The 72089-nt window shown below is 37.0% G+C and overlaps 3 protein-coding genes across 4 annotated transcripts in view; all 3 read left to right on the top strand.

Moving 5' to 3' along the window:
- Positions 1-16648: 16648 nt before the first annotated feature.
- LOC104227878 (uncharacterized) lies at positions 16649-31522 on the top strand. 2 transcript variants are annotated; one of them, XM_009780244.2, is made up of 10 exons: positions 16649-16754; positions 18586-18848; positions 19566-19599; positions 22808-22944; positions 24503-24569; positions 27989-28088; positions 28488-28651; positions 30164-30210; positions 30301-30351; positions 30874-31522. In XM_009780244.2, exons 1-10 carry the CDS (start codon positions 16682-16684, stop codon positions 31258-31260), a joined length of 1323 nt encoding a protein of 440 aa, XP_009778546.1. In that variant the 5' UTR covers positions 16649-16681; the 3' UTR covers positions 31261-31522. The 2 variants fall into 2 exon arrangements, with proteins under 2 accessions (XP_009778546.1, XP_009778547.1); XM_009780245.2 differs by having other exon boundaries at positions 16654-16754; positions 18586-18809.
- Positions 31523-56751: 25229 nt separating this feature from the next.
- LOC104227879 (uncharacterized) lies at positions 56752-59270 on the top strand. The gene is made up of 2 exons (XM_009780246.2): positions 56752-57169; positions 58940-59270. Exons 1-2 carry the CDS (start codon positions 56875-56877, stop codon positions 58993-58995), a joined length of 351 nt encoding a protein of 116 aa, XP_009778548.1. The 5' UTR covers positions 56752-56874; the 3' UTR covers positions 58996-59270.
- Positions 59271-71597: 12327 nt separating this feature from the next.
- The window catches only part of LOC138889773 (uncharacterized), a 525-nt gene continuing 33 nt past the window's right edge, over positions 71598-72089 (top strand). The window contains exon 1 of the mRNA XM_070173108.1: positions 71598-72089. This exon is cut by the window's right edge and continues 33 nt beyond it. Within this exon, the coding sequence (XP_070029209.1) occupies positions 71598-72089 (492 nt within the window).

The raw sequence follows: 72089 nt of genomic DNA, 5'->3' as shown, positions 1-72089 counted from the left end.
TCCAACTCATAAGCTACTTGGCCCACTCTCCAAATGATCCTATAAGGCCCAATATATCGTGGTCTAAGTTTGCCTTTCTTGCCAAACCTTATCACACCCTGCATAGGCGACACCTTTAAAAATACCCAGTCATTAACCTCGAACTCTAAATCTCATTGCCACATATCAGAATATGACTTATGACGACTCTGAGCTGTCAACAGTCGATCCCGGATAAGCTTTAATTTTTCTATGGCTTGCTGAACCAGGTCTGGCCCATGTAATCCAGATTCTCCAACATCAAACCACCCTATAGGCGACCTACACTTCCATCCGTAAAGAGCTTCGTATGGAGCCATCTAAATACTGGAATGGTAGCTATTATTATATGCGAACTCAATAAGCGGCAGATGATCATCCCAGCTACCCTTGAAGTCTATCACACAAGCCCTTAACATATCTTCAAGGGTCTGAATAGTACGCTCAGCCTGTCCGTCTGTCTGGGGATGAAATGTTGTACTAAGACTTACTTGAGTCCCCAATCCTTTTTGGAAGGACCTCCAAAAGTAAATTGAGCTCCTATATCTGAGATAATAGATATAGGGATACCATGCAGTCGTAATATTTCCTTAATATAAAGCCTTGCATAATCCTATGAGGAATATGTAGTTCTAATAGGCAAAAAATGTGCTGACTTTGTAAGCCTATCAACAATCACCCATATCGAATCGAACTTACGCTAGGTATGAGGTAAGCCTACGATGAAATCTATATTGATTACTTCCCATTTCTAAGTCGGAATCTCCATAGCCTACAATAACCCATCGAGTTTATGATGCTCAATCTTAACTTGCTGACAGTTAGAACACTGAGCAACAAACTCTGCCATATCCTTTTTCATTCCGTCCCACCAATATACTTCCCTGATATCATGATACATATTTGTCGCTCCTGGATGGATAGAATAACGAGAATAGTGAGTGTCTCCCATAACCTGACGATGCAGCCCTGCAACATTAGGGACACATAATCATCCTTGATATCTGAGGATCCCATCTTCTGTAACCTCAAACAGTGTCTTCTCCTTCTGAGGGGTAGTATCCCTATAATGAACTAACACAGGATCCTCGTATTGACGTTCCTTTACTTTAGTTACTAAAGAGGATATTGTCGTATCCTTAATAGTAATTCCAATATCACCTAAGTCCAGTAACCGAACTCCAAGACTAGCTAGATAATGAACCTCATGGGCTATTCCCCTCTTTTCTAGCTGTAAATATGACCGGCTACCCATAGATCTATGGTTGAGGGCGTCGGCTACTACGTTTGCCTTCCTCGGATGGTATAAAATATCAACGTCATAGTCTTTAAGTAGCTCCAACTATCTCATTTGATGTAAATTTAATTCATTTTGCTTGAAGATATACCGGAGGCTCTTATGATCCGTATATATATATCAACATGAATGCCATACAAGTAGTGCCTCCACATCTTTAGTGCATGAATCATCGTGGCTAACTCTAAATCGTGGGTCGGGTAGTTCTTCTCATGCTTTCTTAGTTGTTTAGAAGCATAAGCTACAACCTTACCATGCTACATCAACATACAACCCAATCCACTGCCTGAAGTGTCACAATAGATCATATAACCATCGGTCCCTTCTGGAAGCGTTAGAACCGGTGCTGAAGTTAATCTGTCCTTTAATGCCTGGAAACTCCGTTCGCAAGTATCAGTCCATTGAAACTTTGCTCCCTTCTGAGTCAACTTTGTCAAAGGTGCTGAAAGGGAAGAAAATCTCTCTACAAATCTCCTACAATAACCTGCCAAACCGAGAAAGCTACGAACCTCCGTCGGTGTTGTGGGTCTAGGCCAAGTCTTTACTGCCTTAATCTTTTGTGTATCCACCAGGATGCCTTCACCTGAAATGATATGCCTAAGGAAAGCTACAGAGTTAACTAGAATCCACACTTAGAGAATTTTGCATACAACTTCCCTTTTTGTAGAACTCTGAGCATAGTACGCAAATGATCTACATGCTCAGCCTCTGAACGAGAATACACCGATATATCATCGATAAATATAATTACAAATAGATCTAAAAAGGGTTTGAACATATGGTTCATCAAATCCATGAATGCTGCTGGGGCATTGGTCAATTCAAACGACATAACACGAAATTCAAAGTGCCTGTATCCGATCCTGAATGTTATCTTCGGAATATCTTCCTCTTTAACCCTTACCCGATGGTACCCGGATCTTAAGTCTATCTTTGAAAAATACTTGGAACCTTGCAACTGATCAAATAAATCATCAATCATCAGGAGTAGGTACTTATTCTTGTTTGTCACCTTATTCAACTGTCTATAATCAATACACATTCGTAAAGAACCATCTTTCTTCCTTGCAAATAACACAGGAGCACCCCACGGTGATGTACTGGGTTTGATAAAGCCTTTTTCAAGCAAGTTCTTTAGTTGTTCCTTCAACTCTTTCAGCTCTACGGGGGCCATTCTATAGGGAGGAATAGATATTGGATGAGTATCTAGTAGTAGGTCAATAGCAAACTCAATTTCTCACTCTAGCAGAAGACTCGGAAGCTCATCGGGAAAAATAGCAGAAAAGTCATTAACACAGGGATGGACTAAATGGTTGGTGACTCTACTTCCATATCCTGAACCCGAACTAAGTGATAAATACAGCACTTACTGATCATCTTCCTTGCCTTGAGATAGGAAATAAATCTACCCCTCGGCGACGCCATATCACCTTTCCACTCCAAAACAGGCTCCCCTAGAAAGTGAAATCGGACTATCTTTGATCTACAATCAAAGTTGTCATGACAAGAATCCAACTAATGCATAACCATTATAACATCAAATTCTACCAAATCTAACTCGATTAGGTTTGCTATGGTAGATTGACCATGGACTACTATTATACAACCCCTATATACTTGCTTAGCCATCACTGAGTCCCCAACAGGTGTAGACACCTCAAAAGGTTTAACCAATTCAGGTTTTATTTCAAACTTAGTGGCAACCAACGGAGTAACGTATGATAAGGTGGAACCTGGGTCAATCAGTGAATATATATTATATAAGGAGACTAATAATATATATGTAACAACATCAGGCAATGACTCCTGATCCTGTCATCCTGTCAGCTCCTAAATGCGGTTCTGAGGACTACTCGAGCTAGATGCTCTGCCTCTGCCTCTACTACGACTCATTGGTGCTTGTAGACCTTTCCTAGGTGGCATACTGATGATGATGAACCAGCTATAGATCCCGCTGGCTGAGCTATGCTTGCATCACTTCTCATCGAACAATCCCTCATAACGTGGCCCGGATAACCACAAGTATAACAAACATCTAATCCCATACAGCACTGCTCGGTATGTTGCTTACCACATTGAGCACATCGTGGCAAGGGCAGTCGCATCTGACTTGAGTCACCCCTATATTGAGAACTTGAGGCCCTGAAATTCTGACCAGACCCTGAATATGTGGAACGATCAAATCTCTTACCGCCACACTGAGGGGGCATGCTAGCCGATGGCTGGGCTGGATACCTCAGGTATTTTTACCTTTGACCACCTCGAAACTCACTAGAAGGACCCGAAGACCTCGCTCTCTTATTCTAGGCCCTATCATGCTCACGATCAGCCCTCTGTTTCTGCTTACACTCCTCTACACCCTGAGCTTATGCCTGAATATGAGAAATATCCATGTCTAGCTGAAGTGAGACCGACATACAATTGTTAAGCAAGTGAGGCTCTAATCCCATCACGAACCGGTGAACTCGATCCTCCATCTTAGATATAATAGTGGGAGCATACCTAGACAACGAATCAAACTGAAGACTGTACTCCCGAACACTCATGTTACCCTGCCGAAGGGTCAAGAACCTATCAACTCTGGCCCGTCTAAGCTTTCGTGGTAAATAATGATGAAGAAAAGCTTCTATAAACTCCGGCTATACTGATGGAGGGGTATCATCACCTCTAGACAATTCCCAAGACTCGTACCAATTAACTGCAACATCTTGGAGCCTATAGGAAGCTAGCTCAACTGACTCAGTCGCAGTGGCCTTCATTACCCTTAACGTTCTCTGCATTCTATCAATAAATACCTGAGGGTCCTCGTTTGGATCTGCCCCAGTGAATATCGGAGGGTCTAAATTAATGAAGTCACGAACCCTCGTACTGACGGACCTATCTGCATGACCAATACCTACTTCCTGACGCCGAGCCTGTGCGGCTACTAATTGGGTTAATATCTGAATAGCATCTCCCATCTCCTGACTCGGTGCATATTGTTGAGGAGCTGGACGTACATAGGCGGGCGCTGGAGCTGGTGCCCCTCGGAACTCTTCTAGAAAGGGCGGGGTATGTGAAGTTTGAGATGGAATCTCACTATGAGACTCTCCCCGAGCCCTAGTAACTCATGGTGCTCGACTAGTAGTCTCGCCAGCCACTGACTTTCCCTTCTGGTGGTTGTAGTCTTTGAAGGCATCGCTGAAAATATAGCATATCGTTAGGAACATGAATCCTTATATTGCACGATCTAAGATAAGAAGAGAAGATAACATCCTATATGTCGTGTAGCCTCATGTCTATAAGTGTGGTGCACAACACACCCATAAACAAGACTCTACTAGACACGATCTGTAGACAATCCTAGGACAGAACTGCTCTGATACCACTTTTGTCACGACCCAAACCGATAGGCCGTGACAAGTGCTCGAGTCCTATCTGTCGAACACCCTGAAGCATGCGACTAAGATATAAACATGAGTAATATCCGCTGCATTACGAGAGTAACATGCACGAAGATAACCTGTCCAAAAGACACATATACATATATGTGCGGATTACAGTGGGCGAGTCAACAAGGCCGCGATAGGAAACTATATACCCAAAACTAAAAGCCGACAAGGCCACATACAATCCAACTATAAATAATTGTCTACAGACCTCTAATAGAAATACAATTGTACAAGGACGGGACTGATCCACGTCATACCCATATATATACATATATATATACAAGCATATCGTACCAAAATCAAAAATAGCTCCGGATCAAGTGGAGCACGCCACCTCTCGGTGATCAAGGATCCTAAGAAGGGGGACCATCAGCTTGCCTACCTGCACCTGCGGGCATGAAACGCAGGCCCCATGGAATAGGGCGTCCGTACGAAAAATGTACTAAGCATGTAAGACATGAAAATCAATACGTAAAAGACATAGATGAAGCATGAAATAAAGAAATCCATCTGTAAATCTAAATATTTTTGTAAATTCTGAAACATTTATAATGTCATGCACGTGCATATAAATATCGTGTCATGCATAGGTATAGGTGTACATAATATCATAAAGCCTTTGAGGGCATCCTATCATATCGTCTCAGCCACTATGGGCAACATAATCAACATATACCAGCTGATCAGGTGGTGGTGCGTATATAATGTCGTAACCTTTTCCCATATCCCATATACATATATTTACATATATACGCGTATATAACACTATTTGGTCATGGGTCAGTATAAATGAATGCAATGCGTGAAATACATAAGAAATAAGTTAATAAGATTTTTATCAGAATGCCATAAAAATCAATATATCTTTCGGATAAACTTTATCAAATACGTATTTTTCTGAGACCCATGAACAAAATATATAATAAGAATTCACATGGGAAATCGAGAATATAGACACTCCTCGTATTTCTATGAATAGAGTCATTTATGAAAGTTGTGTATTGTGCTCATTTCATTTGTATTATTTGGATCATGCCAAAAAGAAATAAGGCATAACCTTAACATATCTGGAGTAGGGAAAAATCCCTGATAAATGATAAAGACAGATGCAGGTTATATGATCTTGCCCGACTCTTAACAGCATTAACCTTGTGAAGAGATAACTTCTCATTTCAATAACGCTCCTATCAGTTTAATCTAATTTCCTTGAAACTGCGGCTAGTTATACAAATTTCGAATGTTCAACTTTCACACACAGACGGTAGAATACTTGAACCCACTCCACCCTGGGCGCTTGAAAGATAGATCCTTGGAGAAAGATGCTATATATTTTTGTTCCTTAAAACAATGTTTGTGTGCTTATTAGACACAAAATTTAGCAACTACTACTAAGCAATCTTGGGCAAAGAATGTCATTTCTTGGAAAAGAGAGACTTATTTTACGACAAAAAAACCTTATGCTTGTTGTCCAAAAACGAGAAAATGGAAACAAAGACTTGTAGTAAGTCTTACCTATTAACCTTAGAAGATATCCACCTAATGATACAATGACTAAGAGTCATCCTCTTAGTTGGTGGCATTTTGCCACTTTTTTGGGGGAGCGGAAATTAATCTTTATCTTATATTTTAATAATTAACTAGGTAATGTTTCGTTACCCGGTAACTAACCAATTATCTCAAATTATCTAAAAATACTACTCATTTTTAATATACTTTATACATTATACTACCGTGGTTATATGGTACCTTGCATGGTACTAGTTCATAATTATCGGGTATTATCGCTCGACCCGTATTTTATCCCAAATTGGCCACTTTCAACGAAACTCGTTTTATCATGTACCCCTTTATCCTTTATGACACTTACTTATAGCTTGTTGTAAATAGCATAAATACGTTAACCTTAACATAATCTCATCCCCGAGTCTATGTCGATTAACTGAACACGAAACTTTTAACGTACAAAAACGCGAGATGTAACAAATGCGCTCACTAGGGGTATGCAGATTTCGGAGGGGCTCCTACAGCCCAAGCGCTATATCGTTGCGGCGTGCAGCCTGATCCATATATATATATATATATATATATACACCCAATCCAACATATCGTTGCAGCGTGCAGTCCGATCCATATATCGCTGCGGCGTGCAACCCGATCCATAAATATATAATCCTCACAACCAGGACTCGGCCTCTCTCAGTCATCAACCTCACAATCAGGCCCTCGGCCTCTCTCAGTCATCAACCTCACAAGCCATTCGGGCTATCAGTAAAACAGGGTGTTCATCCCAAAATATCATTTTTATGCATCAAAGGAATAATAAATAATGAGTTATGAAATCAATAAAATATAACATGACTGAGTACAGATCTTAAGTCAAAACAGTGAGGAAATAATAAGAAAAAACCCCTAAGGGTCCAAACAACTTGGCACGAGGCCCAAATATGGCATTCCGTGCAAAACATAGTAATATTTTCCAAAACACAAGTGTATCAAAGAGTTTTCAGTCAAATACGCAACTTAAAAGTATCTACGGGATGGACCAAGTCACAATCCCCAATGGTGCATGCCCCCACGCTCGTCATCTAGCATGTGTGTCACCTCAATATAGTGAAACGAAGTGGAATCCGGGGTTTCATACCCTCAGGACAAGATTTACAATCATTACTTACCTCAAACTAGTCCAAACTCTAACCCGCGATGCTTTCGTCTCTCGACTCGGCCTCCAAATGCTCTGAATCTAACCAAAGTCAATATATTATCATCAATATACGCTAAAGGAACAAAGCCCAAGTGAAAATAATCAGATTAATTCAAAAATTCCAAAATTGGCTCAAACCCGCCCCCGGGGCCCACGTCTCAAAATCCGATAAAAATCACAAAACTGAAAAACCCATTCACTCACGAGTATACCCATATCTAATTCACTAAAATCCGAAATTAAATGGTCATCCCAATGCCCAAAAATCAACTCTCCAAATTTTCTTCTATTTTTTCCAAATTTTCACCCCAAATTCCCAAATTAAATGATAAGAATCAAGACATAATCATGGAATTTAACTAAATTTGAGTGAAGAACACTTACCCCAATCATTCCTCTGAAATTCCCCTCCAAAATCATCTTCTCCCGAGCTCTCTAATGAATTTTGAGATTATGGACCAAAACCCTCGTTTTTGAACTTAAACATTCTGCCCAGACATTTCCTTAATCGCGATCGTTGAAACACCTTCGCAATCGCGAAGAAAAACCTTGTTGCCTCAACATTTTACTCTACGCGACCGCGTTACTCCACACACAAACGCGATGCAGTGGTGCCTCTGACTTACGCGATCGCATTTGACCATGCGAACGCGAAGGGTAACGCCAGCTTTCCTCTGTCGCCTTATTTCTTCTACGCGAACGCGGCCTGGCCCACGCGTTCGCGTTGCACAGCCTGACTGACCTACACGATCACATCCCATTCTCTGTGATCGCGAAGAATTAACCCAGCTAACTTCCCATTTTCCCTACACGATCGTGAACCTCCTCCCGCGATCGCGATGAAGAACACACCAGCTGCAGAACACCAGCAAACCAGCAAACTCCTTACGTATAAAAATAACTCGTTGAGCATCCGAAACACACCCGAGGCCCTTGGGACCTCAACAAAACATGCCAACACATCCCATAACATTATTCAAACTTAGTCGAATGTTCGAATCACTCAAAATAAAATCAAAACACCAAATTAACCTCGGATTCAAGCTTAAGAACATCTAAATTTTCCAAATTCCATAAACAACGCCGAAACCTATCAAACCTCGTTCGAATGACCTGAAATATTGCACACACTTCACAAATGAAACTACGAGCCTACTCCAACTTCCAAAATTCCATTCCGACCCCGATATCAAGATTTTCACTGCCGACCGGAAACTCCAAATTTCCAATTTTGCCAATTCAAGCCTAAATCTACCGCAAACCTCCAAATCATATTCCCGATGCGCTCCTAAGTCCAAAATCACCTAACGGAGCTAACCAAATCATAAAAATCCAAATCCAAGATCGAATACTAAAAAATCAAAACTTGGTCAAACCTTTCAAATTTAAAGCTTCAAGCTGAGAACCATTCTTCCATATCTATTCCGATTAACCTGCAATCCAAAACCGACGATTTACATAAGTCATAATACATCATACGGGGCTAGTCATGCTCGAGAACTGGCGAGCGAAGTGCAAATACTCAAAACGACCGGTCGGGTCATTACACTAGATAAATTATCAATATTAATAAACTTTTAGGTAACATCTTGACATGTGAAATTATCAATAAACTGCAAGTTAATTATGATACATGCTTTTATCAATAAATTTCTACTTTATTGTTGCATTCTTTTAATTGTGTAGTACAAACTGTAAAATAAAACAAGTAGTTTTTCACATACATATTATCCCACTACAAGTTTTAATAATAGACGATATTAAATTTTAACCAACCGCTTTCGTGAATACTTTAGAAACTCAATAAATTTCTTTGTGACTTACTACAACACAATACCTTATTGATAATCAATTTTATTTCGCCAAAACATTATAATTGGCTCTTCCTATGATGACCTGATAGGTCATCTAGAGTTTTAAACCTTAATTCTATGTTTCGAAGCCTCCAATAGCTCCTTTTAGCCTTCTGCAAGTTGCGTGCGCATTCCGTGTCTTTTTCGGAAGTTTTTTATGTGAAAAATTGGTTAAAATGTGAATTTGTACCTTAAAATCCATTTGAGTTGACTCTGGTCAACGTTTTGAGCAAACAGACCCGGATTCATATTTTGACAACCTCGGTGGGTCCGTATCGTAATTTAGGACTTGGGTGTATGCCCATAATCGAATTTGGAGGTCGCTAACTCGAGTTATCGCTTTTTGTCGAAAATTTGAAGTTTAAAAGTTTAAAGAATTTAAAATTTTGACCAAAGTTCTTTATTGCTACCGGGTCCGGATTTTGGTTCCGGATCTTGGTATAGGTTCATTACTATATTTATGACTTGTCTGCAAATTTGGTGCAAAATAGAGTTGGTTTGGTATGATTCGAACATCCGGTTGTTAAAATAAAAATTCTTAAGTTTCATTAAAAATTTCATTTGATTTGGTGTACGATTCGTAGTTCTAGGTTTTATTTTGGTATTTTGATCACGCGAGCGAGTTCGTATGATATTTTTGGACTTGTGTACATGTTTGATTTAGAGCCCCGAGGGCTGAGGTGAGTTTCAAATAGGCTTTGGAGTGGTTTAGACTTAAGAAAATAGCCGGTGCTCTAATGTTTCTGGTGCAGGATTCAAACCTCGCAATTGCGAGATCTGGCTTTGCATTTGTGATATGGAAGACTCTCTGTCAGTTTCGCATTTGCGAGCTACTTCCTCGCATTTGCAAAGAATAGTTAGGCACCAAGGGTTCGCAATTGCGAAGTGGGACTGGGGGAGCAGAGTTCTCATTTGCGATCAAAATGATCGCAATTGCGAGGAGTCCAAGTTCGCAATTGCAAACAAACCATCGCAATTGCGGTGGTAGCAGAGATGGGGGACCTTCGCAATTGTGAAGTATTTCTCGCATATGCGGGGTTCGCAATTGTGAATCCCAGGTTGCAATTGCGATATCTGCGCCTCGACTTAAGAAGGAAAAAACGGGATTTTAGCTCATTCTTTCAAATTCTTAACCCTAGAGACCTTAGAGGCAATTTTTTCAAGAGCTGTTCTTCTCCAATTCATTGGTAAGTGACTCAAACCTACTTTATTTTAATTACCCATTATATTTCACCAGATTTAACCTTAAATCTAGGATTTTCATGGTAGAAATTGGGGATTTGGGTAGAATTAGAAATTTTTGTAAAATTGGAATTTAGACCTCAAATTGAGGTTAGATTTGAAACAAATTACATAACCGAGCTCGGGAATGAATGGATAATCGGGTTTTGGTCAGAATTTCATGTTTGGACCAAGCGGGCCCGAGAGTTGACTTTTTCAATAATGACCTAAATTGAACCTCTTTCATTCGTGGGTAGTTCCTAAGGCTTATTTTGAATCGTTTGGTTGATAATTGCTAGATTTAGTTGGTTCAGAAGCTTGTTCGAAAGGTTGTTCGAAAGGCAAAGCCGTGGATGAGCTTTGAGTCGATTTTGGATCTAGGTAAGTGTCGTCGTTAACCTTGACTTGAGGGATTAGAACTTGTTTGCCTATTTGCTACATGTTTAAATGTTTGGGTGCAACGTATATGTGAGATGACGAGTACTTATACGTTGTTGGGTTAAAGTATGCGGGTGAGACTTGTTTCTTGTAATTTATTTCCTTCTTTGATTATGATATCTATGTTTAGACTAGTTTATTACTTAATTGATCGTTCTTTTCCGCATTTATGAACTATTTGTGATAATTGAGTATTTTTGGAAGTTGAGGCTTGGTATTTCGGAACCGTTGTTGACGTAAGACTTATTCTTGCTTATTATACCTTCCAAATGTTATATATTCATTGCTACATGGTAAAGGAGAGTGTTAAAGTACGAAGGGTGATACCGTGCCTATTCTTATTTTATTTATTGATTAATACATAGTGAGAAAGAGAGTTAAAGCACAAAGGGTGATGTCGTGCCGTATTTATCGTTTCATGACGAAATTGAGAGTAAAAGCATGAAGGCTGATGTCGTGCCGTTATTATTATTTTATGGTGAGGTTGAGAGTAAAAGCACGAAGGGTGATGCCACGCCATTTTTATTCATTATGTTTACCCATTTTCTTTGGTTGAGGATTTATTTAACCGTATTATATTGTCATTCCTATTGTAATTATCGTATCTTGTATTGAGAGTAAAAGCATGAAAGGTGATGCCGTGTCGTTATTATTATTTATGGTGAGGTTGAGAGTAAAAGTACAAAGGGTGATCTCGTGCCATTTTTATTCATTATATTTATCTCTTTCCTTTGGCTGAGGATTTATTTAATTGTCTTATGTTGTCATTCCTATTGTAATTATCGTATCTTGTCCCCCTTCTCCTGTCCCCCTTCTCCTGTCCCCTCCCAATAGTACGTATTAAATCTCTATTTGTTGTTATGTTGCACGTATATCTTTATTTGTACATGTTTAATTACATGGATGTCCTGTCATAGCCTCGTCACTGCCTCGTCGAGATTAGGCATGACACTAACAGAGTATATTGGGTCGATTGTACTCATACTACATTCTGCTTTTCTTGTGCAGATTTTGGTACTGGTCCTAGCTGTCTATGAGGTGCATCATCTCAGATTAGCTTATTTGGAGACTCGAGGTAGATCTGCTGGCGTCCGTAGACTTTGAAGTCCCCATCCTCTTTCCTCAATTAATGTTCATTTCATTCGAGACAGTTGTATTTATTTTAGACTCTATTTGTAGAACTTATTGAAGCTCGTGTACTTGTGACTCCAGATCCGGGTTGTACTTAGTTAATTGGGTTATTATGCTACTTCGTACTTTATTTTAGTTTCATTTTTGTTTAACTGGTTAAATTGTTTGAAGTGTTTAAAATTGGTTAAAGAATTACTCTAACGTTGGCTTGCCCAATGAGTGAAATATTAGGCGCCATCACCATTCCGAAGGTGAGAATTTCGGGTCGTGACACTGGATCCTAACATCTACTAGCTAGGCAAGCCGACGTGAAATAGAAAATTAACTGTTTTAACAATTGAAAATAAAATATTAACAATGTTAACGATATAAGTCTGAAGTAGAATAAAATAATACCGGACAACAAAATCTAAACATAACTCATAACCTGGAGTCATGAGTACATGAACATCTAGAGGGCTACAAACAAGATCTGAACAAAATACACAGTTTTGAAACTCAATAAAACAGTAACGATAAAATGGAAGGGGGCTTAGGATTATGGACGCCATACAACTATACCTCAAGTCTCCGACAGCGATTAAATCCAAGCAAAAGTTATTGAGCGCCGCTAGGATCAACTCCAGTATTTACAAAAGAAGTGCACAATATAGTATGAGTACAAGTGACCCCGTGTACTCTCTAAGTGTTGATCCTAACCTCGATGAAGTAGTGACGAGGCTAAAGTGGGCCACTTATACACAGTAATAATAATAATAACAAGAAAAGAAGAAGGAAGTGGAAGTAAAGCAGTTAACTCATGAAAATGAACTCAACCTCATTATTAGAAAGCCTAGAATAACGCGTCTCGTAATCTCATATAAAAATGTCGAGGCCAACTCAACAATAACAACAAGTACAACATATACAAACTGTTGCGGCATGTAACCCCATCCCACCATATCATCATTTATCAGTGTCAAGTATCACATATACAATCCGTTGGAGGCGCGCACCCGATCCCACCATATCATCATTTATGAATGTCAAAATCCATCCTTGTTCCACCATTTCAATTCATTACCTTTCAATTTTCGTTGCGGCATGCAACCCGCTCCACAAACAATTTCATTTAACATAAGCAATCCGATAGCCCGACAAGAATTTCTACAACAAAAGAGTAAAGGCAAAAGGTAATAAAGGTCCACATAATAATCAAAGAATGCAACAAATATTACAAAAATAATAGGACAAGTAAAACATATGACAATCAAAACGTGCAAGTAAAACAATTAAAGGCAAGTATTAAATAAGCATGGAGCCATGGAAGAGGAGAAAAATTTAGCATGAGAATAATTAAATGACAAATAACAATTATGGCATAGAAGTCAAATAAAGCATGTAACAAGATAATTCATGAAATAGCGAAAAACAAGGAAAACAGATATATTGACGACGTATATACACTCGTCAGCTCGCATATATACCGTCTTCTCACATAATCCACACAACACATAGTTCAAAAATTCCTAATTCCCTCGAGTCAAGGTTAGATCTATCAATACTTATCTCACTTCGCAATCAAATCAAAGCTCAACCGGGGTCTTTCCTCTAGAACTAGTCTCCAAACCAATCAAATCTAACCAAATATAATTTAAACAATTCAAAATAAGCTTTAAAAATTAACCACGAGTGAAAAAGATTCAACCTTTAATGATTTTAGAAAAAAGTCAACCCCGAGCCCACTTGGTCAAAATCCGAGATTCAGACTAAAACCCAATTACTCAATCACCCCCAAGCCTGGTTATGTGATTAGTTTCGAAAATCCGACCTCATTTTGAGCTCTAAATATCAATTTCTCAAAACCCCAATTTCTACATAAATCCTCAATTTCTACCATAGCTCAAACTTGAAAATAGTGAAAAATGGGTTAAATCCCAACTTTGGAATATTTAAGTCACTAGGCATCAGGCCTTCTTCGCCTTCACGAAGGGCCTGACGCGATTGCGAAGAGCAGTGGCCTAAATGGCCTTAGCGTTTGCGATGGCCTGCCTCCCTGGCCTTCTGTTCGCGAGCCTAGGCTCGCATTCGCATTTGATCAACCCCCCCACTCCAGAATCCCATAACCCTATGTGTTCGCGAGAGGCTGGTCTTGTTCGCGAAGGTTAACCCCTAGTGCTTCGCATTCGCGACCAAGACATCGCGTTCGCGATGAAGGAATCCGCGACACTAGATATCAGTAAAACCAGCAGAACGTCTAAGTCCAAATCGAATCGTAGCCTATCCGAAACTCACCCGAAGCCCTTGGGCTCCAAACCAAACATGTACACAAGTGTAATAACATCATATGAACTCGCTCGCGTGATCAAAACACTAAAATAACACCTAGAACTATGAATCGAACATCAAAATGTATGAAATTTTCAATGAAACCTAAAAACTTTTAAATTCACAACCGAACGTCCGAATCACATTAAATCAACTCCGTTTTGCACCCTGTTTTACAGAAAAGTCATAAAATAGTAAAATGAACCTATACCAATTCTCGAAACCAAAATCTAAACCTGGTAGCTATAAAGTCAACCTACGGTCAAACTTCAGATTCCTTAAATCTTTAAATTACTAGTTTTTAACAAAACACGCTAAATCAAGTTAGGGACTTTCGAATTCAATTCCGGGCATACACTCAAGTCCAAAATCATGATACAGAGCCATCGGGATCGTCAAAATACTGATTCGGGTCCGTTTACACAAAATATTGAATGTAGTCAACTCAAATCATTTAAGGCTAAAATTCATATTTTCTTTCGTTTTTCACATAAAAAATTTTCGGAATAAGACACGACTATGCACATAAATCTAGAAATACTAAACAGAGCTAATCGAGGTCTCTGAACACAGAAATAGAGGCTAAAACTCAAAATGACCTATCGGGTCATCACATCCAGAGCTCTCAATTAATTATTGTACTATCACATATTCAACATTCATATGGTGAATATCTCTTTCAAGGAGAAAGTAATACTATTATGGTCATGGTTAAAATCGTTATAGGCAATATATGTTACTTCCATTACTTTTATCCTGTAATACTCACATTGTCATCACATCCAGAGCTCTCTATTGCCACATCCACATCCATTAATACCTTTATGGTAATAATTTTATCTTCTTTCAGACTTATCACATACTACTACCACATTTTATAAGTGAATGAGAATGAAACAAATTCAATGGGATGTATTTTCACTTCTTGTGCTCACAACCATACATAAATTTGATCATGACAAGACATAAACATTTTATCAATTCCGATGGTTATAATTACTAACAAGCTCTATTAGAGTTATAATAAAAAATTATTGTTTGCTTATATTTAAAATCAAATTATAGAATTTTAACAATTTAAAAGAGAAAAATAAGGTAAAATACTCATCCTAAATCCGGAATTTATTCCTGAACGAAGTCCATGAAATAATTGACAATCATTATGCTCAATATTATATACAAGTTGAGCACCATGCATGTATTCCAAAGCTTGGTGACCAAAGCAGATGCCTAGTATAGGAATATCAATACATTTATGCAAGAGCCTCACGCAAATTCCTATATCTTCTCTCCATGAGTGGTTTAATTTTTCAAACTTTAAACAACTAACTAATAGTATATCTACAAATTAAAACAACGAAGAATATTGCAGAGAAAAGTATAGAGAATTCTAATTACAAGGGGATAAAACCAGGGACATCTCAATAAGTTTGGTGGCCTAAAGCCAAACTTTAATGTGAGGCCTTTTTAAAAAAATCATATATTTTTTAGTTGACATAGATTTTTCTATCTTTTTGAGAATAAAATTACTTAAAATTTCTCGCATAAACCATTTAATATCTCATGTGCAGTATGATCTTAAGTAATAGAATATGATTCAAGAAGTTGATAACTTTATATTAAAAGAATTTTTTGATGTTTCAATATACGTGTTGCAATGATGAAAACCTAAGGAAAAAAATAGAGTTTAAAAGTGTATTACATATTTTCTAATGATTACTGTAATCCTTTTTTTTTATATAAAATATTTTACTTTTCTACTTTGAAATACTTAATATTTTCTTCAAAAGATTTGGGGCCTCACGAGAAGAGTTATGGTGGGATGGATAGCAAATCTCCTTCTTTAATCGGAAGTATTCAGTTTCATTATTTGGAACGAAAAAAATCCCTTATAAGGAACAATTCCCATTTTAATGAATTTTACACGGTACGAATTTGAATTAATTAATGTCCCAAATTAAATATCGGACATCAAATAAGAATTGGAAAATAAAAATTGGGGCCCCCAAAATTCCGGGGCCTAAAGCCACCGCTTTAGAGGCTTTACCCTCTGGCCGCCCTTGGATAGAACCCCTTTATTTATAGAAAAAAGTGACTTAGTCGTAAAGTAACAAACTCTAAAATCTCTTTAAAAAAAAATAGACATTTTCTATAAATAAGATACTATTTATAACAGTGATCATATTTTAACGGGTAGTCTTAAAAGTAGCTATTTATGCAAATGGCCACATGTATATAAGCTAGTAATAAAGAAGACCCGGTTCATAAGTGGTCTCCTCCGTCAATGGCGAAGCTGAAGACGGATTCTCCTCTCTCTCGTCGCATAGTCCTCTCCTTCTTGCGCTTTCTAGATTCTGGTACGCTTCTGCCCATTATCCCACTTATATATGTATGTGTGTGGATGTATGTATATAATTGTGTTGAAATGAATCCATTTACAAAATGTTTCTCTTCTCTGGACATAGCTAGTCAAGATCAGTCTATAGGAGTACTTATAGATCAGAATTTTATATGGATTAAAAGGAAAAATAAAGCTTCAATGGGTATGTTGTTCAGCATTGAGAACATGGTGCTAAATTAGCGAAAATCAGTTTATTTCATAAAAGGAAATCAAGTTATCGGGCCGCTAGTATTAAAGTGGAACTACTGGCTGATTCTAGGCAGGGATGATAATAGCTGTAGTGGACTGCATAGATATAGTTATTGCATTGACTAAGTTTCCCTTTAAGGGATTAGGATTAGAATCTTACAAATATGAGGCCTAAAATATGTTTCTTAAAATTCGTATATATTTTTATCTGATGTGACAACTTGAGAAAAAATGTGAAAAAGAATGAAAAGGAATGTGAAATAAAATTATTCAATGATCCTTGTTATTGCAAAACAGGCAGATAAGTGAGAAAGGGAAAGAAAAGAGATCTGGATTTCAGGAAGTACAATAATTGAGTAAATTGAATGTTGTGCCACCTAACTTGGGCCGTGGGCACAACATTAGGGACTTGTATATAGCAACTGATGTGGTTCTAGGTTAGAAGGCATTGTTTATTGAGATTAAAGAGTTACATTTTCTTTTGAGAATGAGCATCCTACCAAGGTTTGAAGAGAACTGCAAATAGGAACTTCCTGTTGCCAATTTTTAGCATTTAGAATACTGTTTGAATTCCTAACATAGTTGTTAGGCAAGTAAATCACATATCTATCTTCGATTTTGAGCTAAGATACAATTTGACTGGATCCCTATGGTATGAAATTGGTGTTTTGGGTGATCCATACAGCAACTGTAAATGAATTCCAACGAGATTGTGCTTGCATGTGAGCATCATAGATTAAAAAAGTGAAAAGAAGATCATAAGCCAAAAAAATTTGAAAAAGCTCCTTACTAACTGCTTTGAAAGAATAAACAGAAGTAAGAGAGAATCATAATGAGCAAATGATATTACTAGAAAAAAGAATAAGCAAAAACATTAAGTGAAAAAGAAAAAGCCCTAACCATCATTGGTCATAACCATCACTATTGTTGCCTCTCATCCCCCACAAAGTCTGCTCAGCCATATAACCATGCTTTCGTCATCCAGCCTTTGGGTGAGTAAAGGCTGGCCACCCGCTTCCATGAACCGTTGTTGTTAACCATTTACAACCACTATACCTCTCTCCAACCTTGTTGCTACATCCTCTGGCACCTCCCTGCCTTGTTAATTTATTCGCGATTCCTAGTCTGGCACCCTGTCACTAAGCCTCCTTTACTAATAACATTTATCCATGATTTGAGTTTGAGACTTTTAGCTGAACAAATAAAGGTTGAATCTTGTGCATTTGGAGTGCGACCCTCTAACCATAGAAAATCCATCGATAAACGTCTACAACCTGCCCTCTTCTCTCTTTCTCTCTCACTAGCTCATGTGCACGTATTACTTCCTCTTCCGTAACACCTTCACGATTGGGTGGAAAGCACTGCTTGACTGGGGGAAGAATTGGGAAATACCAAATCTATTTTTGGAAACCTCAAAGCTATGAATAAAGCTATTTCGATGTTATATTATTTGGTGCATGCTACTTTCTTGTTTCTATTAGTCATGGTTATTTTTCTGTTTTTATCCTGTTAAATTGTGAAGTCTCCTCAAGTCTTACTTTCAACGTGGAGTGAGTGAATTTTTCATCTACTGACTCTGTCTATTCCTTGTTACATAGTTGAACCTGCTTCTGGAGTTGATGATGAAGGACTTGAGGTTGTTAAGCAATGTCTATCAGAGGCCTTTAAGATTGATCCATTATCGGCTGGTTATGCCTCAAGTTCAGATTCCTTAGTGGACATATTCAGTTCACAAGAAGCGATTGAGCAAAGCCAAATAAATTTAGATCTCAGGCGTGATGTATCTTCATCAGATGATCCTTGTTCATCATCAGGACAGAAGGTAGCAGATGCTAAAGATACAGATGGATCTCAGTTTCTGGTCTAATTCTACCTTTTTTCTCTTGATATTTCTCTTAATTTTGTGTACTTATCTTTCCACATTTTGATTCTTTTTGATATTTTCTCCACAGTTCATGTATTTTAGGTCTATGTTATGTTACTTCTATCTACATGTTTGGTTTCTCCTTTCTGTCTTCTATATAGTGTCCCATCAGTTGTGCAATCAGTAAACCTGTGATGTCTAAATTCATTCTGCTGTCTACATCTACATCTGCTCTTATTTTCTATCACCATATTGACAATAATAGTTTCCCTTCATGGTTTGGCAAAAGTGGGATATTTGGGGCATGACCATGATATGTGCTTGATGCTATGGAATTTTCTGGATAAATTCAGATTTTGGTTAGGAAAGGAAAATTTAAACCAAATTCTGCTGCTAGACAATCTTTTCTTGAAAGAACTTTAGTTTTTAAGGATGGAGTTCGTTCAAGCTATCATTGAAATGATCATCAAATGCTTACATCTTGTAATACTGTGTGCTTGGCTGTACAGCCATGGCAGAGGACTTATTGTACATTCTCTGTTAATGTTGACATTTGCTATAATCATAACCTATTTAGATCAAACATTAGCTACTTTTAATCTCCTTCATATTTTGCAACCAATCCATGAGTGAACTTTCAATCTGTGGTAGCCTTTTACTTTCCACATACTTGTGCATGATTTACCTTTACCTCATTTTGTTTTCTCTAAACAGGCTGAAGAACGGATAAAAGAAGCTCCCACTTTTGGTAAGGCTAGGCTCCAAGTCCTAGATTTTTATAATATCTCAATGAAGGCCTCTGTATATTGTCTCTCAACTAGTGGGCCACACTTGACCTTCTTACTGTTACTCTTTCGTGTCCATACGTTTGTGCTGTCATTCAATTTTTATCTCACGTCATCTTCAGTGACGTTCAAGGCTTGCTTGTAGCATGCTTAAGCTCTGAAGTTATGTGAAGCCCAAGTTAGAGGGTCCCCCTTACTTAGGTGGCTCATGACTGCAGGCTCCAAGGGACTAAGATATATGCCTCATCGCCTTGAATTCTGTCGGCTACACCTGGCAATATATATAGTTGGCAAAACAATAGAGTTATTATTAAAAATTGTGATTAAGGAACTTTTTTGGTGGTCAGGAAATGAAACTAGAGAAGTGATATACAAGCCCAGTCACTAAAAACTTAAAAACTGTATTTTTACGTCTAAATAAAAAATTTTAAAATGGTTTTTCAACTTGCTTGACGTGATTTTTATTTCATATATTTTGCCTAGTTCTATTTTATTTTATTTTTTAAAATTCGTTTATCCTAAATGATCATTGTTTGTGTTTATAGTGATTCTTACTTGCTACATATACTTTTATGGCAGCAAGTAAATAATTATTCGCTTTTTCTTGCATATATTTATATATGTAGGTCTGATATATGTGTTTGTATTTTATTTTTTCTTTATTAGCAATTTCTTCTCTAAAGCGCACGAATTGAATTGAGCTTTGCATTGAATGCCCTAACATGTTTTTTGCCTTTCAAAACTCTGGTCAATCTTTTTGGCAATGAGTTCATTAATACCTCAAATCTAGTTGCCTTTTACTTTTATTTTTTCTCATAGTTTCACAGTAATTCATTATACTTAAGCAAACCATGAAAAATAAGGTCAAAATTTACACACACACACACATATGTATGTATGCATGTATGTATGTATATATGCATATAATATGTATGTATGTACGTATGTAAAGGATAGACTAGGGGTTCATTTTTTTTTTGGTTCTGATTGTGGTGACACACAATCTTGTAATTATTTTTCTCATATATATAATCGTTACCTTTCTCAAAAAAAAAAAAAAAAAAAAATAGCAGGAGATATAGAGGAGTTTCCAGTAACTACGGATTTACACCTGGGGTTTGCCTTGAACCTTTACTTGTTTGTATAGGTATGGATGAGTTAACCAATAGTATACATTGTGAGGTTTCATGGTGAATGCTAGTCGCCAGTGATATTCTGTCAAACATGCTATGTAGTCAATAAAAAGTTTGAATTATGGAGAAGTACTCTTGAAGATAACAATTTAGATTCTCTACTTCTTGTATGCATCTTTTATATTGGAGACTTTCCTCCCTACTGCATGTCAATAAATTCACCTTAAAAGAGAGTAACAGTTTTAGATAAGTATAAATTATACAAACTCTATACGCTACAAATTAAACCCATAAGATAAATGAAGGTGAAGTCTCGATTTAAACGAAATGAAGGTGAAGTGAGGTTAGACAAGATTGTGGTTTCTAAATATAGAAACTCAGATATCTAGTTAAGTCTTCCAGCAGAATGACATTATAGATGAAGATGTAACACATTAGATTAAATTAGTATGACTAAAATGGAGTGCTTTGATAAAAGATACTTAACGAAGGGAAAAGCAAGTTTCATAAAAAAGGGTTATCATTCTGCAATGTTATATAGGGGTGAATGTTGGTCCTCTAAGTCCAACATGTCCACAATATTGATGTCCCAAAAATGCGAATGTTAAGATGAATGTACAGTTATACTAGATTGAGCAAGACTAGAAATGACCACAACCAATAGAGGGTGTAAGTAGCACACAAAGGGGATAAAATGGTAGAAGCTCGTCTAAGATGGTTTGGCTATTTCCTACATTAACTGAGGTATGCATCGGTCTGTAGGTACTATGATAATTGAAGGTGCTAAAAGAATTACAAGTTAGATTTAAAATCAAATGGAGAAAGTTGTCTCAATAGACCTACAACATCTCGTAATAAATACGGACTTAGCTAAGAACGGAAGAAATCTGAAGTAAAGAATCTATCGAGACTACTAACTAGTTGTATTAAGGTTTAGTTGTTGTAGCACTTACATTAGGTCTAGTGTTTGCGGGGAGTCTTTCTATTCTGGATAAGATGTACATGCCTGTCTTTAGGAGAAGCAACTGTCACTCGTGACAATGGATGCCTGCTTATATTAAACTATCCTCAATCTCTTTCTCTAAAAGCTAGATTTTTCTCTTCCCTTCTCCTTCGACCCAAGCAAAAGGAGTATGCATTTCCTCTTAGTGTGAGAAAACGAGGTTGAAATCTAGTTCTATTTATCAATCAAAGAGGTAGAAAACTAGACCTACCGTCAAAGGTTGGGTTCTCTAGGGGTTAGACTCCTATGCTTTGCATTATGTAAGTTGGGCTGCTCCAGCTGAAGTGCATTAGAAACTTTTGTCCGTGGGATTGTCGGGGAAAAACCCGATATAGGACTCCTTTTAATCTGAATAGAGACGTACGCTAGTATACGGATAAGTGTGATGATGTAATGAACCTATAGATTGGTACCATATAGACAATTTTAGTATTTGAATGAAATGGGCCGAGAACAGCGGGGTGTTTATAGAGCTCATATAGATTACATCCAACTTGTTTAAGATTTAAGTGTAGTTGATTGATTGTTAGATGTAACAAAGTCATTCTTATAAGCTACATCTGTGTTGCTATTTTCTGGTCCATACGAAATCATTCTTCTAAGCTAACTGTCTTGCTATTTTCTAGCCCATCTTCTTTGTACTCCTATAATTCATTTGTATTTGGGTTTATTATTTCCCTTAGAATGTGGCTGTGGGCCTTTAGTTAAAAATGTGGATGTGGGCCTTTAGTTAAAAATGACATACATGTAGGCTACACACATGGTTACAAAGTATAGCAAATATGGGCACCTACTTTTCTTGTAATCCTTTTTTTTTTCCCTGTTAGCTATTGATGCACGTTCTTGGGTGGACTTTTCTTCGTCATACCAAATGCATCATCCAAATGTTTTAAACCTTGTTTTTCCTTCTTTCGTTGATTATCTTACAAGATATGTTTGTGACAGTGGCAGGTAAAAGTGTCTCTCTTTCTGATTTGCCCTACATTCTGTCCTGCTTTATGTTAATCAACTGATGCTGTTTATCATGCTTTGCAGGTATATCCAAGGATGAGCTCTTTGGGCAGTTTTTTGATGCCCTTGAAAAAGCTCACTATTTCAGAAGCTTGCCAGATGGAAAAGATGATCAGGCTCAGCTGGATAGAGCATCAAGGGTGTTTCACACTGCTTTGGAGGTATATATTGACAATGAGTTATTTTATTCATGCTTCTACTAAAGTGTATCAGTTTTCCATACTTGATGGAATTGGTTGAGAAAACACAGCATTTAAATTTCACCTGGTGGTTTCCATTTTTTCTGTTCTACCATGAACAAAACTTTGCTTCAAAATGGTGCTTTTTCCAAACATTGATGACAGTATCTTTTTTTTTTTTTTTTTTGAAATGATAACATTTGAATATATTATAAAATCAGTACAACCTTTGTACTGGAAACCATATTTACAGGTAAATGCTAACTAGATTTGCTAGTGTGCAATCCTAGCAAGATCCTAATATGTCTATGATTGACAATGTATTTTCTGTGTAAATCTGTTTACACCAAAACAAAAAAGAAGAATACAATTGAGTTTGATCTTCTGTACTGAGTTACGTCTGTCTTCAAAACATCTAGCATTCCTTTCCTTCCAAACTATCCACCAGATGCATGCTGGGACAGTCCTCCATCTATCTCTGTTGGTTGCTTCAGTTCCATTCAGCTCCAGCTTCTTCCCAACTAAAAAGAACTTCATTGATCCTATGGGCCATTGTCCATGAAATACCCCTAAGATTAATAAAATTTTTCCATAGTTGGTCTGTTATCTTGCAGTGTAGAAATAGATGGCTAACTGTCTCAACACTTTCTCCACATAGAAAACATCTTGAGCACAAAGAGATTCCTCTCTTTATGAGATTATCCTGAGTTAATACAGCCTCCTTTGCTAGTAGCAAAGTGAAACAAGCTACCTTATAGGGAATCTTAGTTTTCCATATATGCTTCCATGGCCAATCTCTTATCTGTGGGTTATTTTGGTTCAAAATCTTATATGCTGCCTTCACCTGATAGACCCCTCTGTCATGCCTCTGCCACCAAAGTGAGTCCACCCCTTCCTGTATTCCTTTAAATGTCTCCAGCTTGTTATAAAGATCAGTTAATCTTGCTATCTCCCAGCCATTCAACTTCTTTCTAAGAATTAGTTCCCATCCACATCTCAGCTACTGTCTTCTGTTGGTCTTGTGCCAAACCAAACATATCAAGGTAGAGTTCCTTTAGGCATCCATGCCCCAACCAGTTATCATTCCAGAATGAAGCTTTCCTTCCATTCTATTCCCCATATGATTAAAAATGCTTTCTAGAGTAGAAGGGCTTAAAGTTCTTTTGAAAGGGCTCGTACTCCTTTTGACCAGCTAAAAGGTGAATCTATGCAGTTGCATGAAGTCCTTCTATTCCCTTATGACATCACTATGACAAGGTTCGCTTGAGTGCGGTTAAGGATATTTTCGATTAGCTTAGACGAAGCTTCAATGCATTCACCAGGGCACTAAGACATGCACTTCATCCCTACGCTAAACTCTCTAAAGGGCTCATATTTCAATTGATGAATTATATTTTCTATGAATAGGAATAGACATTGAGTTATGTTACAGTTTGTTTTGTTCATATGCTAGCTACTGTTGCTTCTGTCATGATTTGTCAAAATTATTGCAGTTCTTGTTCGAATATCTTCCTACCACCTTTATCGTTTATGGTTTTAGGAAATGCAAAAATCAGGATGTGCTATGTTAAATCGAAACAACCTCGCTGAGACCTTAAAATCACAAGGTACTTTCTATTTACATGTTTCTTTTCTTTAAGGGTAAAGATATTTTATTGATGAAACAGCAAAATGCTGAGATTACCAGTATCATAAACTATATCTCGTTTGATGTAAGGAGTCAATTAGATGTAGGAGTGTCAAAATCATTTATGTTTTGCATTTTACACCAAAAAAAGAATATTGCAAAGAGCTATACTTTATGCGGTGTATGACTTAAGTCTTCTTATCGCAACATCTGTATTCCTTTCTCTCCATACATGCGAGAAGGCACTGTATTCCTTATTTTCTTCCCTTTAAAACATTCTATTGCTTGTTTCACAATGTTTGGTATCACCCATGGCGAACAAAATATATTTAGAAATAAACTCCAGCCTTGCCGGCTAACAGGGAACTTTAACAATAAGTGTTTTGCAGTTTCCTACGTTTCTTCACACTAGTAACAGCTGTTAACTAAATTGAGGCCTTTCTTCTGCAAGTCCTCATTGTTCAGCAGGCTTTATATGCTGCAATCCAAGTAATCTATGTTTAACAGGGTTTTGATTTTCAGATTGTATTTTAGGGCCATTGTCTTCTTTCTTTCACAGAACCATTAATACTTCATAGCAAGATTCCACTGTAATTCACCGTCCTCTTTTTTAGAAAAATCGTAATTTACTGTACTTGCTGTCCAAGTCGAAGAGGTTCAATAGTAACTTGTTAGCTCATTCTAGCTTTACCAAAGAAGTAGGTTATGCTTTCTATTTCCCAATCTTGAATGTCTCCTGAACCTGATGTCCCATTTATTCTCAATTATACAATCTTCAATATAGGCCTTCTTGTCCAGTGCCAAACTGTTTAGCCAAGGAAAGGCCGTCTCAGTATATTTTGCTATAGCCAGAAATCTCCCTAGTACTTGATTTTCCTTTCATATCCAACTTTCAGCTTTACAAGATTGGTGAAATGTTCCTCTTTCTCAAAAAAAGAAAAAAAGATTGGTGAAATGTTCAGTCCCTTTGTATGTTTCCAAACAGATATTTAGTTCATGAATCCTCGTTATTGCACCCCAAGAGGATGGTCTAACCGTCGATGAAGCTGGAATAAGGACCCCAATCGAGGCAAAAAAAAAAGTTGCGAAATCCCAGTGGAATTTTAGAAGAACGCGGGTAGGGCAGGCTTGGAGTGGCTCACCGAGTTGTTTAGTGTCATTTTTAGGATGAAGAAGATGCCCGACGAATAGAGGTGGAGTACGATAATTCTGTTGTACAAGAATAAGGGTGATATCCAAAATTGCAACAACTATAGGAGTATCAAGCTGCTAAGTCATACTATGAAAGTTTGGGAGAGGGTGTTAGAAGTAAGGGTGAGGAGGAGTGTGCTTATTTCTGAGAACAGTTCTGATTCATTCCGTACCGAGTCGTTTGACTACGGAAGCCATTCACCTTGTAATAAGATTGGTGGAGCAGTATAGGGAGAGGAAGGATTTGCATATGGTGTTTATTGACATGGAGAAAGCATATGACAAAGTTCCGAGAGAGGTTCTATAGAGATGTTTGGAGGCTAGCACTGTGCCTGTAGCCTACATTAGGGTGATTATGGAGATGTATGATGGAGCTAAGACTCGAATAAGGATAGTGGGAGGAGACTCGAAACACTTTCCGCTAGTGATGGGGTTGCACCAAGGATCAACCTTAGCCCGTTTTCATTTTCCTTGGCTATGGATGCACTGGCGCACCACATTCAAGGGGAGGTGCCATGGTATATGTTATTTACAGATGACATGGTTCTGATTGACGAGACAAGATGTGGTGTTAACGAGAGGCCGGAACATTGGAGATAGACCCTAGAGTGTAAAGGTTTCAAGTTGAGTAGGACCAAGACATAATACTTGGAGTGCAAGTTCAGCAACGTGACCAGTAAGCGGATATGGATGTGAGGCTTGACACACAAGTCATCATTAAGAGTGGAAGTTTCAAGTACCTTGGATCAGTAATCCAAGGAAATGGGGAGATTGACGTAGATATCCCACATCGTATTGAAGCGGGGTGGATGAAATGGAGGCTCACATCCGGTATCTTGTGTGGTAAGAATGTGTCCCTAAAACTTAAAGATAAGTTCTACAAAGTGGTGGTTAGACCGACTATGTTGTATGGGGCAAAGTATTGGCCAGTCAAAAACTTTCATGCCCAGAGAATGAAAGTAGCTGAAATGAGGATGTTGAGATGGATGTGCAGGCATACTAGGTTAGATCAGAGTAGGAATGAAGATATTCGAAAAAGATGGCAGTGGCCCTCGTGGAGGACAAGATGCATGAGGCGAGGCCAATATGGTTCGAGCATGCGAAGAGGAGAAACAGTGATGCTTCATTTATGAGGTGTGAGATGTGACCTTGGTGGATATGCGGAGAGGTAAAGGTAGAAGTAGGCCAAAGAAGTACTAGGGTAAGGTGATTAGGCAGGACATAACGCAACTTCAAACTGCCGAGGACATGATCCTTGATAGGAGGGTGTGGAGGTCGGGGATTAAGGTAGAAGGTTAGTAGGTAGTCGAACATTTTTCCTTTTCTTTCCCATTGCCGGTAGTATTAGTGTTACTATGGTATCTTCCTTATTCTTAGATTGCTATTACTACATATTGTTTGATTGCTATCTTTTGCTTCAGTTTTCTTAATATCTTGATGTTGTTACGACTTGTTCTCACTGTTTTTTTCCCCACTCTTTCTTGCGCCGAGAATCTATCTGAAATAATTTCTCTGCCCTCCCAGGGTAGGGGTAAGGTCTGCGTATACACTACCCTTCACTGGGTTTGTTATTGCTATTGTTATTGTATAGAGCTAGGTATTTTCTCCCTATCTGCCTAAACTTTAGTAGGAAAATGCCTGTACTGGTGGGAGGATAGGATGCAGATACTCAGGTGAAATAATTGAGTTGCGCGCAAACCGGTCCAAATACCGCTGTTATAAGAAAAATGAGACTTTACTAATCATTTTGCTATATTTGGACCCATTTCATTCAAGGTTCACCTAGTTTCGAGAAAATTTAGGAAAAGACAACTAGTTGAATCACAATTTCCACATGAATTATCATTATTTCATTCTATAGGGTAGCTCTGCAAAACATTTTAAGTTGCACTCAGGCTAAGCTAGTCTTGGCTCACTGTAAGCCCAACTTTCTTCCCGGCCTTAATTCAGCACATCGTCCGTTTTGCTGGGCCGGAGGAGTGAGCTTTGGCTGCCTCAATAATTGGGAAGAATAATGTTGTCAAAAGGTCAGTTTCTAATTCTAAAGCAATTGATTGGCCTTGAATATCTCACAAATATGTACTCAAGGGTGATGTCTACTTGCACAAGTCTTTAGTTCCTTCCAATGGTGAAGCTCCCTTTCTTTTATGAAAGCGTTGGCTCAAATTTTCCTCTTATTTTTTTTTCCTTTCTGGGATATTATAATAGGTAATAAAGCCATGCAGTCAAAGCTTTACTCTGATGCTATTGAGCTGTATACTTTTGCAATTGCACTTTGTGAAGATAATGCAGTTTACTATTGCAACAGGTGCGTCACTGTCACAGTGATGGGGGAAATTGATTATTGCATTTTCCATGAAAAATTAGTACTTCCTCTATTCCATTTCCTGTGACACTATTCACTTTTCAATCTTCCGAAAAGAATGACACCCTTTTATATTTGGAAACAATTTATATTTCACATTTTACCCTTAATGACATGCTTTTATAGCCATAAATGTCACGGCATTTTTGAAACCAAAAGTTCCAAAAGTCTTTCTTTGTTTCTTAAACTCCATGCACAATCAAACAGTGCCGCATAAAATGAAATGGAGGGAGTTCTATTTTATCTTTTCTTTGAAAATTCTAATAGCCGTAAATTGAATCTTTTTAACCTGTAAATAGTTATCGAGACCTATTTTAAGATGAGGTTTTTGTGATGTATCAGGGCAGCTGCTTTAACCCAAATCCACGAATACGAAGCAGCAGTTCAGGACTGCCTAAAGTCTACTGCAATCAACCCCAATTATAGCAAGGCGTATAGTAGATTGGGTTTTGTCTATTATGCTCAAGGGAAGTACCGTGATGCCATAGATAAGGGATTCACAAAAGGTTGGATCAAGAGTATCTTTTTCCTTTACTACCTTATCAAAAAAATATCTTTTTACTTTACCAGTTATTCAGTTTGTGTGTTGTTTTTAAATTAACATCTTGGTATTTTGGAGTACATTATAGTTTTGAATTTATCGAGGATAGTCATCATTAAGCTCTGACTAACTTTGATATGTGTGTACTAGGATTGTTTGTAGTAGTCGTGTTGTTTCTCATGCTCTATAATTTTTTTCAGTTAATTTCATTAGTTCATTATGAAATTTGATTTGTAGTTCTTCCCATGACACATAGCAGTTCTAAAAAATGTTTTGGTGATTGCTAGCCAACTGTGGGATTTGGGATTTGTCAATGAAACCACTATACATAGAATTCTTTCAGGAAAGCTATACTGAGTCTTACTTTTCCTTTTTATTGACTTCTCTGATCTCTTTTGATAAGGTTACAATATTTAGGTTTTATTGGTTCTAATTTTTTAAAATGTATAAAGGTATAGTATTCACCTGAATTTGTTTTTGTTGGAATTAACAAATATGAAATATAGTATGATGTGGGTTCCTGTAAAATTGCAAACAAGGAGAATGTAGTAAATATGATGACATATTATGAAGATGACTCGTAGCATTGAATAATGACTTTATAGACCTCAGCTCACATTACAGCAACTTTCTGAAATCCGTGCTTATTTGGAGTTTCCACAGCCTGATATCACGTTTTCAACAGGTTTATTTAAGTCCTCTACTTGAAAAGGAAAACCGAGTGTTGGCCAAAATGTCAAAAACACAATTGGATGTCTGACAAAAACAGATCCTCCTACTCCATTAATGAAAAAATTAAAGCACCCAAGGGTGTGGCCTAATGGTCCATAAATCGGGAGGTGAACTATGAGATCTTCAAATCCCAGCGGAGACCAAAACTGCTAGGTGATTTCTTCCCATCTACCTAAATCTTGGTTGGCAGGGTTACTCGATACCTATGTTGGTGGGAGGTAGTAGGTATCTTGTAGTACCCACTAAAGCATGACTACGAAAGTCAACTAGAAGCAATTTAAAGAATAGAAAGAAAAAGAAGTCGAAGAAACTGCTCTTGCCACAACCGATGTCCACCTCTAATGCCCTCCCTCTCCGTTATTTCTTTCTTCCTCCTTCCCTCATCAAGAGATAGTGAATGGAGTTCCCACCCCAAACAATCAATAATTGGATAAAAGAGAATCAAGACGGAACTGGCCTTACACATGCAAACTGGGGCATGGACTGATCTGTGGTTACGAGGGACTTGTTTGGGTGAAATGAAGATCTGTGTATATTATGTGTTGTATTGTGGTGCTCGGTAATTGGTCTGGCTACTTGATCAGTATTGGTCTTGTGAAGAAGTGTAAAGAGGTTTTGCACGTTATCTCTGTCATCCATGTTAGAAATTTTGATGAGCAGTACCAGAATACGAACATGTGAATTTTGTTGTCTAGTTAATCCCCAAGAAGAAATCTATCTCTGACGTAAACCCTTTTTTGTGAAGCATTGCAGTTGGATCCTAACAATGATTCTATCAAAGAAAATATACGGGTTAGTTTCTACTGTAGATTGCAGTTAAGTTTATAGCTGAAATGGTGCTTGCATATATCCAAGTATTACTCTCGTATGTTAAACTTGTAGGTAGCAGAACAGAAGTTAAAAGAAGAGCAACAGAAGAGGGAGCATGATCAGGTAACTGACAATTGTCGCATTGCAGAAGAGCTTTGTTAGATTTATTAAGTTGATAATTACAAGTTATATAATTAACACCCAGACAAGGGTTGAGCTCAATGCTACCGATAGTGATTTGTCTGTCTGTTGTTCTCAAAAAAATAAACTAAGAAATTTGATATGTCTTGTCTGTGGTAGCACCATCTAGGGTTGAGCTCAATGCTACCGATAGTGATTTGTCTGTCTGTTGTTCTCAAAAAAATAAAATAAGAAATTTGATATGTCTTGTCTGTGGTAGCACCATCTAGTACCGCATTATTGTGTGAGAAAACTACAATGAACATGTATGATGCTTACTCATTATCTTTCTCTTTAAAAAGAAAGAGAATGGAGCATGTCTCTGTAGTTCAGCCCTCTGACAATGTGATTATAAAATTGGCTGCGCATATCTAATATTTGATTCCATTTATCCATTTACCATCTAATTTAGCAACGGTGAGCATTTAACTGAAATTTCATTTTGTATCCTTTGGTCTTTTGCAGAGCTCAACCTCTGGGAGTCATGGACAAGAATCAAATCAGCAGCCTGCTGGTGCATCTAGAAGTCATGCCATGCCTCCACCATTTGCATCAATGTCATTCGATGGCAATGGCATTTCTGGCATTCCTGATTTGACTAACGTGTTTATGAACATGACAAGAGATGCATTTCAAGGGCAGCATGGTCCAAACGGGTCTGAAGGAAGCAGCGACAGTGATTCAACTAATGAGCCCGGAATAAGATTAGGCAGGAACATCAATGTCAATTTTGGTGAACAGATGCCTGAAGAATTGACTGGGGCCTTGAGGTCTGTTATGGAGATGTTTTCAGGAGCACAACCTCCCAGGAATCCTCAGGACAGTACGAATGGAAGGTCAACACCAAATTGAAGCAATTAATTGTTGAGAGCCTCATTCTTGAGTTGATAACATCTCCACCCTTTTACAAGTTTCTTTTTGGTGAATGCACTCTTGCATTTGAATTGATAATTTTCCCCCCAAGTTGATGTTGTAAATCCAAGATCTAAAACTCTCAGGTTTGCAGTGTAAACTTATGTTGATGCTTTTGTTTTTGCAATTTCTTTATGTAGAGGATTATATTGCCAGAAAACATAGTTATCAAAAAGCTTCAAAATGGCCTTTCTGCAGTTAACATCTTGAGGTTCAAATATATTGGTTTTATGGGAACTGGAAATATGTTCTATGTTTTGCACTGTTAGAATTATTTCTTTTGAGGAAAAGGGGACGCGAGGATCTTGGACCTCCCACTTGTGGGTAAAGTTCAGAAGTGAGTAGTGTTTACTGTTGTATAGTCGTCTCTGTGTCCCATAACTGGTTCTTTAGGTTGATTGTGATAATGCCAAAAGTTGTGTCCCATAGACCTTTTGCTTTTATACTTCTAAATGAAATCGGATAATCATACATAGGGAAAAGACTGGAGCAGAAGGAAATGCGGAGAGCCAATTCCTTCCTCTTTCCGATAACAAATGCAACAAGAGATAAGAATTTCTTTGTACCCCAACACAATGTGAAATTAAAATTAATTGCTCTTTCTTTCATAGGTGCAAAGTGGAATTTTGCTTTTTCTTTCTCTGGAAGACAGTTTAATAGAGCGTACCCCTAACTTTAAAAAAAGAAAAGAAATAATAAATGTAAGTTATCAAAAGATCTGACAAATGCAAACTAATTTAATCAGAAAAATCATACTAATGAAAACCAGGGTAAAAGAAAGAAAAACAGAGGCAGAAATAAGTCTTCGACCACCAAAAGCCATACCCGCTTCATATCCTTGTAACTACAAAACTTTGATCAAAAGCAATAAGCCTCCAAACGACTAAAAGAATCCAAAACACAACACAATGAAAAAAGATGTATAAAAAAAATCAAGTATATTATAGTAGCAAAAAATTCTCTTTTCTCGAGTTAATTTGGTTGTGGCCTTAAAGAGGCCACCTTCATTGCTCAACGAGTCCCTTGTAACTCTAGGCGATTCCCATGTTAAGGAAAATAAAGAGTAAAGACTAGTGTATTCAAAAATAGGAAAAGAATGACAATACTTCTAGCTTCTCGAAAACTCATATTAGAGAGTATATTCAATTGCAGCCGTTGCATGGTGACAAATGGAATAAGCCAAACAAGCCATATCTTAGGAACAGCATATACAAAATGTACTCGTACAACAGCAAGGACTCGATCGGCAGCGCAATGTAACTCCACAAACATGCGGTAGTTACATAGATGGAAAAAAAAAAATGCTACCGATCACTTCACTCGTGATTTATTTGGATTAAGGACCTCATATATTTTGCAGCCATTTCAAAGAAGTCAAGACAACCTGATAAATTGTTTATAACATAACTCCCATACCGATAAATTAAATGGACATAAATTCATCACCAAGTACCTGTTCAATGTAACAAAAGGGTTGTGAGTAAGTGGGCAGACATAAAAAATCATCGGCGAGAGAAATTGACATCGTCATTAATTATTTCACAAGACAAATTTAAATTAAAAGCCTAAGTTAGCATTTTCCAGAAACCTCAACATGTCACGACCCAAATCCCACCAAGATCTCGTGATGGCACCTAACACTACCGACTAGGCGAGCCATACACAGGAACAAGATAATATCTTATAAATCTAATGGTCATAAGATAGAAGATAAAACCATAAACACCTAAAACAATGCGGAAATACTACTACAACTCATAAGAACTGGCAATGCAACATCATGAGCAACTACAATGGAATAACAAATAACTATCTGTGCCATAGTCCAAATACTATCTAGAAATGTCAGATTATATATAATCCACTAGACATAAAATATAAAGCTGAATAAAGATAGTTGGCAGCCCCACGAATAAGTGGCAGCTCACTTCCTCAGATACAACAATGGAAATGCAAGAAGATGTTAAGCGTCCGCCACATCCGGTTGAGAGCAATAATGTAACGATCCGGCATGTCGCTTTGTGTATTTTAGCCACGTTTCCTCTATTTGATGCTTTGCATATGTGTATTTGTCGTTATGTGACTTGCGGGGGCAGTTGGTTTAGTTTCGAAAAAGTTATGAATTGAATTGAGACACTTAGTTTCAAGGTTGGGAGCTTAGGTTGTGAGAGTTGACCGGAGTTTGATTTTTGTATAGACGACCCTGGAATAGTGTTTTGATGGTCCTAGTAGCTTTGTACGGTAATTTTGAACTAGGCGTATGTCCGGATTTGGATTTGGATTTAGAGGTTCCTAGGTTAATTTAGTTCTATTTGGCGAAAGTTGAAGGTTTGGAAGGTTCATAGGTTTGACCGGAAAATGACTTTGATGATATCGGATTCAAATTGTGGTTCTGCTAGTTGGAATAGGTCCGTTATGTCATTTGGTACCGGTGTGCGAAATTTGAGGTTATTACGAGTTGATTTGATGTGGTTCGACATGCGTTTTGGAAGTTAGAAGTTGAATAGTTCCTTAAGCTTGAATCAAGGTGCAATTCATGATTTTGATATTATTTTGTGTGATTTAAGGCCTCGAGTAGATCCGTATTATATTTTGAGATCGGTTGGTGTGTTTAAACGGGGTCTCAAGGGGCTCGAGTGTGTTTCAAATGAGTTGCAGATCATTTCTACATTTTTGGGCATACCTGTTCTGCTGTTTTCGCACATATGAGAGTTTGACCGCAGGTGCGAGTTCGCAGAAGCGAACCTAGGGGCCGCAGATGCGGTGCATGACTGGGAAGGCTGAGTGCACTGATGCGGACTGGGGAGCACTGATGCGCAAGCACAGAAACGCAGGTTCTTCCGCAGAAGTGGATGCGCAGGTGCGACTTGGTGTTCGTAGAAGCGGCTGGTGGGGAGGATTAATAACTTCCACATCTGCGATGGATTTTTCGTAGATGTGATATTGGAGAAGCGGGATTTTATCCGCAAATACGAAAATCGCTGGATAGATTATATTATTTAGAGGGTTAGGTGATTTTTCATTATTTGGAGTTGTGGAGCTCGGCTAGAGGCAATTTTTGAAGGGTTTCTCACTACAATTGAAAGGGTAAGTAATCTTTATTAGACTTTCAATGTTAGATATTGATTTCCCATGTATTATTACACCACTTTATGTGAATTTAAGGAGGAATTTGGGAGGGGGAGGGGTTGCTACAACTTTTGGAGAGTGAAATTTGGTAATTTGGGGGGAGATCTAAAATTGGATTCGGATGAAATACACATATTTGGACTCGTATTAGAATGTGTGTTCGAAATTTATATATTTTGTCGGGTTTCGAGATGCGGGCCCGAGTTTGACTTTTGTGTTGAATTTGCATATTTGTATCAAAATCTTAGCTTTAATGATTGAGATTATTTTCTATGGCTTTTAATGATATTATTAAGCTTTTTAGCTAGATTCGAGCCGTTGTTGATTCATGCAGGAAGAGATTCTTAGAGTATTGATTTGACTTGCTTGAGGTAAGAGTCTTACCTAAACTTAGTTGAGGCACCTGTTTCCTGAATTATTGGCGATAGTTACGGGCTATGTGTGACACACATGTGCATGGGGTATTATCTATGCTCGGGGGTAGTGATTAGGCTATTATATGCTTTGAATTGATTTCTAAGCTTCAGGCTATCATACTTCTTATGTTGTACTCCCTTTGTGAGCTATTTGAATCATGTTAGAGATTATTTGTCGGTTGATCTCCTGTTCAAACATGTTAGTTTCTATTCTTATGGCGTAATCACCTGACTAGAACTGTGATACCACACTTCGCACATGCCTACACGTTAGAATGTCACTTATATCGGTCCATGAGTATGTAAATTGATATTCATTGTTCATATATGTGTATTCTTGCATATGCTTTTTTGTGTGATATGGACTGAGTTGATAACACGTGAGTTGTTCGTATGGATTTGAGTTAAGTTAGCACGTGAGTTGTCCGTGCGGTGGTTATATATGTCACTTGAGTTGTCGGTACAGTGTATGGATATGGATCCATCTACCTAGGGTCATTCTCTCATGTTTCTCTCTTGAGAGCGTACACGCGGTATGAGAAAACTAGACAATTTTTGATTTGGTTATTGCATTTTTTCTCTGCTAGTAATTATCTTGGATGTATACATGTTTTATTTGAATATCTTCTCTATATGCTAAATCAGGAACTTATACATGTTTTTTTGTGCATATGTTCTCTATATGCTGAATTGTTAACTGAAACAGAGCATGTTGTTTTATCTCATATATACCAAGATAATTTTATCCATGATTTACGACTTGATAATATTAATTGATGTGTACTTGTGAGATTACTGAGCAGGTTATTAGCGAGTATCATTAATAATTCTATCCTCTATTACCTCGTCGAGATTGGTTATGATACTTGTTAAGTATATGGGATCGGTTATAGTCATACTACACTCTGCACTTAACTGTGTAGATCTAAGTGTTGGACCGAGCCATGAGTAGTTGTGATTATCTTCGAGAGACGAGGTAGATCTGCATCTCGAACGCAGTCTTGGCATCTTTTTTCATTTCTGTACTGCTGTTTTCATTCAAATAGTCTTCCATTTTGTATTCCAGATTTGTACTTCTATTTTAGAGCTCATGACTCTTTATTACAAGTTCCAGAGGATTTTTATGTATCAACGCAATTATTTATATTGGTGGATTTAGACGTGTACTATTTCCATTATTTCTATTATCTTGTTGTGCTTTTATTATGTTCGACTTCCCTAGCAGGTGAGTTAGGCGCCATCACGATCGATTGGTAGTTTTGGATCGTGACAAATAGCAATATCTAAAAGAAAATTTAAAAGTAGGGGAATGAGCTATCTATATCTATCTATATTATTATAAAAGTGGGAACCTCAAAAGTTAAAAGTTGGATTACTAAAATATCCTTTTAAATAAACTAAATTCCCTACCTATAAAATTATATATTTATTACTAAATTACAGTATTAATTAAGAAGAAGAAAATTAAGTTGTTAAGAAACTAAGCTCAAAATTATAATATAGAAATAATAAAATAGACAAAAGATGTGGAGAGGAAGAGGGAACCTTCTTATTTCTTCTATGTATTCCAAGTGTGTACAATGTGATGCCCAAACCCTCTGTTTATAGGATGATATAGGTAATACAAAGGGATGCCATGAACATGGTATTAACTATTGAGAACATGGGGGAAGATCATGGAGATGTGGGAGTTACATCCATAATAGTAAGAAGTAGTGGGAGGTTAATGGAGAAGAGTAGTGGGTGTTACTCCCTTAGGAGTAATGGACATCCACCATAATCAAGTATTTCATAACACTCCCCCTTGGATGTCCAAAGATAATGTGCCTCGTTAAAACCTTACTAAGAAAAAATCCTGTGGGAAAAAATCTTACTGAAGGAAAACGAGTACACATATCTTGTAATACGCATTACTTGCTGCCTCATTAAAAACCTTGCCAGGAAAACCCAGTGGGACAAAATCTGTGCGAAGGGAAAAAGAGTGCAGCGCGTGCTATACTCCCCCTGGCAAAAATATCACTTGATATCTCAAAGACGATAAATTCCAATCATGTATAACAACTTCTCAATTGCTGAGGTTGGCAATGCCTTATGAAGAAGTATGCCAAATTATCACTTGAACAAATTTGTTGAACATCAATCATGTCTGAAATAGAACTTTAGTGAACTACGTTTTATTTTGTCTTCTTCGATAGTCCTTCTTTCAATTGAGCTATGCATGCAGTATCATCTTCAATGTAATTGAAATCTTATTGAGTATCATAATTTGGCATTACGCTCACAGCCAAATAGATTATTTGAACAACGAACCATGCCCTGCATTTGTATAACCAACATAACCTTGACAATATTTGCTAGAATAAACAAATATATATCAAAGACTTCTTTTGCAATATAATTATAATAGTATTCCAGCATCTTTATATAGGAATTAAAGTATATCTCGCTAGCATATTATTATACTCGTGGTTCTAGCAAGATATATAGTGCACCAATTGCAATTGACACAAAAATAAATCATGTACGCCATGATTGCTCTAATCCACATAAGGATTTGCTGAAGCTTTATTTAATGAATTTCTTGCGAACTTTAATATGCTTTAGAACAGTTTAAATCCTTCAATGATTTCTATATACGCATATCAAATTTATCAGGTATTGCCAGGCTAAAATCTGAAAGCAATCGTACCCATCACAAGGGAATATGTTTCCATATAATTAATGCTAGGACATTTATGTAAAATCTTGTGTCACCCCACTGACTTTATACTTTCAGGTGTTAGGACTATCAGTCCAAAACTTCACGTTTTTCAAGCGAAGTCAATCTTAATTGTGTATTTTTCATTGGCCAATTATTTATCTGTCCAAATTTCATGACAGATTTGAGCTCAAAATCCTCGTCAATATTAAAAATATTGAGCGCTACATTATATCAACAATATCATCGATGATCATTTTACATCGGTTCCATCATCACACAATAAAGATATAACTTATCGAGATCTCATTATTTTCAGGTACCTGAGCCTCTTCCATGAGGTCTTATAAAGTGTTATGTCATGGTGCTTTTACAGAGCACTTGCCTCCTTAGTATGATCATCTTTATCATTTGCTCCTCTCCTTCTTCAAGGAGTTTTATTTTTGGAACCGATTAGTCTATTACGCTTCATGCATTCCATAGACTATGTCCATCATGGACTTTATTCTATTTGGAGCATTAGCAGCTGAAATATAACATTTAGCTTTGGGTCAGCAAATATGCATGTCAATATTTTACAAATGAATTATCATTTGAACTTCAAATTCACATTTTTTTGTACGAGGATCTATGTACACTCATAATAATTCATTCCATGATTACTTTTTCAGCTGCCAATTTTCTGCCCCTAATGCTGAGATCACAAACACATATCCCCAACTTTCTTTGGGGACCCATCATTGTGCATTGTGGTAGAACAATTAAATAATATAGAACATTCATATTTCTAGATGAAAATTATTTGGTTCTTGACTCTGAACCAATTGTGATAGTGAGAATTTATCATAGCTTGGCTAGATACGTACAAGTGATGTTGTGTATTAATCATGCCAAATTTTTATTTGGGAGTTTTGTTCTCATAACCAATTGTTTAGCTATAATTGGAGGCATACAATTTCTGCTAAACTAACTTGGATTTAAACCAACACTATCAAGATAAATTATCATAATTTAAATTCTGGAATTGTGCTCTAATAATTTGAGCAAACAACCTTGCAAAAATCAAATTGCAAGTTGATAACAAACGCACATGTGACCATACAATAGATGCATCTATTAAAATCATATAATAATAAACGGTCCACATGGCAGGTGATTGGGCCCATATATATATATATATATATATATATATATATATATATATATATATATCACCTTTTATACGTTCCAAAAATTAGGGAATACAATCCCAACTCCAGTTGGTATAGTAATCAATTTATCATGAGAACAAGTCGTACATGAGAATTCTTGAAGAAACTCTGAATTCTTCAATATATGCCAATGTAAATTCTCAATCATTTTTCGCATCATAATTGAACCGGAATGACCAACCGGTCATGCCAACTAATACTTGTTTCGGTAAATCTCTAATTTACTTGTGGCATGTGATTCCACCATCATGCTTATACATCTGTAGTACAAATAGAAGGAAAATCGGGGAACCTTTCATATTTACCCAGTATGATTATAGTAATATAAAGATATTCAATCTTCCTTTCATTTATAGTCTCAATATGCCAACCACTTTGGCTAATATATTTGAAACTCAAAAAGTTTCTTTTGAGACTTACTATCACCAATGCCATGAATAATTTTATTTATTCGGGTATTAACAAATTCGCTCTTCCGGAGCTCTCAATAATTTTGTACTATAAGATCTTTTATAACACCATCCAAGTGGTGAAATTTTCCTCCACAGAGAAAATTATCTTATCATTGTCACAATCAAAATCATTATAGGCAAGAGTCGTTTCTTTCTTTACTTTTGCCTTTAATAATTTTTTTTATAAGGCATGTCGAAATATTTTTGGCGTACCACATATACGCGACCGATGACATAGTCATGTAACCACATTGTAAAATTCATTATCTTTATTTTTCTCAAACCTCCCAGTAGAGGTGAGTTATAGTATTTATCCAACCATGCATAAACACATTCTTATACATAATTTATATCACATGTATATTTTCACATTCACTTTCAGGAATGAGTCTGCATTTGCAATGCTTGTCGCAAGTCGTATTCTTTCAAAAAATAGACTATAATCGTCTGAGTGTGTCTCATATTTTCAGATCATATTGATACACAATTCCTTCACCTTTGAAGGATTATTTTGAGAACCCTTATTGTTCTCCTTTTTACAATTACCATAATGATGACTATATTATTTTGGTCTTTGGCACACCCACGTTCATTGGTCAACCACTTGTCTTCATTTAGACTTATTATGCACCGCTATCACATTCACTTCAAAAATGGAGCAAATCAAGTGAGACAAACTTCATGCCTTTTCATGAAATAACATTATATTTCACTAGTCATCATTATATCATCAATATGGTGCACTGGTACTCAATCTCAATGCATTACCCATATAAAGGCATGTTAGACCATAATGCGTTGAGATTCGAATTCAGCGTCTTATTATCATGGTACACTAGGACTTAAACCCGGTGTCTTACCCTCAAGATGCGATAGGACTTGAACTCACTGTCTTACCCCCAACCAATAACATAATAGGCCGAAGTGCTACTGAGAATCACCCTTGAGCCTTAAAAAAAATTATCTGTTCGAATTTTTAATTAGAACTATCATAGATCTTTTTTCCATAACTTGGTCAAATATACATAAAATAAACAATATCTCTTGCATGTATTCTTCATGAACTAAAAAGGTAAACAATGCTTTGCAATAAAAAAATAACGAAATCTACTCACAGTTTACTGTATGGTTACATGACTAACTGATAAGGTAATGAAAAATGTTAAACTAATACATGTAAGAAGAAATAAATTGAACAATATACAACATATGACATTATCACAAACATAATAGTGTCACCAATATATTTATTATTTTATTTATATGCCATAGATGCCTTGCATCTTGTAGTATATCTTTTTTTGTGTGTGTATAATTGCATGTGCATATATCTTTGTGAATGGTAAGATCACTGTTACCACAAATATCTCTGACGAGATGAAATGCAAAATTCACCTTTATGACTTGGAAGAATAAAACAAAGTATCTCTGACTACCACAAGCTCACTTAGACATGCATGCGCATAAAGAAAACTCTAAGTTTCACAAGTCACAAAATTTAATAAGTTACTTCTATGGACTGCTCAATATCAACTCAAAACACAAAGATTTCCTATTTCTATTGTCCCTCTTTTTTCCTCTAATTCCCCACTTGGTGAACGGTAAAGAATATCAAAGAGGATTTAAAGTTACTGACATCGGACAGACAGGCATACATAAGTGAGAGTAAAGATAAATTTGCTCTAGCTCCTGGAAATCAAGGCAAAGTTAAAAATTCATCAAGGCTCATAGACTTTTAAGATCTAATACATGAATGTTGAGATAAGAAACCTAAGAGAATCAACCTTCTCTGCCTTCTAATTAAAAGGAAGGTCACTCAAACAAAATGAAAATAAAAAAAATTAAGTGTGACATCTTACTTGAAGAAAATATCCACTGTTAATAACTTTATCTCCAAAATCAATTCCTTGCACTCAAAGTAATAATATAGAAACAATAAAATAGATAAAAGATGTAGAGAGGAAGAGGGAACTTTCTTATTTCTCCTATGTATTAAAGTGTGTACAATGTGATGCCCAAACCCTCTATTTATAGGATGATATAGGTAATACAAAGAGATGCCATAAATATGGTATTAACTATTGAGAACGTGGGGGAAGATCATGGAGGTATGAGAATTACATCCATAATGATAAGAAAGTAGTAGGAGGTTAATGGAGAAGAATAGTGAGTATTACTCCCTTAGGAGTATGGACATCCACCATAATCAAGTATTTCATAACATAAGTGTCTTTTATAAAAGGTTGTGTCCTTTTAATGAGTAACAATCCAACCGTTGGCCAACCAAAAGAAAGTATCAAAGCCAAATCGAAAGTCCAGGAAGTGGGATTATGTTTCAAGAGTTAATCATTTTGCCGCCATTGAGAAAATTGTTCTCGTGTCATTCCATTGGTATAGAAAAACTTGTTCACGTTAAGATTTCTATGATTTTCTCCATCACTCTTCACATATAAAATTGGTCGGTGTCCACTGTCAAATTCGTTGGGTATCTCAACGCTGCCAAAGATAACATATTATTAAATTTTTAGATTTTCTTGCATGTACATATTGCATACACTAGGATTGATGTTCACAATTTTTACACTTCAATTTTTGTATTCACGTCAACTTGGATCTGTGGCAAATACTAGCTACTCTTAGTCTTATGCTTTTATGCATTTTTTTTCGTCGTATGCTTTCTTTCTGTTTGTTAAAAAGAAAATTATAAGTTTTTAAACATATTAAATATAACCTTTATGTTTTAAGGCTCGAGGGGTGCTTCAACTCTTTCTTTGTGAACTGTATATTTTGTTATAAGGACGTGTATTCAATTAAGTACTATTGCCAAAACTATATTTATGTCAAACATAGTGTTTAGGACATTCACATAATATATTTCATTTATTCTTCATCATAAAAGACTGAGCGCCGACAAGACAAGAGGTCATAAATGAACTGCTTAAGCATGAATTCAATTAAACAAAAGTATGTAATGTGTTAAATTTTTAATCATGCTCTCCAATAAATTTTAAACGCCACAAAGGCATGATCAAGTGGAGATCAGGATATCTAATATCATTCTCAATTTACACAAGTTTGGATATATTTCAATTGTTCAAGGTAAATTTAATATCCAATAACCAATGAGTTGTATGACGAAATATTTTTTCACAATATAAATAGCTCTAGAATATGGATGTTGGATTAAAGATACCGTCATATAACTTATAACTCTGCTATTCTCTTCTTCTTTCTCTTGGAGTCAAGATTCTTATTATATTTGAGAAAGATGAAATCACATATATATCTACCATTAATTCTGTAAGTCCCTATTCTATCGCTTTTATTTTGTTGCATTCCTCAAGTAACATTAATGTAGATAATATACTTCTTACAAATTGGGGCAATACATTTTTATTATATTTGGATCATTTTAGAAATCTAAAAGGACAAAGCAACGCTAAAATCTATCATTTTAATAAATATATTAATTCCTTCTGCGCTTTTTTCTTATCTAATTAATTATCAAATTTTAATTCATTTTTCACCTCTTATAAGTGTCTGTTTGTTGAGTTTATGTTTATATTATCTAAGTCCAATGTAGTTAAATGGGGGAGAGGAAGGAGAGTTCCTTGTCGTGATAAACTTTATGTGAAGAAAGTACTATCGTTATACGAGGAAGATATCAAGCTCTAAATATTTATTAAAATATAAAAAATAAATAATTTTGAATAGTACATGTGATATATGGATCTTTTCCTTAACTTTATTTATTTGATTACCTAATTTTCATAACTAGACAAAAAAGACTCACTATGCAATTCAATCTTTCATATCCACTTATGCGATTTGGGCTCTAACACTTAAATGTATAATTAAATATCACTTATAGGTGTATATCATAAAGTTAAGATTTTTGTGCATGACATGTACATTAAAATAGAAAAGGAGAGACTTGAATATTTTATAAAAGAGCAATCAATCCTAAAAGGACAATTATGCCAAAGCGCAATTGATAATTCTAAGTGGTTGAAGGATATAGAGAAGATAAAGTTGATCAAAGAATATTTATGATATTGTTTATTCGAGAATCAAATTTCAAAATGGAGATGTACCAATATTTAATTGATACCTTGATGACTAAAAAATGAAGTTAGAGTTTTTCAAAGAGTATGCTTCTGACTTATTCATAAAAGATCTAAAGGTTACACGAGAATGCTAGCTTGTCTATTCAAATATATAATATATAACTAAATAAATTTTTTCGAACATGCACTTACAATTTTTGGTATATATATATTTTGTAATACATGATTTAGAATACACGTGCAACGTATGTGCATCGAGACTAGTATATACAAGATATATAACCCAGTAGGTTCAACTGCTCCAAGTAATGTAACAACCCGACTGGTCGTTTTGAGTAATTTCGCCCGGTTCGACAGTTTGAGGTCAAGAGCAGCTTCACATTATGTATATCGACTTGTGTGCATGGTTGGATTCAGTTTTCGGATGAATCGGAGTCGAATTGGAAAGAAAGAATATAGTTCTGGAAGCTTAAGCGGAGAGAAATGGACCGGAATTTGACTTTTGATTAAACGGTTCCGGAATAAGTTTTGGATGATGTCAGTAGCTTCGTATGGTGATTTTGGACTTAGGCGTGCGTTCGGATTTGGGTTTGGAGGCCTGTAGGATAATTTGTGGCATTTTGCCGAAAGTTGAAAAAATTGAAGTTTGGAAAATGGAGAGGTTTGACCCATAGTTGACTTTTATGTTATCGAGGTCGGAATGCGATTCTGAAATTTTGAACAGCTCTGTTATGTTATCTGGGACTTGCCTGCAAAATTTGGTGTCGTTTGGAGTTGATTTGATGTTGTTCGGATGTTTGGTTGCAATTCTAGAGGTTCTTGAAGTTCATAGTGATTTCATGCGTTTGGGCATCTGATTTGTGGTTTTAGCATTGTTTGACGTGATTTGAGAGTGGGGCTAAGCTTCGTATAATGTTATAGGATGTGTTGGTACATTTGGTTGAGGTTCCGGGGGCCTCGGGTGAGTTTTGAGCGAGTCCGGGTACTACCGAAACTAAGGCACTGGTTCTGGTGCTTAAAATTACAGCTAGGGTGGAATTTTTACCGCTGAGGGTGATGGTTTTACTGCGGTCATGGAAAATGGTTTGCGGTCGTGGAAAATGGTCCCCGGTCATGAAGAATCCGCAGGTCGCTGATCCGACTTCGGAAGCCTATATCTTTTGATATACAAGGAATTTTAAGATGATTCAAAAATGAAAGTTGTATTCCTTCGTGTCTAGTTTCCAGAAAGGTAAAGAAATCACAATTGGAACATCTGTAGAGAAAGTTATGACCAAAATGCTAAATCATATCACTGCAATCAACATTCTCCGCGGTAGCGGTGGATTTACCGCAGTCAGCGGTGGTTTTTTGCGGTCGGTAGTAATGAAAATCTGGGAGGTGCACTATAAATACGAGGTTTAGGGTTTTGTTTCATATTTTGACTTATAGAGCTCGGATCTTGGCGATTTTTCGAAGTTTTTTCAAGAAATTCATCGGGATGTATTCAAGTCAATTTTGGTTAGATTGAGCCGAGCACTGATGAATTGGTAAAGGAAAAGCTAAATTAAGTTTTGAATTGGTCGGATTGAGGTAAGTATCTTGCCTAACCTTGTGTGGGGGACTTCCCCTTAGGATTTGAGTCTTTTATGCTATTTGTAGTCCGTGCAAACGAGGTCACAAGTGTGTGCTCGGACTTATTTGTGGAAAATTTGCCTTTAAGGTTCTTAGGTCCTTATGTTCATTATGTGGGAAATATTCCGTTATGATTGAGTTTCCTAATTGCTTAATTTACCTCTATATGCTCCATACGATGTTGTTAGCTTCCCTCTAACTCTTACTTGTTACTTGGTCTTATTTGCCTTAATGAAGCGAGTGTTCTTCTTATCGTTTTGTTATCTCTAAATTGTGAATTCCTCTATGACCATGTGTATATATTCTATGAGTCCAAATTGTTATGGTTTCTGGTGAAGTTGTCACGTACTTGTTATGTCTTGTTGTTTTGTTAAGGTTATTGCGCTTCTTGGGTTTTCCGTGATTCTCTTGTTGCCGTGTATTCATACTCTTGGTGGTGGAACTCCTTGTGATTGGGTTGTTAGATTGTTGTTAATTCCCTTGCCGGGATGTATTGTTCATATTGTTTGGGTGAGGATACCAAGAGATCCTCGGGATACCAGGAGATCCCCAACACATATATTGAGGATACCAAGAGATCCCCAGCACATATATTGAGGATACTAAGAGATCCTCGGGATACCAAGAGATCCCCAACACATATATTGAGGATACCAAGAGATCCCTAGCTCATATACAGAGGATACTGAGAGATCCCGGAGTATTTACCTTTGAGACTACAGGACGGTATCCTGGGAGATCTCCGGTTGTTATCTATGTGTAGAGTTGTACTCCTTATGTGATTATTTTGTCTCCATTGTAATTGTTGTTATCAATTCAAGTGTTTTGACTGTTTAGATTCCTTTACTGATGTGATCCTTTATGTTGGAATCCATAGTGTTTATGATACCTCGCCGTATTTATATATATTTCAATACTTCAAATTTCAATAATTGTTACATTTTTAACTCAATTAGTTTCTCAATTAAATTTTTCTTAAACCGTTTGAGGTTGTATTTTACTTAAAAAGGAATTTCTACTAAGTTAATTTATTAAATCCCTTGTTAAAAATAATAAATCATCCGATGTTGTATTTTAATTGAAAATGGTACCTTCTTTATTCAAATGATTTCTAATAATAACTTCATCTTTTCTTGTTGAGTTCCTAGTTGGTTTAGAAATTGTACTCTACTTTATGTTATGTAAATGAGACTCCTTAAACTTCGTAATTGCATTGGTTATGGACCCTATGTACTGAGTAGCATGAGAACGTCGTTGCGCAAAGTGAGATAGAAATATGTGGGCATGAGGTGTCGGGTGTGCTAAAGGTTTGGTAGTTGAGGTTATGATATGAGACATCAAGTTTGAGATGGTTGAAATTGTGCATCAGAAATGATATGATTTATTGAGTTAACATCGCCTTTCTTATTTGAGTACATTTTACTTGTCTGTGTCCCAGCTATGTTGGTGTTAATTTACTTGGTTATCTTCGTTTCCATCTGTGTTTCGCTTTTATTGTTTCTACTAATTGTAGTTTGTTCTTTTTCCTGCTGTTGATATTACTTTGTTATCTATAGGTTGATAGTTTATTATCATATCATGTTCAATGTATTGGACCAGTAGGTGTCTTGACTGTTCCTCGTCACTACCCAGTCTTGATACTTACTGCACACCACTGTGGTGTGCTCATACTACACTTTTGTATATTTTTGTGTACAAATCCAGGTATTTGATCGGTAGTAGCTGTACGGGTCGTTGCGGTGGAGACTCAAGGTAAACCTGCTACAACGTTTGCAGGCCTCGGAGTCACCTTCATTTGTACTTATTTCCGTTTGTTCCTTTTGTTTCGGAACAGTGATGTATTTATTTTGTATAACTACTCTTAGAAAGTCTTGTGATTTGTACCACCGGTTTTGGGAATTGTAATTTGTTAAGAATTATTTAAATTAAAGTTAGCAAATATAAATGTTATCTCAGTTAATGTTAGGCTTACCTAATTTAGAGATTAGGTGTCATTACGACTCATTCAAAGGAATTTTGGGCCGTGACAAGTAATATCCCAGAGAGAAGAGTTAGAAAATACAAATACAAACAATAAACAAAAATAATAAGATTACAAAAGATATTATAGTACTAAACATATAACACCATGTCAGGAATAACATATACCCTCTAGTACTCCACCCCGTACAGCCCTATGGTTGGTTGTGACGGTGCTGGACCAACCTATACTCTATCACTACGGGCAATGAACGTGCTGGACCAACTTGCACTATATTCACTTGTGACTGGGAATGGTGCTTCACCAACCTGCACTCTATTCCAGAACCAAAATGGTGGTGCTGGACTAACCTACACTTTATCACTCTCTTCCGAATACAATATCCACATATCGAGTGCCAAATTCTAGGTCTTACTCCAGGTATGTCCTTAAATCGACATAGAAACAAGTCCTATATGCATCACACGGGTCACGATTCCCCCCTCTCTACCCGACGTATGCTCATCCCAACACATAAGCTGTTACGCCCCGCAGTATTACGTCGATGTTATGCTCTGCAGTAAAATATTACGATAATGCTACCCTTTGCAGTAATATATTACAATGGTGTTATGCCTTGCAGTATTATATTATGGTGATGTCACGCTTCGCAGTATTAAATTACGACAAGTGTTGCACCCAGCAGTATTACATTACGGTGATGTTATGCTTCGTAGTATTAAGTTACGACGACGTTGCACCCTGTAATATTGTACGTTGAATTTGTCGTAAGGAAATTGACATCAGTCCAAGAAAAAAATTATTTGGGGATTATAAGGATTATAAGTGATGAGTAAATTCGTGAAGGTAAGAGGGTAAGTAAAATCGAAGAAAATGAATTTTGTTAAAGTTTGACATTTTGTGATAAAATACGGCCGAGCTAAAATACCCGGTATTTATGGACTAGTGTCATACAAGATACTACATAACCATGCTAGTAAGGTGTATAAGGTATGTTAAAAGAGAGTAGTATTTAATTAAATTAAGACAATTTTTAAATTATACGGGTAATTGATTAATTACCGGGTAACAAAATATTACCCAGTTAACCAATAAATGAATAGGAATTACACGTGGCAAGAAGCCACAATTCAAGAAATGACTAAGGGTCTTATTTGCTTAGGTGGCTATGTAGGATAACAAGACTTTAACATGTAAATTAAAGATATGCAACTTTGGTTCATTTGGACATAGTATTCTATAAGCTAAAACATTGCAACGTATACTGTTCTTGGAATTCTTTAAGCTATTCTACAATTTGGTTCTTATATATCCTTCATCCTGATTCAAAGCATTCAAGAACATATGCTAAAACTCAATCCAAAAAAACGCTCCAACGAAAATTCTTGCACAAAACAATTCCAACGAGAATTGTTAGAATCGTAGCAACGTAAAATTTTGCGGTTCTAAAGGAGTACGGTGCAATCTTTCTAAAAATATAATACGAAGTTTTCCCTACTCTAGGTATGTTAAGGTTATCCCTTCTTTCTTTTGACATGATCTATACGACACAAACGAAACGTGCAAATACACAAATTCCATAAATGACTCTATTCATAGAAGTATTTAAGATATCTATGTTCTTGAATTTTCATGTGTCATAATATTTTATCATCTGTTTATGGGTTTCAAAAAAATACGAAAGTTGAAAAGAGTTTACTTTATGATATTACTCAAAGGCAAAATGGTCTTATGACATTCCGAAATTTTTTATTAACGTACTTTCCATGCATAGCATCATGTACATTGACCCATGACCAGATGACGTTATATACGCTTTTTATGTATGTATGTATATATATGTATATGGGATATGGGAAAGGTTATAGCGTTATATACGCACCACCACCTGATCAACTGGTATGCATTGATGATTTTGCCCACAGTGGCCAAAATGATATAATGGGATGCCCTCAGAGGCTGACGATGTTATGAAACATGTACCTATGCACGACACGACATTCATACGCATATGCTGATACTATAATTGTTTCATGATTTACAAAGTTATTCAGACTTACAGGTGGAGTCATTTACTCTATATTACCTCCATGTCTGTTATGTACTTATTTATGTGCCTTACATACTCAGTATATTATTCGTATTGACATCCCTTTTTTTCTAGGAATGCTGCGTTTCATGCCCGCAGGTCCAGATAGACGGGTCGAGAGCCCTCCAAGTAGACTATCAGCTCAGCGGAAAATGTTGGTGCGCTCCATTTGCTTCGGAGTTGCGTGTTTGGTTAGTATGATTTAGACGTGCATTGTTTGGTATGGCGGGACTCTGTCCCGAACTTTATGACAGTTATGTACTCTTAGAGGCTTGTAGACATATGTCGTGTATATAAAAGATTGTACGACCTTGTCGGCCTATATTTTGAGTTTGTAAAGGATCATGTTGGCCTATTAGGCCCGTATGTCACGTGTATATGATGATGTAATAAGAAAGATACGTTATGTTGCTACTCAGTTGAGTAAGGTATCGGGTGCCCATCGCGGTCCATCAGTTTGAGTCGTAACAAAAGTAAGTAAAGCCACATAGCATGCAAGCATAACAAGGTTAAGCATTCCCTACCTGTTTTGATCCCCAATATTTTTTTTACCTTTTTCCTATAAGCTATGCTCTCAAAATCTCCAAAGAAAAAAGGATTTTGGACTAGATTTTTCTTTTATAATATAGCTCGTACAGATATGGTATTTTTGTAATTAGCACATCAGAAAAATCTAAATTTATATCTTTCATTTTTAATTGTCAAAAACATATCAAGTAGACTCGGAATAGGATTAATTTTTGTGAGTCTCAAAAAATGATACTGACCTAATTATGCGGTCCAATTAACATTTGGACAACATATACACAAAATAAAGGGTCGGGCTCTTTATTTATAAAAAAATACTCTTTATGTATAAGCGTTCTGAACCCGCCCGAATCACCTCAGAATCTAACCAAATTTTATGGACAAGTCCAAAGTATCTATCTCAAGCTAGTTGAAGTGTCAGAATACGATTGAGACTTCTAAAACTAAAAATGGGCCAATCATCACATTAACCACCACTTCGAAAGATGTTTGTCCTTGAACGTGCTTAAAATTTTAATACTAATTGGAATTTGACAAGACTAGTTCCCACAAGTCACTAATATCGAGATAGAACAAACGGTATAATCAAATCCCAAATCCAGCTACATTTAGGCAAAATGAGACGTTGAAAAGCCACAAAATATCCCACTAAAAGAGATGTTCGTCCCCGGACAACATTAGAACATAAAGTAAAGTGTGAAAATACGTACTTGGTGTCTCAAACAGTTGCAGGTACCTTCTCTGTATATCCACCTCAGACTTCTATATGGCCTTCTCTATCAGATAATTATGCCTCAACGCTCTCACAGATGCAACCTCTTTGGACCTCAGCTTCTGAACCTACCTGCCAATAATAGCAATGAGCCCCTCCTCGTATACTAGATACTTAACTAGCTCAATCTCCACAGGCTGAATCACGTGACTCGGGTCACGAGCATACTATTGAAGCATCAATATATGGAATATCAAATGAACCGTAGAAAGCTCCGGTGGCAAGTCCAAGATATGAGCAACCAAACAAACATGCTCCAAGATCTCATAAGGGCAATTAATTTCGGGCTCAACTTGCCCTTCTTACCTAATCTTATGACGCTCTTCATCGGCAAAACTTTCAAAAAGACCTTGTCGCCCTTGGAAAACTCCAATTCATGAACATATCTATCGGCATAACTCTTTTGGCGACTCTAAGCTGTCACCAGTCTCTCCCTAATCACTGTCACCATATCTAAGGCATCTTGGACCAAAACTCAGTCCCAACAATTGTGCCTCTTTGGACTCAAGCTAACCAATAGGAGAGTGGCATCGTCTACCATATAAAGCCTCATATTACGCCATCTGAATACTAAACTGGTAATTGTTGTTGTAATAGAACTCTGTCAAAGGTAAGAAAACATTCCAATTTCCACTGAAATCGATGACAAAAGTCCTCAATATATCCTCCAGAATTTGAATAAGTCACTTAGACTGTATGTCAATATAAGGATGAAAAATCATGCTCAACTCAACTTGTAGCACAAAGAATGCTAAAATTACTGCCAAAACTCAGATGTAAACCGAGAACTCGATAAGAGGTTATAGAAATAGGAACACCATGCAATCTTATATCTCTCGAAAATGTAACTCCGCTAGTTACTCGACAGTACTAGTGGTAAAAATCGGTAAGAAGTGTGTTGACTAAGTAAGCCTATCAACTATCACCCAAACTGATCAAATCTTCCAAAATAGGTAATAAGTCTTTAAAAAACCCATAATGACAGGTTCTAACTTCCACTTATTGGTATTCAAATAATCTCTAAACCACCCATCTAAACTAAGAATATCTATGCAATATGTTATCTACTTAATTATCAAGAACCATATCTTGTAGCCTTTACTTCATGTTCCTTCATCCATACAAGTCACATATAACCTAATACAAGCTCATGGAACCCAAAAGCATCAGTTATTGAAATCTATAAATTTCTGAAGTCCTTACTTGACCTGATTACTGTTCTAACACAAAGAAACAATGCATAGAACCTCTTGAACTATTCTTCTCAACCAAAAAACTTTTGTGAGATATATTCTACTACACTTATGCATAATTTGTCCATCTACAATATTGCAAACTATCTATGTTGTCCAGCAACAACTTTTTCAAGCTATCTGTATCAAATACATATAACATACTATCCACATTAAAAGAGATAGTTTGACCTCCAGAATTTTGACCTCTAAACTTGAAGAGTGCAAGAATCCTCATGCTAGCGAACTCTAACTTGTCCACTTAAACAACTGTGAAGTCATCTATACAATCATCTCATAAAGAACATTTCCATTAACTTCATCATGTCAAACTACAAAAGTCTGAATCTCAATGGCTACCAGTCATACAATGTCTCTAACACTTAGTCAAATCGTCCATAGACTTCATTCTCAGTATGTCTTCTATAACCCACACCTTTTCCTGGTGATGCAAGATAATATCACCATACTCTTAAGTAATGTAAATCACTTGTGTTGTCTTTTACTCAAGATCCTCACTCCACAATACCCATAATGCGGAGAATACGGCGATACTTCTCCAGAAAATCCTACACATCCTCGGTAGTTTTGCTACAAAAAGTAGGTGGACTATACTTCTTGAACTTCTCAAGCCTCTTCTTCTCCTCCTCTAATGCCTCTAGCCTGACCTCGGGCTAAACCAGAATAACAGGCTGTACCGGCACCACACCCAGAACCTGACCTATGTGAGACCGTTGCTCTGGTGTATGGGCGGTTGGAGTCTAAGCTTCTCCCCCAATCTGCGAGTGGCTGGTGCAATAGAGATTAATCCCACCTGAGTCAATGTACCAAACATGCTCAAGAACTGTGCTAAAGTCTCCTAAAGTCCGGGGGTAATAACAAGGGACTCCGGTACCTGTCCCCCAACCGAAGCTACTGGCGACTCCTCAACTGCTGCTTTAGCCGGTGCTCTAGCTGCGGCACTTGCCCTTCCTCGGCCTCTACCTCGGCCCCGGCCTCTTGCTGCTCTAGCAGGGGCGCGGGTGTCTGCTCGACTGATCTGGTAGCGCGTGTCATCACCATATGTGAGAGAATATAGATACAAAAGCTCAAATTTGAAATCAACAAATCCGCACAGCAAGAATGATAAGTGGAGTTTTCCTAATATTTATGCAGCCACCCGAAGATAAGTACATACGTCTCCATACCGATCCACAAGACTCTACTAAACTTGCTCGTGACTCGTAGAACCTGTAAACCTATAGCTCTGATACCAACTTGTCACGACCCAAAATCATACCATAGGCGTCATGATGGAACCTAGTCTCTAAGAATAGGTAAGCCGATTACTTACAACAATTAAGCCAGTTTACCAATGATAATTTTAAAACAGAGTTTAACATGGATATCGAAACAAAAGCAAAATAAGCCTATGCGGCCATAATTATCACAACCTCCCAAGATTAGGTAATATAGAGTCACAAAAATATGGAAAGATCTCAAAGATCGAAATACAATACTGTTCAAATAACAAGCTGACACTACAATGAAAGGAAAGGACTCCAAGGGACTACGACGACTAAAAAGCTATACCTTGAATCCTCGTGATCAATACGCTAACTATGCATGCGTCTGATATCTCCAATACCTCGATCTGCACAAAAATGTGCAAGCGTGTAGCATGAGTGCACCACGGCTGGTACCTAGTAAGAATCAAGACTAACATCAGTGGAGTAGTGACGAGGTACAACTCAAGACACCTACTAGTCAAATTAACCTGTGCAGTATAGAAGTATAAAGCTAATAATGAAAGCAGGAATCAGTAAATGGCAACAAGATAAACATGTGATATAAACAGTAAAGTAATAAGAACAACGTGAAAGTACCATTGAAAGCAAATAAGGGAAAACCAATAACAACCAATTAATCAAGTCGTTCTAACACAAGTTTCGCAACGAAACTTTCTCCAAAATACCTCTTCTCATAATCACAAGTCATGAGTTTCAACCCACAAATCATATGCTCGTGGCACCCGGTTCCCACATTTCTAATCACAACCGCACGGGAACTCACGTGCCAACATCTCAATCCGCTCGGCATGATCATAGGCTCACAATCACAATCCGCCCGACGTGGTAACATGATATCACAATTCGGCTGACATGGTCACATGCTCAATATCACATGAACGCAGATAATACAAAAATACATGGGCATGATCAATAAATGCTACATTGCGTACTCCTGAACTAGTATAAGTGGCATGCTACGGTGTTTGCTTGTGCAAGTGAACTATTACAGCCCAAGTCAACAAGTAATATCAAAGACATCGAGTAGCTCATTGAAAGCAACACAGCAAGTCACATAAAGTGTATAACATACATGAGTATAATCCCACTAACATATGAACATCGTCAACATAATACCCCAGGCCATCACACATCATCCCTGACATTGCCACCATTATCTCTCTGATAGCCACCCGTATCATTCTGCCCTGACAATATCATTAGTCACATGTATCACTCTGATAGCCACCCGTATCACTCCACATAATAGCCATCCTTATTGCTCCGCCCGAACAATAACACAACAGCCACCCGTATCACTCCGCACAATTGACAACAGTGGGATGCCACCCTTATGCCCCGCATAACAACAACAATGAAATATCACCATTATGCTCTGCATAACAACAACCAATCCACACAACAATTTACATGTGCTAACATCACGACAACACGGCATATCAACTCGTACCACAAGTGCCCATAAGCCACAAGCTTTCCAAAAGAACCAACAGTATCAGTATTTCCATAACATATAGCTCACGGCTCAACACAATGTGTATAAAATCTCAATAACAACAAAAAGAACGGGAAAGTAACTCAACAATGAACAACACCCCCTTGAAACATAACTTCAATTAAAATAGACTAATGACTCTCAGTAACTTTAATTTCAATTAATTGCTTAAGAATAAACTCGATAATGAAGGTATTCCCACAAAATGACAAACTTCGAATCCTCGTGTATGAAATAGGCTAACAATGAAAGAGATGACACGAACTAGCAACTATATCTAAATGCATGAGAATAACTCGATAACAAAGCGATATCATGTAACAACAATTTCAATTAAGAATAACTCAACAATAAAGGAAGTCATATAATGATAAAAGAGGTAACAACTTCAAATAAAGCACATGGAAAGTAAACATGACAAATAAAAGGATATAACATGTGCTAACAATTTCAAATAAATACATGAAAGAAGCTTAAGAGTCTAAACCGGTCAATTTTCATATATAAACCCGAGTACGGACTCGTTACCTCGCGTACACGACTTTCACATAACATAAATAGCACAAACAACTCCAATCCTAAGGGTAGTTTCTCCACACAAAGTTAGGCAAGATACTTACCTCAAAGAAGCTAAACTGATACTATAAAATAACCTTCTCGTGTGAAACAACCTCTGTACGACTCAAATCTTGCCAAAATAACTTAATATCATAAAATAAAATCGTAGGAAATAATTTCAGATAATAAAGTTTCGATCTTAATTGAAAACTAAAAGGTTAACCCAAAAGGTCAACCTCCGTGTCCGTACCTCGAAACCCGATAAACCCCATAAATTCCGATAACCAATTCAATTATGAGTCCAACAATACTAATTTCATCCAATTCCTACTTCGATCGATGTTCAAAACCCAATTATTATCTTTAGAAAAGTTTTTGATAAAACCTCCAATTCTTCCATCAAAACATGGATTAATTCACAAATTAACTACTCGAATCATGTTAAAGTATAAAAGTTGAGATTAGATACTGACTCCATAAAAATACGAGAAGAACTCCGCGAAAATCACCTCAATCGGAACTCTAGAACTCAAGATATGCTCAAAATATCAAAAGAACACAATATGATTTTTTTTATACACAGGCGTTTCTGCTTTTGCGCCCAAAAAGCCGCACCTGCGCATTTTCAGCTATCATTTCTACTATTACGGACCATTTTTCGCACCTGTGGATCGTAGATGCGGAGCCAACTTCGCATCCGCGAAGGCACCAACTCTTTTCTCCGACACTAAAATGAGCATAACTCCCTCATATGATGTCCAAATTCGGCGATTCTTTTTTATATGGCTTTATAATTACAATACAGATCTAATGTTTCAATCAAAACAGAAATTTGAGCTCATTTGCTTATTGTGGTACCATTTATGCTTGAAGAAACGATATCGAAACATAAAAAACGAGCTCAACACAACCCAAACCTATCTGAAACTCACCCAAGCCCCTCGGGACTCCGTCGGAACATACCAATAAGTCCCAAAATATAATATGGACCTACTCGAGGCCTTAAATCCCACATAACAATATCAAAATAACGAATCATCGATCAAGATCATTTTCTTAAGTTCATAAACTTCAACTTCGAACCAAGCGTCTGATTCAAGCCTAACCAATCCGGAATGAACCCAAATTTTGCATACAAGTTCCAAATGACATATCGAACATTTTCCAACTCTCAGAACAATAATCTGAACTCGATAATATCAAAGTCAACTCCCGGTCAAACCTATAAACTTTCCAAACCTTCAAATTGCCAACTTTCGCCAAATAGTGCTGAAACCTTCTAGAAACATCCAAATGCAAATCCGGGCATATGCCCAAGTCCAAAATCACCATACGAAACTATTGGAATCATCAAAATACCATTCTGGAGTCATCTATATAAAATTCAAACTCTGTCAACTCTTACTACTTAAGCTTCTAAATAAGAATTATTCTTCCAAATCAATCCCGAGTCATCCGAAAACAGAACTCTGCCACACACGCAAGTCATGATACACAATACAAAGTTGTTCGAGACCTTAAGCCACCAAACGGAACGCTAATTCTCAAAATTACCGGCTCTGTCATTACGAGTTGCTTCCTGAAAATCCTCGCAGTTACTTCATTTCTTCTATAAATAAAGAGATCTCAATTTATTATTTACATCAGTTTAAAATTGAATAATATATCATTCTCTCTATACTTGTCTTTGATTTATTTGCTTTGCAGTCTTATTTTATAAGCGAAGGGGAGCCTTGGCGTAACTGGTAAAGTTGCTGCCATGTGACCAAAAAATTACGGGTTCGAGCCGTGGAAATAGTCGTGAATAGTAAGAGCTTAGTATAACGGGCTGCCTTAATTTTTTAGTCTTATTTTATAACAGTGCGTAAATTTTAAGGGGATGTCAAAAAGAAAGAGGCGTAATATTACATGACACGCCCAAACCTCAAAGGAGGGGTTAAATTGAAATTCTCCTTTAGACTGTAAATTTTGGGTACCAACCAGTTCCTGGAGCAACTAGACAGAGAGTCGAAGTCAGGGCGCGATGGAGTGGACAAGCAAAGTCGGGGAGGCAGTGAACAAGGCGGTAAACAGCAACAAAGTGTTAAACGTAGTGCTATTGGGTGCATTTGGGTTTCTCTGCCTGAGATCCGTGCAGCAACAGAGGAACATCCAAGTTCTGGAGACAGAAAAGGACTCTTTACTCAATTCTAATAAAGCTATGAAGAAGACCATGTGGGATTGGAAGCAGCAGCTTTTCGCCGAAGCTGATATACCCAACCCAATTCTTCCCCTCTCCAAGCTTAAATCCATCTATGGAGAAGCCCCAACTTCTTCTGGTATTATGCCTTCTCTCTTTTAAATGAATCATGGTAACAAAAATAGACGGATTGAGATTAGGATGGCTACTGTAATGATTGTGTGTAAGCACTTCCAGTTGTAGGAGCCAGGAATTTATACAAGGGGATTTTAGATATTCGAATGTTTTGCGTCGGGGATTTGAAAACAAATCCTTGTATTTTTCTCTTGTCTCTAGCGGATTCAACCGTTTATATATAACTAAAAAAAATTCATTTCTGCCCTATTTACGCAGTTTAATTTTTCAATGAAGGGGATTCAACCTCTTTCCTCCTCCTACCTCCGCCACTGCATTCTTTTCTGCCCTAGTTTTGCCATTTCCAAGTGTCCAACAGATTATTAGAATTTCTATACTCAATATAGTTTGATGCAAGTACTCATTTGGTCATTATATTCATCTAAATGGTTATGTCAGCACTTAGATGTTACCCGATATGTAGAAAGATATTGACTTGAGGTTGTTACTGAAAGCACTACCATTTAATATAGCAGCACTCCTGCTCTCTTAAAGAGTGAAAGTTTCCTAATATAGTCTTGTCTTATGAATTGAAGTCAATAGCTTTAGAATTCTTAGTTTAGAAAGGCTAAGGTCTTTTGTCAACCTCAGCTTGATGAAGCTTTGCTTGCTTTCTAGAAATGTAATTACTTGAATCTGTATGGGTGCAACAGCTGGAGAAAGAAGTGTTCACCGAGCGCTGTAGCCCCTGTTGATTTATTATAGTGTTAGAGTCCTTAACTAAAGTCCTCATTGAACACTGGATAGGCAAGCATGGCCGACAAAATATGGAGATTCATTGAGAACCGTCTAAATGCCCTTGAAAAGTTATCTCCTAAAAGCTATGCTGATGCTATGAATTGGCTCAAAGGTCTGAAACCAGTCTTTTAAAGAAGAAAACCCTCCTAAAGGTGGCGAACAGGCCCATGACCTTTTTTTGCCTCAAATATACCCCCTTCAAGTAATTTCTTTTTCCTCTCGAGCTCCTTTTGTACTGGCTGATGCTAAACAACTACTCCTGCCATATTTGTGAGTGGGATCTTATATTATTGTTAAGAGTTATATGAGAGATGTGCATATCAGTTACCTGTCTGGTGCAATCTCGAGGGTGTATATGGAGTAGAGCTCTGATTGACTTTGGAAACCTCACTACTTAGAATAGGAGTTCATCTGCGGGATCTTTTGTAACTTCCCGGTATTAACTTAATGATGACATTCATTAATAAAATTCACTTCTTTACTGATATGTTTATAGACAAGTTCTTAACTTTAATCAATGAATTTGGTAGCGAACCAAAATCGAGTTTAAAATGAAAAACCTTTCTCTATTTCCTGTCCAAGAATAGGGAAGAGTGAATTCAGTATCTTCGTACGAATTTAGGCTGGATTCCTTATCCAGAGTAAGTTGTGGGTCAATTTTCATCAATTTTATCGTAGATGCGAAATACTTATTACGTGTGATCTTTGAATAGCTAAAATCATCTGAATGGAAATAACTTATTGCTCAACGAGCATCTTGTGGGCTGCCTGTATCACACCCCTTGAGGTGCAGCCCTTCTCCGAACCCTGTGCGAATGCAAGATGCTTTGTGCACCGGGCTAACCTTCTTTTTTTTCAATGAGCTCTTGTATTTCATTAAAAAATGAAGGCAACATGAATCCTCCCCCCCCCCCCCCACACACACACACATAAGTGTTGTGGAATGGATGGTGCTAGTTGCATTTCTTTTCATTAATTTTTTGTTGCAAACATGCAGGTGGAGATGCTCAAAAAGGAGATGGAAAATCACCTGCATCGGCATTTGTTGTCTAGAAAGCCATTGGTATAGGTTGTTTATGAAGAAACAAGCTTGCTGGCAAAATAACAACGAGCTGCTTAGATCTGTGAAATATCACGCTTCAGTTAGTATAATGAAAGCTGATCGCAAAGGGGGAATGTGGTGTAATACTGAGTTTTTGTTTCATCCTGTTTCTAGGAACTTTGTGATTTACGACTGTTTTTTCCCTCTTATCTAACGTGCAGTTTGTAAGGAGGCTGAGGTGTTCAAGTTTAGTTTATGGTATTATTGGTGATGCTTCATTTTTCTACTCCATTTTCTTTTTCTTGGGACTGTGCCATGACCTGAATATCTGATAATTGAGTTTCATGGTTGATCAGCTATCGATTTAACCGTCAAGTTGAAAATTCTGGCAAAATTGCTTAGTACCAACGTAGAAAGGGTCTGGATTCCTCTTCATATAATTCTTTTTTCTGGCAAGAAAAAAAAAATACTTATGGGTGTTATAAAATAACGACGGTAAAGTAAAGACAAGTATAGAGAGAAATTGATATATTATTCGAATTCAAACTGATGTACATAATGAACTGTAATCTCTTCTATTTATAGAAGAAAGGAAGCTGCTGTGTAAGCTGCTATTATACTAGATATGGATAATTTTTTACTGAGAGCAATGTTTATCCATAACTGAATGGATAAGCTCATTGTACCTAGTATAGATAATCTTCTACTAGGGGTAATGATTATCCATAACGGAATATTGAAAGGATAATTTCATTGTACCTGGTATGGATAATCTTCTATCGGGGATAATGTTTATCCATAACCGGGTACCGAAAGGATAAGCATATTATACTTGGTATGGATAATCTTCTACTGGGGGTAATGTTTATTCATAACCGGGTACCGAAGTGATAAGCTTCTTCAGGAAGCTTATTTCCAATATAGTACTAAATAGATAAACATATTTACGGCGGAGTCTCATATGGATAAGCTTCTTCAGGAAGCTTATTTACAACGCAGTACTGAATGAGCATTCATAATATAATATATTTATAACACTCCCCCTTGGATGTTCATTAAAAGATAATGTGCCTCATTAAAACCTTACTAGGAAAAACCACGTGGGAAAAAATCCTAGTGAAGGAAAAAGAGTACACATATTTAGTAATATGCATTGCTATGTGCCTCATTAAAAACCTTATAAGGAAAACCCCATGGGAAAAAACCTTAGTAAGGGAAAAAGAGTGCATCGCGTATTTTACTCCCCCTGATGAAAACCTTGTTTCAAATATTTGAGTCTCCGCATTCCAATCTTGTATACCATCTTCTCAAAAGTTGAAGTTGGCAAAGATTTAGTGAATAAATCTGCTGGATTATCACTTGAACGGATTTGTTGCACATCAATGTCACCACTTTTCTGAAGATCGTGTGTGTAGAATAATTTTGGTGAAATGTGCTTCGTTCTATCTCCTTTTATAAATCCTCCCTTCAATTGGGCTATGCATGCAGCATTGTCTTCGTATAAAATTGTGGGTCTTTTCTCACATTCCAAACCACATTTTTCTCGAATAAAATGAATTATTGATCTCAACCATACGCATTCCCTACTTGCTTCATGAATAGCTATTATCTCAGCGTGATTTGAAGAAGTAGCAACAATAGATTGCTTTGTGGAGCGCCATGATATGATAGTACCTCCATATGTAAATACGTAGCCGGTTTGAGATCGAGCTTTATGGGGATCAGATAAATAACCTGCATCTGCATAACCAACAAGGTCTGCACTATCTTTGTTAGCATAAAACAAACCCATATCAAGAGTTCCCTTTAAATATCGCAATATATGCTTAATCCCGTTCCAATGTCTCCGTGTAGGAGAAGAACTATATCTTGCTAGTAAATTAACAGAAAATGCTATGTCAGGCCTTGTAGCATTAGCAAGATACATTAGTGCACCAATTGCACTGAGATAGGGTACTTCGGGACCAAGGAGTTCCTCGTCCTCTTCTGGAGGTCGGAACAAATCCTTATTCACTTCAAGTGATCGAACAACCATTGGTGTACTCAATGGGTGCGCTTTGTCCATGTAAAAGCATTTTAAGACTATTTTTGTATAGGCAGATTGATGGATAAAAATCACGTCTGCTAAATGTTCAATTTGCAGACCAAGACAAAGTTTTGTTTTTCCAAGATTTTTCATCTCAAATTCTTTCTTAAGATATTCAATTGCCTTTTGGAGCTCTTCTGGAGTTCCAACAAGATTTACGTCATCAACATAAACAACAACTATAACAAATTCTGATGTCATTTTCTTTATAAAAATACACGGACAAATAAAATCATTTATGTAACCTTCTTTCAACAAATATTCACCAAGACGATTATACCACATGCGCCCAGATTGCTTTAAATCGTACAAAGATCTTTGTAATCTAATTGAATAAATTTCCTGAGATTTTGAATTCGCTTCAAGCATTTTAAATCCTTCAGGGATTTTCATATAAATTTCATTGTCAAGTGAACCGTACAGATAAGCTGTAACTACATCCATTAGATGTATTTCAAGCTTTTCATGCAGTGCTAAACTGATGAGATATCGAAATGTTATGGCATCCATAACAGGTGAATATGTTTCATCAAAATCGACTCCAGGTAGTTGTGAGAATCCTTGTGCAACAAGGCAAGCTTTGTATCTTTCAACTTCATTTTTATCATTCCTTTTTCGCACAGAAACTCATTTATGACCAACTGGTTTTATACCAGCGGGTGTTTAGACTACTGGTCCAAAGACCTCTCTTTTAGCAAGTGACTTTAATTCCGATTGAATTGCCTCTTGCCATTTTGGCCAATCAGATCTTTGTCGACATTCTTCGACAGATCGAGATTCAAGATCCTCACTATCTTGCATAATATTAAGTGCAACATTATATACAAAAAATATTATCCACCACTATTTCAGATCGATTTAAATTAATCCCATCACCGATCGAACTTATTAAAAGTTCTTCACTCACATGAGCTTCGGGTTCATTGATTTCTTCAGGAATCTCAGAACTAATCAGATCTTGGGTCTCTTCGGGAGATCCTTTCATAGTATCGTTTTGATCATTTGTCGATTTTCTTTTTTGAGGATTTCGATCCTTAGAACCCAAAGGCCTACCATACTTCAGGCGTGCTTTAGGTTCACTAGCTCTCATACTAGTAGATGGTCCTACTGGGACATCAATTCGGATAGGCACATTCTCTGTTGGGATATGTGATTTAGTTATCCTTTTCAAATCAGTAAATGCGTTTGGCATTTGATTTGCTATATTCTATAAATGGATGATCTTCTGGACCTCCCGATTATATATAGGGGTACGGGGATCAAATTGAGATAATGATGAAACTTTTCACACAATTTTTCTTTTGATTTCCTTTTTCTCTCCCCCTAATTGTGGGAAATTTGTTTCATCAAACCGACAATCTACAAATCGAGCAGTAAATAAATCTCCTGTCAATGTTTCAAGATAGCGAATAATAGAGGGTGATTCAAACTCAACATATATTCCTATCCTTCTCTGTGGTCCCATCTTATGCGCTGTGGTGGTGCTACTGGCACATATACAGCATATCCAAAAATTTGTAGATGGGCAATATTTGGTTCATGACCAAAACTAATTGTGACAGAGAATATTTATTATAATATGTCGGTCTGAGACGGATAAGTGATGCTGCATGCAAGATAGCATGGCCTCAAACAATAGTGGGCAATATTGTTTTCATAATTAGTGGTCTTGCTATCAATTGCAGGCGTTTAATAAATGACTCTGCAAGGCCATTTTTAGTATGAACATAAGCTATAGGATGTTCAACTTTTATTCCAACTGATAGACAATAATCATCAAAAGTTTGAGATGAGAATTCTCCAGCATTATCAAGGCGAATAACCTTTATAGGATAATATGGGAATTGTGCCCTTAATCAAATTATTTGGGCCAATAGCTTTGCAAATGCCAGGTTGCGAGATGATAGTAGGCACACATGAGACCATCTTGAAGATGCATCTATTAGGACCATAAAATATCTAAATAACTCATTTGGTGGGTGAATAGGTCCATATATATCCCCATGTATACGCTCCAAAAAGGCAGGGGATTCAATGCCAACCTTCATTGGTGATGGTCTAGTGATCATTTTGCCTTGATAACAAGCATCACAAGAAAATTCGTCATTTGTAAGAATCTTCAGGTTTTTTAATGGATGCTACTTGAATTTTCAGTAATTCGTCTCATTATTATTGATCCAGGATGGCCCAAACGGAAATGCCAAAGCACAAAAGTATTTGAATCCGTAAACTTCTGGTTTATGATAGAGTGTGCTTCAACTGTACTAATTTTTGAATAGTATAAGCCAGAAGATAAAGTTGGTAACTTTTCTACGATGCATTTCTGGCCAGAAATATTCTTTGTAATACAAAGATATTCCCTGTTCATTTCATCTATTGTCTCAACATGATACCCATTTCGGCGGATATCTATAAAACTCAACAAGTTTCTTCGGGACTTGGAGGAGAACAATGCATTGTCTATAATAAGTTTTGTTCCCTTAGACAGAAATATAATGGCTCTTCCGGAGCCTTCAATCAAACTTATATTACCAGAAATTGTTGAAACATTTGCTTTTTCTTTATGCAAATAAGAAAAGTATTTCTGATCCTTGAATATGGCATGAGTTGTTCCACTATCAATAACACAAATATCTTCATGATTTGTCTTTGATCCAAATATAATTTGAGGATTATCCATATTCTTCAAAATGACATAAATAAAATATATTATAGTAAACATCATTATCAAAGCATAACATTTATTTGTGTACAATAATTACATAACCATACTATCTATTACAAACAACAAAATTTAAAATATTTGTATTTCTACAGATTCACTATCGATTACATTACTTGTTTCTCCTTCTGGGAATGTAAAGTAATCAGCTGCATCCAAATGCATGAAGTCTAAATTATCTTCACAAATAAAATTTGCTTCAACATTTTTCTCTGTCTTCTTCAGGGAGGCTTGATAAAGCTCAACCAGGTGCTTTGGCGTACGACAGGTACGCGACCAGTGCCCTTTTCCTCCACATCTATAGCATGCATTTTCTGCATTTGGCGCTTGCACCGCTTCATGCTTTTGTTCCTTCCTTTTCCACTGCTGGTGGTGAGGAGGCTTCTTTGGTGCATTATTATTACCATGATTGGGGTTTCTTCCCCGACCACGGCCATGACCACGACTGGGGCCACGACCTCTTCCACGTTTAGCTTGGTGGAAGTTCGTCTCATTCACTTCAGGGAATGGACAAGAACCAATAGGTCGGCTTTCATGATTTTTCATTAATAGCCCATTATGTTGCTCTGCTATAAGAAGATGTGAGATAAGTTCAGAATACTTTTTAAATCCCATCTCTCGATATTGCTGCTGCAGGAGCATATTCGAGGCATGAAAAGTGGTGAAAGTTTTCTCCAACATATCATGATCAGTAATATTATCACCACATAACTTCAATTGGGAAATAATTCTGAACATAGCAGAATTATACTCACTGATAGATTTAAAATCTTGTAGCCTTAGATGAGTCCAATCATATCGTGCCTGTGGAAGAACGACCATCTTCAGGTGGTCATATCTATCTTTCAAATTATTCCACAGTATGACTGGATCTTTAACAGTAAGATACTCCATTTTCAGGCCCTCATCAAGGTGATGGCGTATGAATATCATTGCTTTGGCACGGTCTTGGTTTGATGCCTGATTTTTGTCTTTGATGGTGTCTACCAGACCCATCGCATCAAGATGAATTTCAGCATCAAGCACCCAAGACATGTAGCTTTTGCCCGATATATCCAGGGCTACAAATTCAAGTTTAGAAATATTTGACATTATTTAGGAAAAGAAAGTTCGTACCTCTAATACTTTCAAAGTATTTGCTCGAGATGACAGAGTCTTGTGTTGATAACGTGTTATAAAATAACGACTGTAAAGTAAAGACAAGTATAGAGAGAAACTGATATATTATTCGAATTCAAACTGATGTACATAATGAACCGTAATCTCTTCTATTTATAGAAGAAAGGGAGCTGTTGTGTAAGCTGCTACTGCAAGCTGCTGTGTAAGCTGCTATTATACCAGATATGGATAATCTTTTACTGAGAGCAATGTTTATCCATAACGGAGTACTGAATGGATAAGCTCATTGTACCCAGTATAGATAATCTTCTACTAGGTGTAATGATTATCCATAACGGAGTATTGAAAGGATAAGCTCATTGTACCTGGTATGGATAATCTTCTATCAGGGATAATGTTTATCTATAACCAGGTACCGAAAGGATAAGCTTATTATACCTGGTATGGATAATCTTCTACCGGGGGTAATGTTTATCCATAATCGGGTACCGAAGTGATAAGCTTCTTCAGCAAGCTTATTTCCAATAGAGTACTAAATAGATAAACATATTTACGGCGGAGTCCCATATGGATAAGCTTCTTCAGGAAGCTTATTTACAACGGAGTACTAAATGAACATCCATAATATAATATATTTATAACAATGGGGATATATTCCTGAAAATGATAACCTTATCCCAAGATTTAATTTGCCACAGCATTGATAGATATGACAATGGGAAAGAATGCAAAATATTAATACAGTGTAAAATTTAAAAGCTTGTATATAAAACTATACATATATATGCGTTGTTTGTTTACCTCAAATAGTTTTTAGCTGTTGTGATTGAGGCTTAAAGTGCTGTTGAATCTGTTTGATTTGCCTGAAATCTACATTCTTCTGGCAGATTTTAGCTGTGACTTGGACAGCTTACAAGGGGTTGTGAAGAATTTTGTTTGATCAACAGCTCTCTTGATAAATGTTTTGAGAAATAGTTTAGTTTCTATGTTCCCTTTGTTTTAATGGAACTACCTTTCTTGGTTTGGTTGAACAGGATATCAAAAACCAATTTAGTCAACTTTGCACAAGTGTCAGGCGGTAATGGATTCAAAGTATATTCCTGTTGATTTTAGGTTACAACTTTATAGTTTTTTAATCTTGATGTATGCATTACCTTCTATAGTATTAAAGCCTAGCTTCACTCATTATTCTCTTCTGTTCTAATTGAATGAATAAAAATTCCTGGTGTTTCCTCTCAATCTTGACTTGTGTTGACCTATTTTAATGACACAAAATATTATGAACAGTCAAATTATGTGATCTTAATGGTAATATTCTGTCCTGTGTCTTGCAAAATAAACTTTAGTTATTTAACAAACTTGATTGGGTATCTGGTGTAGAGTTAATAGAATCAGGGAAACCATTTTCTTTTTCCTTTTGTACCAGGGAAGAACTTAGTTGAATGTTTTGGGTGGTTATAGCCCCCAAGTTCCTCATACATCATCCGTATATAAAACTTCTATTTTGTCCTAGTTTGCTGACTAAATTAAAATACTATGATAAGTCTAAAATTAGCACAGTTAGAGGTGTGACTGCATTTTTTCTCACCAGTAGTCTGAGGTACGTGTTTTAATTCATCAAACATATCGAACACGTACTGCATTATTGCCACAATCCAAAAGCTTAGTCAGTGCTTCTTGCATTTCAGCATAATAATAATAATAATTAGGCTAAATAGCGTTAATTCCCGTGAGATATAATCTCTAAGCCAATGCAAGTAAATAATTTGAATTGAAGGGTTAAAGATGGTTAGACGTCCATAAAACCTTAACAAATGTTAGACGTCCATAAAACCTCCAAGTAAACATAGGGGTAAAAACCTTCAATGGCCCACCTACAGAATTCGAGCAACATTGTACAAGACATTGAGCAGCTAAAGCTAGTTTTCCATTTGGTTACTTGTTCGATATTGCAATTTTAAATATGACTTTTGGCTATCCCTAGTAAGCTTTTAAAATTGAAAAATTATGGTGTTTTTGCCAAGAAAGAAAAGTTGGAGAAGAAATCGTAAGAATGTAAGGATAAAAATGTCAACTATAATATATAAAATCAAATAAGTTTATTTTTGCAACAAACAAGTCCCTCAGTGGAATAAATTGAACAATTTTGTGCAATATTTTTTTGAAGTAGGGGTAATTTACAACAATGATTTTATATACGGTTAAAATCGGGCATACCCGATTGTGCTATTTGATTGAGACCACGGAATTTGATCGAGGGTCGGCCTCGTAATGGTTCAGACCAGAACGCGAAGATAAGGTAGCCAATTCGAGGATCGAGTTGCCTGTCGAGATCGAGGCCAGCAGCGTTCGAGACCAACTATAACAGACTTCGAGCAAAGCGCAGTAATAGAAAAGCGAAACATCCGTAACGGGTCAAACATCACGGCGGAGATCCCGGAACGGATCAAATCAAGGGCGATTTGTCACGCCCCAAAAATCGTGGAACACGACCGGCGCTCAACCGAGTAAACCCGACTGAGCAAGCCTATTAGATTTCATTCTACCCAAACTAGTTCATGAATAAAGAGGGAATGTTAACCCACTTTATCAAAACATTAAGCAATCTTCCATTAGAAACTTTCATTTCATTTCCGTTAATGACTTCGTTTAAAGTTTTCAAAAATATTACAAGTTTACAAGTTTAATGAGAAACATGTTTATCAAGTACTAACATTTCTAGTCTGTACTCCCAACATCAACCACCACCCACAAACATATCTACGGAGCCTCTAAATACAATAGACGAGTAATAGGGAAACGCCGGCAATAAGGCTCCGGCTATACCTCAAAACGTGATGGGAAAATGAACAAAAGATATGTGAAATGACCCCGGAGTGGAGTGGGGCTCACCAAGACTGCTGGGAAGAGAATACCGCTATCACTGGACGATGCCGCCTGCTGTGGAACCACCTGTATCATTAAACGATACACCGCCCCCGACAAAAGGGACGTTAGCGCCGTCGAATAACACTAGTATTTAAGGTTAAAAGTCCTCTTCCAGAATAGAATAACCATACAAACAAAGAAACATGAAACAAAAAGTCGAGTCAACAACATACAAGCTTCCAATTTGCAACATGTAAGTCTTCTAGTTTACAAAAATAAAATAAAATAAAATAATATATATAATTTTTTTTGGTTGGGAGATCATTAATGCTGATATGAGTTATACCACCGTCTTTGTTTGCACGGAGTCCGATCACGGCCCGATCGACTAGGTCGTCCCGTTGGAGACATGTACCACAATCACAATTTCTAGTTTTAAATTTCCAGTTTTTGATTCCCAGCACAATACCACCATGTGTGCGGCATGGTGTCCGATAACGGCCCGATCGGCTAGGCTGCCTTCCCCCATATGCCGTGTGGGTTGGCATTACCAATTCACAAATATTACCAAGTTCATCCCAATTAAGGGGAATAACCACAATCCACCCCTACACCGGCACGTGTAGTTTCAGGTATGAGCCTTATGACCCTCCCTTCCTCGGTTTTGCTAATGATACTCCCAAAAATATTTTTTTGATTTGATTGGATATTGTACACAATTGTAGTATAAATACAAGGATTCAAATATAGCATGAATACAATTATGCTTACCTCAATATCTTTCACATTTTATAGATTCCAATTAGTATTTCCAGTCACCAACAACAACAGTATTTCCTTGGCTCATTTGGCCATTCACAAGATTCTTTATTCCTGGCACGGTGGCCGTATTTCATATTTCACATGTTTCACATCGATATCAATTTTAACAACAAGTCATGCAAGTCAAGATGTCAAGTACACATGAGAGGAAACATGAATCATGGGCATATAGAGTATTTCCGAAACCATACACCTCAAGTTTATTAGCAATGGAACTTTAAACACAAAGGATTCTTCCCAAAGGAATGGGCACACCAACAAGCAATAAAAACTCACATTGAAATCACTAACAACAATACACCATTTTATCTTGCAATACTCCTTCCCAGAAATGACGTTGCACAGTTTAAACACATAGATATGTAAGATCTTGAATCACACCGGATATACTTATAAATCAAAGCAATAGTGATAAATAGCCACTTAAGGGCGTGAATTGAGCACAAGAGCTCTTAGGCAATTCTATCTTTGAAGTTAGTTCATAACTGTCGGGTCGAGGCCTATTACATAATCTTTAACACATTCACAATTCACTTATTTTATTTTTCAAGCATCTTTATAGGCTATAAACAACAAGACATATTCAATCAAGACATTTTGTACACATAAGAGCAACTAGGAGCATTAAGCAGATCGAATTCTTCTTACCCAATAAGTATACTAACTTCCATTTAAAATGTGACTCAAGTCCATACCATTTTGGTAAACAAACCACACTTAAACTTACGAAACAATATGGAATTCACTTCCGAGAGAGAAAGTTTAGCCTACATACCTTTCCTGAGCTTTCCTTTAATTACTATGATATTCCGGAAATTCTAGCAACTTCAATCTATTTTGAGACATAACAAAATTGAACACAAATTAGGAAGATATTCATAATTCTAGCTCATTTGAGAATTTTATCAAACACTAGTTGAGCATCTTGATTTCAAATCTCTTTAACAAGATTTCTTTCATTTCCCCAACCCAATCTTTACTTATTTATATTCAACAATTTTCCCACAAACCTAATTTGTACATGCATGTATACATAATACTATTACACCAAGAATCATACATCAATAACCCATCTCACAATCTCTACAATACCAACACAACCTAGGTTAGGCATCTATGGCTTTCAATCACCATCCCATGAGTTACAATACTTGATTTATACTCATAATTCCATAATAACTCCATATATGTAAGTCTAAAGGTAAAAGATTACCTCTTGTAGACCAAATCTTGAAAGACAACTTTGGGGTGTTCTTGAGATTTTGAAGAAATCCTATAAAATCCAATCAAAATCATGTTGTAACTAGTGATTGAGAGGTGAAATCGCCATGAAAACACACTTAAAAACTCACCTTAGGTATGTAATTGAAGCCTTGACCGGATGGGTGATGGAGAGGATGCCCTAGTCTTGAAAAATGACTTAAATCCTCTCCTTTCCCGTCCTTAGGTTGTATTTATGGGTCTGCTACTAGCGCTCCCGTGCTAAGGCCGCACTAAGGCCGCGCAAACGAGGCAGAATACTTCGCAATATGCGCGGCCGCGCTAATGACACATGCCCAGTAAAATGGTCCTAACTTTCTGTATACACCTCCACATGACAAACGGTTTGATGAGTTGGAAACTAGACTCAAAGGGCTTTAATTTGATAGATTTTGCATCACACAACTCCTTATATAACTGGAGATATGATTGTCCAAAGTGAGGTCTTGTGCGCACTCATTTACAACTTTAGTCTATTATGAAATTTTCCAACTTGGCTTAGACTTAGGCCTCTCTTTAGACCTCAATTCACTTATAATATGACTTATACGCTTATTAACATATCCAATTGGTATCCATTATATCATGAATCCTCATTTGCACACAAAATAAAATAATTAGCCTACCTTGGCACTACGAAATCTTAAATTACTTGGCAAAATTTTCCGGGGCCTCACACGATTGTTTAGGCTAATCATGGGATTTACTTCCGTAATAAGAATTGTGCTATAACTAGGACTCCTCTTCTATATAACGAGGACCCTAATCATTTGTAACCACCTTACATTCACTAATATCAAAGCAATATAATATTTTCAGCTTACATTCTTGTTCATTAGCTTATTGTGTCTTTTACTATTCCAGCATTAATTTGTTCGAGGGCATACAAGCTCGAGAGCTTTATTACGTACCAAAGCCGGGTAAAAGTTTGGCGCCCACCATGGGGCTAAGCATAATAGTGATTGCTTAATATTAACCTTCATAGCATACACTATTTTTACGTTTGTTCTCGTAAGTGTTTTTGGTTTCAGGAATCAACATGTCAAACTCTCAAGCAGTACCCACTCATAGAGATATCAGCCTTGGTCTTCATGGCGAGAATGAGCACATGGTCGCCCCGGGTAACAGAGTACCTCCAATCAATCTGTATGTACCACATGCCCTAGATCAAGTCGATATCAGTTCTTGAGTCGCCATTCGTGGAGATTTTGGCACCAACCCTGAAAATAGCGTCCACAGAGACGCCCAGGCAGCCGATCAGAATGCACAGAGTGGTGAAAAAGGCGGGATTAGCCTTCAAATGATATTTGACATGTTACAAACTCGACAGGCTGTGATAGCGCAACTCCAAAATCGGAATCGAGCACCAAACAGAATCGAACTCGATACATCACAGGAAGTTGTTCATAGGGTCGAACCTGTATAAGAGAGATTGAATGATAATGGATCGGGAAGCGACCCCGCCATCATGAAGATGCTCGAGGAGCTCACCAAATGGATTGAATTAGGAGAAAAGAAATTGAGGCTAAAGATAAAAATATAGAAACGTACAACTCACGGGTTGATCAATTACCGGGGGCACCCCCGATTCTGGAGGGTTTAAATTTGAAAAAGTTCATACATAAGCCTTTCCCACCAAGTGCGGCTCCGAAGCTCATTCCGAAGAAATTTCACATGCCAGAAATTCCCAAGTACAATGAAACCACTAATCCTAATGAGTAGGTCACTTCTTATACATGCACAATAAAAGGAATGACTTAGAAGACGATGAAATTGAATCTGTGCTGTTGAAAAAATTTGGAGAAACTTTATCGAAAGGGGCAATAATATGGTACCACAATTTGCCGCCCAATTCCATCGATTCTTTTGCCATGCTTGTTGATTCGTTTGTAAAGGCACATGCCGGAGCAATAAAGGTTGCGACTAGGAAGCCAGATCTCTTCAAAGTGAGACAAAAGGACAATGAAATTCTAAGGGAATTTGTATCTCGATTTCATATAGAACGCATGGACCTACCCCCGATTACCAATGATTGGGCTTTCCAAGCCTTTACTCAGGGTTTGAATGAGCGGGGTTCGGTATCATCACATCAACTAAAGCAGAATTTGATTGAATATCCAGCGGTGACCTGGGCCGATATGGATAATCGATATCAATCAAAGATCAGAGTCGAGGATGATCAGTTGGGAGCCCCATCTGGTTCCATTTACCCAAATAGATCCGAAGGC

Source organism: Nicotiana sylvestris, chromosome 4, assembly GCF_000393655.2.
Source record: "Nicotiana sylvestris chromosome 4, ASM39365v2, whole genome shotgun sequence".
Taxonomy (NCBI): domain Eukaryota; kingdom Viridiplantae; phylum Streptophyta; class Magnoliopsida; order Solanales; family Solanaceae; genus Nicotiana; species Nicotiana sylvestris.
This window is presented reverse-complemented; position numbering and strand designations above follow the sequence as displayed.

What these genes read in the sequence shown, in the direction of transcription:
- LOC104227878 (XM_009780244.2), top strand. Translation starts at nt 16,682, where the DNA reads ATGGCGAAGCTGAAGACGGATTCTCCTCTCTCTCGTCGCATAGTCCTC. An exon ending in CTTGCGCTTTCTAGATTCTG is followed by an intron (nt 16,755 to 18,585) that starts GTACGCTTCTGC and finishes CTTGTTACATAG; the next exon opens with TTGAACCTGCTTCTGGAGTT. An exon ending in AGATAAGGGATTCACAAAAG is followed by an intron (nt 28,652 to 30,163) that starts GTTGGATCAAGA and finishes TTTTTTGTGAAG; the next exon opens with CATTGCAGTTGGATCCTAAC.
- LOC104227879 (XM_009780246.2), top strand. Translation starts at nt 56,875, where the DNA reads ATGGAGTGGACAAGCAAAGTCGGGGAGGCAGTGAACAAGGCGGTAAAC. An exon ending in AGAAGCCCCAACTTCTTCTG is followed by an intron (nt 57,170 to 58,939) that starts GTATTATGCCTT and finishes GCAAACATGCAG; the next exon opens with GTGGAGATGCTCAAAAAGGA.